The following is a 72,089-nucleotide window of genomic DNA, read 5'->3' as shown; positions in this document are numbered from 1 at the left end:
GCAGGCCTCCAGGACCCCAGGTCGCTGCTAGCTCCACATGGCTACTTTGGAGAGAGAATGCAGAAATGAACAGGGTAAGTACTCCTTACCAGGTGAGAGAAAAAAGGTCTTTGTCTTTGTTAAACTGATTGTATTATCTTAGGCCTGGAAAGGACCAGGTGCTCTTTTCAAACTAACCAATCAACTTCCCAAGCTTTTGTGGGCTTCTAGTAGGTCCACCCCTAAACAATTCATTCCCTAGATCCTCTAAGGTTGTGTCTCTTATCCAACGCAATCTCTTCTCCAGTCTAGACTGACTGGCCTCCCTCATTTTGGCTCCTACTGTGCCTCTCCTTACCTCCCCCTTTATAGTTGCATCCCTTCCCTCAGTGATCTGGGGAACCAACGGTTGTCTTCTGAGGAGTGTGTGAAGCTGTAACTTCCTAGGGAAGCAACCAGGTTTATGCTCCCTAGTTGATTATGCTTACTAACATCTGATTTCCTTTGCTCTCTTCCTTTACTAGTAAAGGAAGAGATAGCTTATCTAGCTATCTATGCTAACAATGTTGTCCTCACCATCAGGGTGCATCATTCTCTCTGGTTTCATATAAATCATGATTTCTCCTCTTAACACAAGTGAAATGAAGCAAAGATATTTAAACAAGACTTTGTAAAAGATTAACAAAAAAATTCACAAGGTAACTTAAAACTCTCCAATTTGAGATTCAAGATATTACTTCCTATCAATCTTCAAGGCCTTGTTTCCACAGGGAGGGGCTGACTGTGGCTAGGCCTAAGAGACAAAAATGAAGTGTAGAGATAGGAATCCCTCCTCCAACCTCCAACCAGTTTTCCTAGACCCATTTTCCTGCCTAAACTGTTGTCTCTTCTTCAGGGATTGACACTAAGATTGTTCACTCCCGTCAAAGGAGACTGTACCCCTTGAGCAGGGTGTGTGACATTCAGTACACTGTGTCTTCAGCAGGGTGCCCAGGTCAGAACAGAGGCAGGCTAGGGTAGTGTCAAATTCTGGGTTGAAATCTGCATTCTGCCAAGTACCAGGTATGTGGTTTCTAAATTTCTCTGTGTTCCCATGCCCTACTTTATCAAATAGGGATAATAAGACTTCCCTCATTGGCTCAATGTAGGGATGAAATGACATAATAGATGTCAAACACTGGCAACAATGTATGGGACATAGCAAGGGCTCATAATGTAAACCAGCAGTAATGCATAGTTTGCCTACAACAGGTAGGATACAAAGGACACACAGGTAATCAAGAGCAATGTGCTCTTGCAAGAATACTGACTATGGAAGACCTAATTAGAATATATTCAAGCCAATGAGGAAAATGAAACCAGAGCATGGCAGAACTTTGACCACTGGATGAAACTGTGCCTCCACTGCCCATGCACATGCTTATTTAACATGATGATTTCCAGTTGCCTAAAACCAAGTACCCTTACCTCATCCCCATTAAGAAGTCAAAGCCATTGAAATTCTCTCCTTTACCAGAGTCCTTTGAAGTACAAATTTTACTGTACTCTTTAGTGCAGCTTCAGGGCCTCAGTAATTCATCTGCTCCTTTCTTATGCCAAAGTGTTTCTGATTAAACAGGATTTGAGGAGAAGATAGAATTCATCCTGTCAAACAGGAAACAAAGAACCTCTCATAATAGCCCAGTGTCTCACAGGGCCTGGAGGTTTAGGTGTCCTGGAATGCTCCAGATTTGCAGAAGGGCACTCAATTGTATTGAACATAGAAAAGGGACAATGCAGTGAATGGACAACTTTGGCTGTTAAATATACCTTTGCCTTAAAAAGTCATGATTATACTGATTGTTAAGTTTTTTTAAATGCCCTAATAGTATAGCCTGGTAGAGGAGTCAGCAAATTATTTGTCAAAGGCTAGAAATAAATGTTTTAGGCTTTTTGGGCCATACCATCTCTGCTTCAACTACTCAACTCTGCCAGTGCAAGAGAAGGCAGACATAGGCAATAATAAACCATAAGGTGTGGCTGTGTCACAAAAATATGTTAGTAACAAAAGCAGGTGGTAAACTAGATTTAGTCCAAGGTCCATAATTTGCCAAAAACTGATTTAGTATACTGTTTCTCAAACTTGAGTCATGTCCACAGCACCTTGTAGTTTTTATCTAAATCTATGCACATCCATAATCTTGTTGATTATGAATTATTACAGTTTATTCCTTTTTTAAAATTTTGTTTCCTTTTGCTTGTTAGTTGAAATTATTGAGGTAGTACTGGTTAATAAAATTATATTGGTTTCAGGCATACAATTCTGTAATACATCATCCGTATGTAGTATTGTGTTCATCACCCCAAGTCAATTCTCCTTTCACCACCATTTATCCCTCCTCCACCCTCTTCTACCTCCCCCCACTGCCTTTTCCTCTTTAATCACCATACTGTTGTCTGTACCTATGAGTTTTTTCTTTGCAGAAGTTCTTCACCTTTTATACCCAAATCCAAACCCTATTCCTCTCTGACAGCTATGACTCTGTTCTCTGTACCCATGAATCTATTTCTATTTTGTTAGTTTATTTTGTTCATTAGCTTCCACATATACATGAAATTATATAGTACTTGTCTTTATCTGGCTTATTTCACTTAGCATAATACTCTCTAGGTCCATCCATGCTGTTGCAAAAGGTAAGATTTCCTTCTTTTTTTTTACAGCTGAGTAGTATTCCATTGTATAAATGTACCACATCCTTTTTATCCACTGATATATTGATGGGAACTGTGTCTTGCTCCAAATCTCGGCTATTGTAAATAACATTGTAATGAACATAGGGGTGCACACACTCTTTCAAATTAGTGCTTTGGGTATCTTTGGATATATTCCCAAAAGTGTATTAGCTGGGTCATAAGGCAGTTTCATTTTTAGTAACTTGAGGAAACTCCATTCTGCTTTCCTCAGTGGCTGCACCAATCTGCATTCCCTTCAACAGTGCACAAGTGTTCCCTTTTCTCCACATCCTCACCAACACTTGTTAATTTATAGGTGATAGCCATTCTGACAGGTGTGAGGTGATATCTCATTGCAGTTTTAATTTGTATTTTTCTGATGATTAGTGACGTTGAGCATCTTTTCATATGTCTATTGGCCATCTGTGTGTCCTCTTTGGAAAAGTGTCTATTCAGGTCCTTTGTCCTTTCTTAATTGGGTTGTTTGGGGGTTTTGGTGTTGAGTTTTATAAGTTCCTTATAAATTTTGGATGTTAATGCATTATCAGATGAATCAGGAAATATGTTCTCCCACTCAGTGGATTGTCTTTTTATTTTGTTGATGGTTTCCTTTCCTTTTTATTAGGGTGAAGTATGTTCTCTATATTCTAACATTGCTGAGAGTTTTTATCATAAGTGGGTGCTAGATTTTGTCAAATGATTTTTCTGCATGTATAACATGATCATGTGGTTTTTATCCTTCATTTTCTTTATGTGGTGTATAAAATTATTGATTTCTGGATATTGTACTATCTTTGCATCCCTGAAATAAATCCCACTTGATCATGATGTATGATCTTTTAATGTATTGCTGGATCCAGTTTGCTAATATTTGTTGAAGATTTTAGTATCTATTTTCATCAGGAATATTGGCCTATAATTTTTTTCTTTGTAGTTTCTTCATCTGGTTTTGTTATTAGGATAATTCTGGGCTTGTAAAATGACCTAGGGAGACTTCCCTCCTCTTGAATATTATGGAATATTTAGAGAAGAATAGGTATTAATTCTCTTTTTTTAATGTTTAGTTAAATTCATCTGTGAAACCATCTTGTCCAGAACATTTGTTTGTTGGGAGATTTTTTTTATGACTGCTTCAGTTTCACTAGTTATAATATGTATATTCAGATTCTCAGATTCTTCCTGATTCAGTTTGAAAGATTGTATGTTTCTAGGAATTTATCCATTTCTTCCAAATTGCCCAATTTGTTGGCATATTGATGTTCGTAACATATTCTTACAATCCTTTGTATTTCTCTGGTGTCAGTGGTTCTTCTCCTATTTCATTTCTGATTTTATTTGGGTCCTCACTCTTCTTGCTGAGTCTGGTTAAAGGTTCATCAATCCTGCTTATCTTTTTGAAGAACCAGCTCTTGTTTTCAGTGATCTTTTGTATTGTGTTTTTAGACTATTCCATTTATTTCTGCACTGATCTTTGTTATTTTCTTCTATCTACTCACTTTGGGCTTTGTTTGTTGTTCTTTTTCCAGTTCCTGAAAAGAACAGTTACTATACTTGACCTTAGCTGAAAGAACAAAAAGCGATCTTTTTCCATTTCCTTTAAATGTAAACTTAGAATTTTGTTTGAGATTTTTCTCATCTCTTGAGATAGGCCTGTAGTGCTATGAATTTCTTTCTTAGCACAGCTTTTGCTGAGGGTTGACCCCACATACAAACTGGACAATGGCAATCAATAGTCAATTACAACAGGAGGATCCACATAACCCAGCAGGGGCATTCCCGGAACACCCAGATCAGGGATCAAGGAGACACATCACTGGGTCCCACAGGACACCTACTACATAAGGCCACCCCATGAAGACTGGGAGTCACAGCAGATTTATCTAACACATAGAAAAAACACAAAGAGGATGCAAAAATGGGGAGACAAAGAAACTGTCCTCAAGTGAAAGAACAGGAGAACCCTCCAGAAAAAAAGCTAATGAAATGGAGGCAAGCTAGTTAACAGATACAGAGTTCAAAGTAATTATTACAAAAATGTTCAAGGGACTTAGTGAGAACTGCAATAGCATGAAAAAGACATAGAAACCACAAAAAAAGGACCACACAGGAATAAAGAATACAACATCTGACATCAAGAATACACTGAATGGAATAAACACTAGGTTGGATGAAGCAGAGGACTGAATCAGTGATTTGAAAGACAAGGCAGGAAAATAAACCACTTAATCAGAGCAGCAAAAAAAAAAAAAAAAAAAAAAGAATTAAAAAGAATGAGCATAGGCTATGGCCGGGTGGTTCAGCCGGTTGAGAGTGTCGTCCCTTACACGGAATGTCTGTTGTTTGATCCCCAATCAGGGCACATACTTAGGTTGTGGTTTCAATCTTTGCTTGGGGTGCATACAGGAGTCAACCGATCAATGTTTCTCTTTCATGTCAATATTTGTCTCTTTCTCTCTCCCTCTGTCCCTCCCTCACTCTCTAAAACAAATTGAATAAAAAAATAAACATCTTTGGGTGAGGGTTAAAAAAAGGAATGAGGATAGTTTAATGAGGATACTTTGGACAACATAAAGCATAATAATGTTTGTATCATAGAGGTTCCAGAAGGAGAAGAGAGAGAGCAAGGTATTGAGAACCTATCTGAAGACATAAACTAAATCTTCCCTAACCTGGTGAATGAAAAAGACACAGAAGTCCAAAAAGTACAGAGAGTCCCAAACAAGATGAACTCAAAGAGGCCCACACCAAGACTAATCATAATTACAATGACAAAACTTAAAGAGAGAATCTTAAAGCCACAAGAGAAAAACAATTAGTTACCTAAAAGGGAGCTCCCATAAGACTGTCAGCTGATTTCTCAACATAACATTTTAGGCTAGAAGGGATTGGCATGAAATATTTAAAGTGATGTAAAGCAAGGACCTACAACTAAGACTACTTTACCCAGCAAGGCTATCATTTAATACTGAAGGAGAAAAGAGAGCTTCTCAGACCAGAAAAACCTAAAAAGATTAGTTACATTCAAACCAGTTTTAAAAGAAATGTTAAAGGGCCTAAGAAGAAGGAGGAGGAGGATAAAAGGAGAAAGATGAAGAGGATGAGGGGAGGAAGATGAGGGTGGAGGAGGAGAAAAGAAACAGAAGAATATAGTTAAAAGAAAAAATAGCATAAATATTTACCTATTAGTAATCACTTCAAATGTGAATGGCTTAAATACTCCAATCAAAAGACATAGTGTAGCTGAATGAGTAAGAAAATAAGACCCATATATACACTGTCTACCAGAAAGGCAGTGAAAGATAGACACACACTAAAAGTAAAAGGATGAGAAAAGATACTCCATCAAATGGAAATGAAAAAAGGCTGTGGTAGCAATACTTATATCTGAAAAAATAGACTTTAAAACAAAAGCTATAGTAAGAGGCAAAGAAAGACACTGAATGAAAATAAAGGGAGCAATCCGACAAGAGGATATAACCCATGTAAACTTTTATGCACCCATCATAAGAGTACCCAAATATGTAAAGCAAATCTTGATGGACATGAAGGGAGAGACTGACAGCAATACAGTCAGAGTAGAGGATTTTAAGACACCACTGACATCAGTAGACAGGATCTTCCAGACAGAAAATCAACTGGGAAATGGCAGCCTTAAATGACACACTAAATCAGATGTGTTTAACTGATATCTTCAAAGCATTTCATTCCAAACCAGCAGAATATTCATATGTGCATGAAACATTTTCTAGGATAGACCACATGTTAGGACACAAAAGAAGTCTCAGTAAATTTCAACAGATTAAAATCATATCAAGTATCTTCTCTGATCATAATAGTATGAAATTAGAAATCAATCACAAGGAAAAAAACTGAAACACACAAAGACACATTAACCAGCATGTAACTGAACAATATATAGGTCAACAATGAGATCAAGGAAGAAATCAAAAGACACCTTGAAACAAATGAAAATAACACAACAACCCAAAGTTCATTCATTTTTAAATAAATTAATTGTAAAATAAAAATATTACTACTGTAATACTTGTAACTGTAATTAACAAGTAATACTGTAACTAGTATTACTTGTACTACAGTGGTAACCTTAAAAAATAAATACAATTATAATATTGCAATAAAAATATTAATTGAAATATGGAGAAATAAAATTTACTACTAAATGCAAAGCTTCTTAACAATACTAGTCTGTGTTGGATCTTGCTGGCCCGCACTGCTCTCTCCACCTTAGCCATAGTGCCCTTCTTTCAGTCCCTCTGCCTTGGTTGTCCCTGTTACCGAAGCACATGTGCACATCCTAGTTTGCTTGCCTGGAATGCTTGTCCCTTTCTCTTTACTGGTTAATGCCACCCATCACGGAAGACTCTCCACTGACTAAGTCAACCCTCCTATTTTATTATAGCTGTTTGGAGACCAGCAGGCCATTCCTTGGAATGTATAAGTCACAAATATCATTTTTTTTTGTTAAAGATTTTATTTATTTGTTTTTAAAGAGAGGGGAAGGGAAGGAGAAAGACAGGGAATGAAACATCAATGTGTGGTTACCTCTTGAGCACCCCCCTCCTGGGGGACCTGGCCCACAACCCAGGTTTGTGCCCTGACTGGCAATCAAAACAATGACCCTTTGGTTCACAGGCCCATGCTCAATCCACTGAGCTACATCAGCCAGGGCTACAGATGTCATTTTATATTGGCTGGGAAATTAGTGGATTAGTTTCTGACTTGCCTGTTATCCCATCTTCTTGAAGTCAAGGGATCAAGATGTAACATGGTGCCTCAGTACAGCAACTTGTGGCAGATAATTACTGCACTGAATGAGTAAGTTAAAAAAACTAAAGTTTTAAAAAATATAGTTTAATCAATTCTGGTTGTAACATTTTTTCCACAATTTAAATGTGCATTTTATCCCTGAGACCTTGTAAATTCACATTCTGATAACTAGTTCTGACAAACACTTCTTAAGGGAAATATTAGCTGTTTCCAGAAAAGTCAGGGGCTGGGATTACTTTCTCAAGATGTGGAAGAAAAGACATGAGTAAGTCTGGGTCCTTTTGTGGTTCAGCTTTCTCTGCATCTTTTCAGATACAACCATCCCAAATGTCAAGACCATCTTCTTTTGATCAGTGCCCTCACATCTCACAAGACCCAGTGAGAATGTGAATTTACTGATTTAAAGCAAATACATAATTTTTAAAATAAAAAAATTGTTTATGCCTTTATCGTCTAAAATGATCTTGCATTTTACAACTGTGCTGTGCATACTTGAGAACCGTAGGAAGTTAAACAATAAAATTTTTAATTGAAACCAACATGGATTTGAATCTTAGGTCTGCCATTTGCTAACTTCTGTAATCTGTATTTCCTTATCTGCGACACAGTGATAATGTTACCAAACTGGTTCAGGTGACCCAGCCTTTGAGAAGCCAAACCTCAAAAACCCAAGAGTTTGGAGTAAGGAAAGGTTCATTGATGGAGAAGGCACCAATGGAGAAGGCAACAAATGAGAAAAAGAGAGACCAAGCAGTGTTTGAGGTTCGTCTTGCTCTCTGGACTAGGTTGGGGTTTTTAAGGGGTTAGTGGGAACACAGGGCAGAAGTGCTGATAGGGTAAGTTTTAATAGGAGGACCTCGGAGCTTGGCCATTTATGATAAGGAGCATCAGCACCCGATCTTCCTGGACAGGTGACCCTTGGCTTCTGAAAAAGTGCTGGTGTTCCAGTTCAGGTTATGTCTGGGGAGGAGGATTGGGGGAGGTGGGGGAAATTTGGTCCCAGGTGTAGCTGAAGGTCACAGTACTCTTCTCTGAACATGGTTCCACTGCATGACTTGCAGTTTTGTTCTTTTATCTCTGAAAAGCAACTCAGTATCCTGTTAAACAGGATGGGACCATTTTGAGCTGGTTCTGTGGTTACAATAACAGGAACTCCCTTGCAGGATTTTTCTAAGGATTTTGTTAAGATAATAATGTAAATACTAAGCCCAAGATCTGACTAATTTATGATAAGCACTAAATAACTATTCATTATTGCCATTAGTATTATTTGTAATACATACTACCTTCTCTTATGAAGATGAAAAAGGTGCTATGCATGTCAGAAAGCTATTTTTTAATCAAGAAGGAAAACATTATCCAATATACCTTTCCTAATTTAAAATAGAGCATTGTTTCTTCAATATTTGCTTTTTATCTTCATTTAGTACAAAAATGAAAAAATTCAGAAAACAATTATGTAATAATAAACACAATTTCATATTTAAGCATAAGAAATGCAGATAAAAACCAAAAATGTAAAAACTACAAACTCATTTTTCTAGGGTTAACAGAAAGGGTTGGGTGCAGAGATATTTGTGATACTCTTATTATTTTTAAAAAGTGTTGCTTTAATGAAAAGTGTGTTATTGTTTTTGTTATTGTTCAATGAAAACTCCTTCACCAGTTTTAATCTTTACTCAAACATCATGCCTCAGTGAGGCCTGCCCCGCACCTCTTCCAGGGAAGTTCTGACCTCCCACCCTTATCCTACTTTATTTTTCCTATTTTCGTAACACTTATTGCCTTCTAGCATTCTACTTCATTTGTTTATTTAATATAGTTTTGTGTTTATCTCTCCATTAGAATCTCTACAAGTTTTGTCTCTTTTCCTCGAACATGCACTCCCACTTTCTAGAACAGCACCTGGCCCACACTGGAGCTCAATAAGTACATTGTGAATAAAAGAGTTAATGATGACATTGACTACCAAATGCCTTTTTATAAAAGAGTTATGTTCTACAAACATTTAATAAAATCTTGAGCAAAAACAGAGGGAAATAGCAATGGAGAAAAAAATTATCTTAATATCCTATATGAGCTCATACTTGAGGCAATGAAAAAAAGCTAAATGATGGCACTAAGAAGTGAGCTGGGGTTGACTTCTTGGTGCATGTCCAGGCAACATAGGAATAACCCTGCAAAGGAATAAATCAGAGTCTAATCCCAGTACTCATCATTACTTGCATGTGTGGAGGACACATTGTTCCACTGTGTGATGTCTGTCCCTCGAGCTATACCCGAACCAGAACAGAGGTTGCTTTACAAAAACCCCCTTAGAGACTGTCTGACCATAACTGATGTTCATCTTGACTTATCAGCACCTGTCCTTTGCCTACCAATAGGTGCTGGTTCCTGGAACGGCCCATTGTCCTCACTGGTAAAACATGTAAAGTAATCACATACCGGATAGCATTCCTGTACTAATATCCATGACTACCCCTACCCTCTTCTTCCCTATGTAATTCTTTGGCACCTGCAAACCATACACAGAATATCCAGTTCATCTTGCAGCCACACAAGACAAGTCTTGCATATACATTTTTCTTAATAAACTCTATTAATTGCCAGACTGGAGCGACCAGCCTCTTTCTTTGGTCTTTCTCTGCTCTCCATTTATGGAGGTACATTTTCAGCCTCACAACTTTTCTGTCAGTCTGTGTGTTTTAAAAGTATGGAATTAGCAAGATACTTTCCATTTATAATTTAAAAGTCTTATCCAACAAAAGATGTTTAAGTAGAAATCATTGTCTTATCTTCACAGTACACATTTTCAGAATTAAGCTTAAGCTGTATTTCTAACAGTTATTCAGTGTTATCAACCAACTTAATTAAACCAATGTCAAAATGAATAAGAAATGGAAATCTAATATGTGGGTAAATTTTTGTATGATCTTCACATGTATCTAGAAACAAAACTATAATACACATAAGTTCTCTCTTAGTGTACATATGTAAAATCTTTTTAAGGAGTCAAGGGTTTTCTTCTATATGTGAATACTTACTTCTTTTTAGAAATTTAACATAAACAATTTGTCTTTATTTTACAAAATGAATTGATTCAGACATGACATGTTTAAATTGATTTTTAGACCATCCTATCACATTTTAAATGCTCAAGAAACTCATTATTCAAAGAAACCCTGGAGTGAAAAAATAATTGACTTAAAAAGCTAATTTTCTATTAATTTCAAAACTATTGGGAATATGATATTCTAGTTTTGTTCTCAGAGCAATGGAAATACACTTTCATGATAGGATTTAAGCAGACCGTGGAAAGGCAGCTAAGATAATTGATGTGATTGAAAAATGGGCAATGCCTTCGATTGACAACGTTGACTTTTTTGTTTACACATAAGAAACTTTTCCTTACTACATAAATAGATGTGTTTTCTCTTTTATTATGTGGTGTTTGTAATTGTATTCCAAATCAGTGCCGCTTTATTCTTATTCAGAAAGCCAAGCTATCTTTGTTGCTTATACCAAGGAACTAAGATACCAACTGGGAGCAAGGCTCAGGGATTGAAGAGCTGGTCTTCTAAGACCCTCCTTTTGCAAAGCGTTCCACAGTCTGTGGTGGCTGCGAGAAAACCAGTGACTCCAAAAGTGCCATAGAATGTCTAGCTTTGTTAAGCATATTCCTTTTAGGAGTTCTGTTAAAACTATTGTGTGTATGTGTACAGTATAAAAGAGAGCTCAATGAACCACTCACTTACTTAGCAAATATTGCAAATTTCCACATTCATCAAGTTGATAAATTGCCCAGTTACAGCTGGCTATTAATCATTTGTTGAAATAATCCTAATTTACTGTTTAATTTGGTCACCAAAAATTCCAGTTTATTATTTTTTAGAATAGAAAGGACACTGACATCAGACAAAAAAAAGAGCTGAGTTTTCCCTCCAGCTCAACTACACATTTGATATGCAATCTTGGGCAGGTCATTTGGCCTTTTTGAATCTCAATTTCTTGTACTAGAAATTGCACTAGATTATTCCTTAGTGACTTTCTCACTATATAAATCTTCCAGATACTAGTTATTTATAATCATTTTTTAATTCTGAAGAATTTTTATGAACAATTATTCTAGAAAGACTGTGGGTAATGTTAAAGCAACATGCTGATTTGTGGCGTGTAGGCACAGATTTATATCTGAGCTGTGCAGGTAGAAGTTTACTGATGGGGAAATAACCGGACTGGAGCCATGGATACCCAAGAGTAAAACTCCCGGGCTCAGGCTCAACAGTTCCTAAATCTACCAGTCAGTCCCTACAGCTTTAGATGATATAAGCAGATCAAGAATCTACGTGGAGTTTTTTAAAAATTTATGTCTACAAGAGACTATTTTATCTGTTGTATGGCATTAGTTTGTAGTTGTGCTTTTTAATTCTAAAGCCATAAGATGTTCTGTATGGAACATCTTCCCTTAAAATGTAACAGTACACAAAAGGAAATTGCACCCCAGAAAATACAACATCATGAGTAAAGTCTAGTTGGGTGATTATGATGTGTCAGCGTAGGTTCATCAGCTGTAACAAATGCACCACCGTGTGGAGGATGTTAATAATGGAGAAGGCTGTGAATGTGTGGGATAAGGGAGTATGTGGGAAATCACTATACCTTTCCCTCAATTTTGCTGGAACCTAGAACTGCTGTTTAAAAACTCTTAGATTTTTAAAAAATTGCAAATTTTTTTGCAAATTTGAAATTGCAAATCAGAGTGTATTGTTCCATTTTCATAAAGTGTATAAATTACATGTTTGTGTGCTTAAAAACTAATCCAGAAGAATTTATTTATTTATTTATGCAGTCCTGCATTCTTATACTTTTTCATCATTTTCTATTCTTGTACTTAATGTTTTTTCTTAATGCTAAACTAAACTTATTTCAAGGTCACCTAAAAATCACCAAATTATAAATAATTTTTATAATTGTATAAACTTCCTTATTTTAATATTTGTTCCACATTTCTACTAAGTTGGCATTTAAACCATAGCACACAGCCAAAGGACCTTATGAACCCAAGCATTTACTATATCTGAATATTATATGTATGGAATTCTTTTTATCTATAAAGAATGCCAAGAACATTGGAAGCAGGTAAGATCAGAATCACAGAATATTAGTCTTTGGAAGGAACCAATAAAACCCAACAATTATTGTTTAATATTTGCCATCAATTGCCCTAAGAGTCTATGAATTATACCACCTAACAACCTTACTGTTATCCCCATTATACAGCTAAAGAAATTGAAAAACAGATTTGGAGAATATAACCAAGGTCACAGCTAGTAAGTGGGTGGACCTAAGATTTTAACATACTATATGATTTTATTTACATACTGTATGATGTTACTTACATAAAATTATAAAGCAGAAAAACAGGTCTATGATGATAAAAGTCAGAGTGTGATTACCTCTGCTGGAAAGGACGGTGACTGGGAAAAAAACACAAAGGCATTTCGATGTGAAAATGATTCGGACTGCAGATTTGTGATCTGCAGACTTTTCTCTATGTATGCTACATAAAGAAATATAATACAATTAGTATGAGAAGTAAAAAGGGGAAAACAGCATAGTTACAATCCTCTACTGTGGCATTATGAATTAATAGAGTTGCAAGTTAGAGGTGACTCAAAGGAATCATTGAACATGATTCCACATATTTCTGATTATGGAATATTTCTGATTATGATATTTATTAGTACCCTAATCTTATTCTATGTAACATTTTTTTATTTTTGAAGTAATTAATAAGTTTATCTGGTGTTCTTTCTAATTTTTTAAATTACTATCCTTATTTGTTTAATTACCTTCCTTTTGCAGCATAAACTAATCCTGCACAATTTGATAAATTGCCAACAAATTGTCTTCAAAGTTGGTTTTGTCCTACTTAATTTTCTAATATTAGACGTCTCAATGGGAGTTATAGTCTGTGATCTGCTCTGACCATAACATGAAAAATTTAGTGGTTCAGATATTTAACAAACTATACAACTTACTTTTTAATCTCATTTCTCCAGGGAATATGTGTTACTACATCTTCATTTGAGTTTGGTGAAAAAACTGGAGAGAAATCAAAAGGCCTCATCAGAGAGGAGCATTGGCCAACAAGGAAGGCAGTGCCTCTTTAACGTTATTCTTTAGAGCCCCCTCAGTGATGTAAAAATGGACCATGGTTCACCCACTAGGAACCTACTTTGTGGAGTGTCTTACTGCTTTCAGACCACTAGAGGGACCAAATAATAAACCACCAAGTTAGAAATGATCTCTAAGAACAACGCTGCTATTGACAATGTACTTCTTAGAGACTGGAATGTAGCTGAGTAGATTCCCAGTGTGGATAACATCCCCATCAACATTTAGAGAATGGGTGGCCACTTTTCCCACCCTCTGGGAACTGAGGTTTAGGGAAAATGAGTCACCTTGCTCTATTAGAGTCAATAGAAACTTGTAGGTCTCCCACTAATTTTAGAGTAAATGTCTTTATTTCTAAAGTATGCAGGGTTTATCACATGGGAATAACAAGCTACAGGAAATATGATTTGAGAAAATTATTAGCAATAATAAAGCAAAAGTTTTAAATATATATTTTATTTTATTTTATTTTTTAGAGAGAGGGGAAAGGAAGGAGAAGGAGAGGGAAAGAAACATCAGTGTGAGAGAGAAACATGAATCAGTAGCCTCTCACACACCCCCAGCTGGAGACATGGCCCACAACCCAGGCATGTGCCCTGACTGGGAATCGAACCCTCAACCTTCTGATCTGCAGGCCAGCACTCAATGCACTGAGCCACACCAACCAGGGCAAAAGCAGAAGTGTAACATAAACTAAATCAGATAACCCTAGTAAATTATAAATTAGCTAATTTATTATTATTATTATTATTTATTACTAGTACTACTACTATAAAGCACTTCTGTGCCAGACACTGCTCTAAGTTCCTTCATGTGTTTTCTCATGTAATCCTTATCACAGTTTCCTGATTTTACCAGTGAAGAAGGCTTAGAGATGAGTTAGCTCTTATTCAGGCTCCTCAACTCAGAAGTGTACATCCACATCGTAAACATACATTTGCCTGACTCTACAATCCATGCCATCTAGTTATGTGGCAATGACAAGAATTAAACATGCATTCCTCTCTTCTCCACACTTTGCTCCACTTTGATATATGTCTTCATCTGATGGACTTGCAAATTGCCATAACCACATCTTAACACGGATAGCATTAATTTGGGTTGGAGTGCCCCTTTTCCAGCTGCCATGAGTTATGGCTATCAAAGGGTATTTATTTTAGTTTGGACAGAGCCATCTGGTGACAGCATGCAGTGGAGGAGGGGAAGGAAGCTTCTGGGACACTTTAATGTCCCGTGCCAAAAATAGAGCTTTTTTTATTCTTTAAATGTATTTTCTTATTTATCACCCATTATCGTATTTTGTCCTCACCATAATCAAGTGTATCAGATAAGCATTTATTATCATCTTCTTGTTAGAGGAGAGATTGCTGCCATGAATAGTAAGTGGTTTGTCTGATGGTAGAGAACATGTTGATTGCAGCTCTAGGACTGGAACCATCTGATTTCTTTCTTTTTTTGTTTTTAATTCAACTGCGTAGCAGTTTTCTTCTTAAAATCAGATTTGTTGAGTTGTACTTTATATACAATAAAACTCTTCAATTTTAAGTATACAATTCAATTAGTTTTGTCAAATTTATACAACTGTGTAGCAGTCACTACAGTCAAGAAACAGAGCGGCTCCTTCTTCCCTCTGCAGTCAACCCCTCTCCCTGCCCGCCCCCAGCACCTGGCAACCACATATCTGCTTTCTATCACTCTGGTTAGGCCTTTCCTAGAATTTCATGTAAATGAAACCACACATTCTATAGTCTTTTGTGTTTGCCTTTCTTTGATTAGCATAATGCTTTCAATATTTATATGTTATTACACGTACCAGTAGTTAGTTCTTTCTTATCGCTGAGTAGCATTACATTGTATGGCTGTACCATCACTTATTTACCCATTCATTAGTTATTGGGCATTTGGGTTGTTTCCAATTTTGAACTAATGTACTGAAGCTAGTATGAATATTTCCAACAAGTCTTTGTAGGGACATATATTTTTATTTTTTCTTGGGTAAATAGGAATAGAACGGCTGTACTGTATTGTAGATACATGTTTAACTTTATAAGGAAGTACCAGACAGTTTTTCAAAGTGGGAGCATGATTTTAAATTTCCACCAGCAAGGTGTGAGTTCCAATTACTCTATTCTTTCACCACCACTTGTTATTTTAGTCACTTTAGTGAATGCACAGTGATATCTCATTGGGGGTTAAATTTCCATTTTGTAGTGGCCAAACTATTCAGGGTTTTTTTCACAACCAAGTGTGATGAGTTGGAAATAGGACATACATTACTCAGCATCATGGACAAGTCATTCAAACTCTCTGTCTGGGTTTCCTCATATTTAAGTTGTTGTTGATAATAGTATAAACTTCAGAACAGTTGTAAGGTTTACACGAGTTGAATATAGGAAGTGTTTAGAACAGGGTCTGGGGCTTCATAAATGTTTAATGAATATTAGCTCGTTGTGGTGGTGTCACTGTCATCATTTTTGCTCAACAGGGAATTGAATATTTTTGCTATGACATCATAAATGATTGTTCTGGAGCTGTGAGATCTGTGACTATTGTTTTATAGCACAAGGGGAGAGAGCAAAGTGAAAATGGTTTGGAGGCACATCCGCTTCTTCCATATCCACAGATGCAAGATACCTTACCTACTGGCAAGAAGCAAGGGGCTGGTTAACCGGATTTTCATACAAGGAACAGGGAGACTCATTTAAGGAGCTATAGACAATGGCAGCACTGAGGTTGGAGTTAAAGGTAAAAGAGACAGAAATGCAGGAGAAAAGCAAGTCAGGATAGAGTTAGGGCAGCAGGAAGAGTTAGGAAGTAAAGCAGGTGAGCAGGTAGGGATCTGAGGTGAAGGCTGGGGCAGCCTAAAGAGCATCGTGGACAGCTCTGGGAATGACGGTTTGGATGAAGTTGGCAGACAGGATGGGGAAGATCAGAAGAGTGAGATCTATGCTCAACTAAGGAAAAGATCCAGTTGGTACTGGAGAATTAAATCAGGCTTGGGAAAAGGGAACCTGGTAGTTTCTGTAAGCTAAGATAAGATCTCCGAAATACACCAGCTTTTCCAAATTGAAAAAATAAGCTCTATTACACCTGCAGAAAAGCCAGCAAATATTACTACAAACAAAACAGCAGAGCATTCACGGTGGATGGAACAAAACTACATCAATGACAGAATGTGGGCCAAAGTCCCTTGCAGAAAACTTCCTACCCTGGCCCTTTACATTGTAGTCACTAAGCTTCGTAGTCTGGGTGACCTTGAGTCACATGCCTACCCACGCCAACCTCCCTACTTTGTCCCCTAGGCCAATCAAATCTTGTATTCATCGTAGTTGTTGGGGTTTTTTTTTAATCTTATGATGTCTTGACATCTTAAAAAAAAAAAAAAAAAAAAAAAAAACCTTTCTGGTGGGGGAGAGACTGCCCTTTCCAGGGCTAACCAAGTCTTCTTGAGAGCCAAGGACATGCATGTTACCTGATACCCAAACAAAGGAATCCAGAGCCCTACCTTCTCTGTCTGGCCTATATACTCCAGGAGAAAATGTCCTTTGCTTTAATCATCCCAGGGCAGGGTCCAGGCAACTAGAGAGCACTCCTAAAGCCCAAAGCCTGCCAAAATTATTCAAACTAGCCAATCCTAAATGATACAGCTTGCCCTGCCTTGCCTTTCCCACAGAAACCCAAATAAAGGCCATGGCCTACGTCCTGGCCCACCCACAACCACCTGCACTCCTGTGCCTGCCTTCTGACTGGAGCCCAGTACTCCCCAGGTGTCCATGTGTGGTGAGCCGTGCCTCTCGTTTCCAAGGAAACTGGAAGTAACATTAAATATTTCTTTCAATAGTATTGATTTCTGTGTGCCGTCACTCAGTCCCCTTCATGAATTAAGACCTGGACACAAAACAAACTTTTCCCTGCCACTGTGTCTGACCTATCTCTGACCACTTTTTTCTACTCTAATTCACTCCATACCAATCGCTTTGCATTCAGCCCCAAGGTCTGTCTACCTGTCCCTTATCCTGACACCTGACCTTTGATCCCTACTTTCTTCCTGTCTCCCCACACTGCCCTTTCCTCATTTCACCTGGTTCTCTGATGCTTCTCAGTCTGAGGAAAGGCACAGGGCACAACTTTAGCATTGCTGCCCACTGCACTGCAGAGTCATCACTGTGACAAACACAGTGTGACCTACCACACTGACGCATCACCTGTGCTCGTCCTCGTGACTTTGTTGAGCTGACAGGGATTAGCTGGACATCAAGTTCAGGTCCTGTTTCTATGCGTCCTGGCTCTCTTGGTCTCTCTTTCTCTGTGACTTTAAGCAAGTCAAGTAAATATTTTACCTCCTACTTGGAAGCAGATTAAAAAAAATGTCCCACTTCACATGGGAGATGTAAAGACTCATGAAAAGCCCCTCAGGTGTTTTGAGAACCTGGCTGGTCTGGGGCAGAGGAAGCAGCCTTGAGAACATGTTCTCGTCATAAACATGCCAGCTCAAAGCTCTCTGACTGCGCTTCAGAACGGATTTCCCTGTGGGAGGCACTGAAATGAAACTGTGGTGTGGTCAGCGGCCACTGCAGACACAGCCATATTGGAAGGAGCCGTTAGCACTGCTCTCCTGCTTGCATCCAGAGTGCTTCAAATCTAAGCACAGCATTTCCTTCACTCTGACTCCCTCTTCTAGTGTGTTCATCTATTAGCACATGCCACAGGGTGTGTGAATGTTTTTTATGGTAAGGAAAGAAAGCCATGAAAGATGTTTCTCTTATGTTTTTAAAGTTTCTCATATTATTTGGATGAAAGACATCACTCACTAACTTGTATCAGTAAATAGGCCTTAGAAGTGACAAAAATCTAGCTCATAATATAGTGTATAGTCAAGAAGAGAGTAAGGAACACTGAGGAAAACAGCTGATGCCACCCAGAAGGTTCATCTGTGTGACTTTCAATGTAACTATCCCAAGCAGGAGGAAATGTTACACTTACTATGGCAGCAAGCATGAGACACTGTTTTCAATTGGAATCAGAAAAGAGTCCAGGGTGTTTACAGGCCTACGGATGACAACACCCTTAGCCCAAAGCTTCTTGAGAGCAGTGGGGTGGGCAGGACGTTGAGGCTGGCAAGCCCCAAGTTTAATCTTCTGTTTCTGTGCCTTTGTACTCCTTACCATGTTACTTCACAGACTCAGTGTAAATAAATAAAAATGGCAGAAATCAACTGTTACAGTTTGAGTGTTTGTGTCCCCTCCCTCCCCTCAACCCCGAAATTTATGTTGAAATCCTAATTCCCATGGGTGATAGTGATCATGTTAGTTGTAGAGCCTTCGGGGGGGGGGGGGGGGTGTTTAGGTCAAGAGGGTGAAGCACTGTTGAGTGGGATTAGTGTTCCTACTAAAGATGCTCCAGAGAGCTCCCGAGCCCTGTCCACCATGTGAGGACTCAGTGTGAAACAGGAAGAGGGTTCTCACAGAATGCAGCCCTGCTGGTGCCTTGATCCTGGACATTCAGCATCCAGAACCGTAAGCAACATCTGTTGTTTATACGCTATGCAGCCTGGGATATTTTGTTGTAGCTGCCCAAATGGCCTAAGGCATCTACTAAGATACTTTCTTTCTATAACCTAAAGCTGGATGTATAAGATAATTTGATAGGGAAAGCTATGAGGGAGGAAATGTGGATTAAATCAAGCTAGATCCAGCTGTAGTCGTTTCCCTCATGCAGAACAGACTCCTCCATTCATTCTCACCTAACACATTCCCCAGAAGGAATGAAAAGAAACCCAGCACATTTGTTTGGGCCCCAGAAAAATATTTTGCTCCACTCCACGAACACCTTTTTAAAATATCTGGGTTGTATGTGTGTGTTTCTTTTCTTTGTCCTGCTCAGGTTCCTAACATATAAGTGAGACCCAGGGCAGTCACAGCATCTGCTTAACACAACTTCATATCACTGGAGGTAACAGGCACTCATTTCTAGGATACTCCGGGAGAAAGTGTTTTACTTGTGTATGACAATAGTTCACGTGTCCATCTGATCTCCTGTCCCAGATAAGCAGAGGTCTACAGCCCTGGGCCCTACTTAGGCACAGTGTCCCTCAAACCAGGTCAAGTGGAGGTCTGTGTCACTTGCACACAGACTGAGGTGTGTGCAGCCAGGAGGATGATCTGAGAAGCAGCCTTATATAAAGAAGCCAATCGATGTGAACAGACCACCAAAGTGAAGCATGGTTCTGAGGGGCTGGCCAGAGAGGGTAAACCCAGGCACAGCATTCATGGACACAATTGAAAGAGACCAGCTGTGCAGGAAATTTAAAAGAGTAGAAGAGCAAGCCTGATTAGAGCGTTGGCTCTATAGTTGCTCTCTGAAAAATTTTGGCACGTCTTCTAACCTATCTAAGCCTCAAGTTTCCTCACACGGAGTGACAGCTTCTACCTCAGGGGTTAGAAAGATGAAACGTGGTAATACGTGTGAAACAAGCACACAATTTTTTGGTACAGAGTAGAAGCTCAGTATACTCTGGTTGTTAGAATTATTACTACTGTTACTGTTATTTGTCCTAAACAAAGGGGAAGGTGGCTACATCCATTTTGATAGGATGTTTGTGTACTTGGTGTAGCAAGGAGAAGTTTAAAGAATTCTATTTGAACAAACACAAGATGCTGGCACAAGCTGACACCCGTCATCCCATATTAAAAATTATAAACCTGAGGCAAACTTGCCCAGGGTCACATAATAACTAAAAATCAGAGTTAAATTTCAAGCTTAAGTTTTCTCTGTGTTTATAGCTGAACACTTCCAACATAACTCTTAGCTTCTTAGAGCTGCCCACACTACTCACATTTCCCCTAATATGATATCTTCCTTTTTATTTTCGATCTAGAATGTCTTCTTCGTCCTCTTTCCAAACTAATAAACTCTTACTCAAGCTTCAGGTTGCAACTCCAATGTTATCTCATTGGATCCTTGTGAGGCCTTTTCGAAGGCCCCAGCAAAGTGGGTCTTCCACCGTTGGACTCATGTCTATCATTGTCATACCATTGGATCGGGGGTTTGGCTGAAGATACTGTTCACTCCTTTGCACCAGAGCTCTGGCTGTCCATGGAAGGGCTTCCAAGGGAGACCTGTGAATCAGGCAGATGGATGTGAACACACATGGAGACAGAAGGGCACACGCACATAACCAGCAGTGACTTTTATGTGGTTTTTCCAAGTCCTATTGGTGAATACAATATTTTTGTGTCTACTATGGCTGCTCCTGTAGACACACACTCTACCCTCATCAGTTTGTCATGATCTGTCAGCACAGCTTTCCACTCATAGGAACTTTTAAATATGTGCCTTGTTATTATGATGATGAGCATCTGTCTTTGTTTACTTCAGTACTGGCTTAAGTTATAAAATGTCAAAGAAAATAAAAAGAGATATCAAATGTCTGTTGGCTTTGCTTCCCACTGTTTGTGACAGAATACTGAAGACCAGTGCTTTTTGTATAATAGCATTCTTGCCAATGGAAGGAGTATGATGCTAAAAGACCTGATGTAATAGCTCATAATTTATTGCAAAAATATATTGGTGTAGATTTTTTTTTCCAAGAAAAGAAGGTTGGAGTTGAAAAGGCAAGACTTTACCAGAGCTTGGTCTTCCTAGTCTTAAATAGCAACAAAATTGCTGGTAAAACCCATGTGCCTCAAAAGTGGTCGAGTTAGTGCATGGTTTGAGTCAAAGGAGGTGGGTTATAGATGTGCCCCTAAAAATGAAATTTTTCTACAATGGTTGACTTTTAAAAAATATTAATTTGAGGCATGAGATGGAAGAATTGGAAGCTTCTTTATGCAACCAGCTGATGTCTTCAGAATAGACTTCTACTTAACAAGTTCTTTATGAAACTTCAAATCCATCAACATCTTTGAAATGCTGAACAGTTTCTTCTACAAACCAAACTCCTTGGGCACCCTGTGAACAGACAGAACACCTGTGGGCTTGGTAACACAGCTTAGAGGAAGTATCTTCACACAGTAAGCTCCGCAACCTACCGTTTGCTTTCTAAGATCCTGCTTGTCTACGACAACATGTCAACTTTGTTAATGCCAGGGCTTGACTCATTGACTTTTCATAATGTGTCCTCATAAAATGAAAGCAGAATATGAACTTCTCTTTTACAAACCTGTGATACCAACCTATGCTGAACTTGAAATTCTGCATAACTCTTAAAGATACTTCTGCTCAGACAACTTGAATACTGAAGTGTTCCTTCCTTCTCCCTTTGCTGACATCAACAGCATCTCCTTGTTGAAGATGAATCTCAGTGAAGCGAAGCCAGCAGAAATTAAAGGACATACCATAAATCTAATTCAGATAATCTTGGAATATCTTGGTGTTTCCTTGCCACAAGCCCACTGTGCCATCTGTGAATGTGAAGCAATTCTGTTTGCTGCAACATGCTGTGGTAAGCCCAGCTTTTCAGCATGTTACCAACAAAACAAAAGTCTGCAGGGAAGTGCATGTGCTGCCAGGCCAAAGACCCTCCGTAATTTCAGCTTCTCACTCAAGCCAAGGTAGAGACATCTTCTCGTTGACATTTATTTTTTAGCAAAACCAAACTTCATTGGTTTTTGCACTTTTTAAAATATATTTATTGATTTTAGAGAGAGAGGAAAGGAGGGAGAGAGAACATCCATGTGAGAGAGAAACATTGATTGGTTGCCTCCAATACATGGACTGGCTGGGGATCAAACCTGCAACCTAGGTATGTGCCCTGACAGAGGATCGAAACCCCAACCTTCTGCTTTACGCACAATGCTCCAACCAATTGAGCCACATTGGCAAGGGCCCAAAGTTTATTTTTTTAATTTTATTTGTACACTTTGGATTCTTTTTCTTTTCTTTTTCCTACTTTTTAAAGAATATTGCCTGAAATTAATTTTAAGTATTAAAAAGGATGGAAAAAGCATAGTTCTTCATAAAAAGTACTTTGATCTAATGCAACAAAATAAGTTGTGTACATAATTTGCTGCTACTCTTATATAAATCTCTGGGAAGAAAAGTTCTAGATTTCACCGGATTTCCAAAACCTTCAAGATGCCAAAAAGGTTAAGAACAATAGCATGAAATTATAATACATTGAGTCAGGGCTATCTTTGTAACCTGCCTCCTGCCCACAGCACCGAGAAGAGTGACCAAGTGCATTCAATACCCAGGAATGTTGGTCATGCTAGTCGTGCCCTTTCCACTTCCTAAAGGATATTGACCAAAGAGGCAATATTCTAACTGAACAGGTATACCCATCTATTTCAACTTTAAAACTGAGTGCAAATCTTTATTCCCTATCAAGAGAGGGAATAAATCTTCTTTATTAAATATCTTATAAACCAGAGAAGGAAGATCTGACTGGAAGGATGAAGAACAAAAATTTATTTCCTTTGGTTGATACCACACAATAGTGGGTCAGAACATGTTTCTTGGACGGCATCACCATACTGGATTCATCAAAGTCTTAATGTTTAAAGTAAATATCATAAGGATTTTGACATCGTTATGGGACAAGTTATGTCCCTTCAAAATTTGTATGTTGAAGTCCTAACCTCAGTACTTCAGCATGTGACCTTATTTGGAGGCAAGGTCTTTATAGAAGTAATTAAGTTAAAATGAGGTCATTAGGGTGAGCCCTAATCCAGCAAGATTCATGTACTTATGAGAAGAGGAAATTTGGACACAGACAGGGACAGATGGAAGACATAGGGAGAAGACAGCCATCTACAAGCCAAGGAAAGAGCCCTGGAACAGAGCCCTAAGGCCCTCAAAAGACACCAATCGTGCCTATACCTTGACCTCAGACTTCTAGCCTTCAGCACTGTGAGACAACAAAGTTCTGTTGTTAAGCCCCCAGTCTGTGATACTCTGTCATGGCAGCCCTAGGAAACTACCACAGATACACAGAATAAACCCCAGGGAATTCCAGGCAAAGACAGTGAGTCCAGGCTCAGGGACCCTGGAGGAAACACTGACTGGGCACAGAAGCAGACAGGATGACTAATCCTGTGATTACTGCCGAGGGAACAGAGAGAGTTCCCAGGACTTAACTGACATAGATTGGCAGCTCAGTGGTCCAAAGCTTTAAGTGCTTTCATCATACATTGAATCTAGCAGACAATGTGAGACCTCGGGTATGGGTGCCAAGATTTACAACCTATGCAGTTATTTTATCATGAAGAGAAGTTTACAATGAGAAATTTCAATATCAGGAGTAGTAGAAGAGGAGGGCATACAAGGGCTGATTCAAAAGGGAATCCTTGCCTTACTGGGTCACAACTGCAATGGACTTGGCTGACCTGCTTTCCCTTGGGCCTCCTGCAGGCATTTTATCATTTGCTTCTCTCTACCTTCATCCCCAACCATGGAGGATGTCAGTGTTCCCTGGCTCACCTCCCTTTACATGCTCCTCTGTGATTTCACCCTCTTTTGTTGTTTCAAATATAATCTAAATGGGCTTGGAATCCTGTTGTCCTTCAGACTTAATTTTCCACCCTGGCTCTGCTCATTGTTTCCCAGTGGGTTATTTTGGAAAAATTGGTCAACCCCCCTGAGGTATGAGTTCCTTTAGATAGTAATATCTAAAGAAAAAATATCCAGGTGATAATAGCATCACCATCACAGGGAGTTAAGAAACTCAGTGAGAAATAGACTATAAGTTCTTAGCACAGGCTGGGCCTTGAGAAGTATCCAATAAATGAGAGTTAAAATTAAAATAACAACAATACAACATATCTACATATAGGGCTTACTATGTGCCAAGAGCTGCTCTAAAATTTTTACATATATCGATGAGGAAACTAAAGCACAAAGAAGTAATGTAATTTGCCCAAGTTTACACAGTTAGTAAACGAGGGACCTAGAAATCAAACACAGGTAGTTTGGCTCCAGAGCCCATCTTCTCAAACTGGTAGACATATTATGTCTCTTTAACTATTGTTTTTCATTATTAATGACACAGTCTTACCCTTTCCCTGAGCCTCCAAATCATATGACATTGTAAAAAATTAAAAACTGTGGCTACTCCACAGGTACACCAGTCCCCCACACCTGATCTCTGCTCATGCTCCTTTCCAGGAGTAGGTGATAATACCCAAAAAATCTGGTGTCTCATTAGGTTGCTTGATTCCCTTGACCCTCCTAAATCCAAGTAACCTACTGATTTCTAATTCTCGCCTCTTCTCTCCTTTCTTTTTATATTGATTGATTATGCTATTACAGTTGTCCCATTTCCCCCCCTTCACTCCACAACATCCTGACCACCCCCTCCCTCCCACATTCCCCCCCTCTATATTTCATGTCCATGGGTCATACTTATAAGTTCTTTGGCTTCTACATTTCCTACACTATTCTTACCCTCCCCCTGTCTATTTTCTACCTACCATTTATGCAACTTATTCTCTGTACCTTTCCCCCCTCTCTCCCCCTCCCACTCCCCTGTTGATGACCCTCCATGTGAGCTCCATTTCTATGGTTCTGTTCCTATTCTAGTTGCTTGCTTTTGTTTTTGTTTTAGGTGTGGTTGTTAATAACTGTGAGTTTGCTGTCAGTTTTACTGTTCATCGTTTTTATCTTCTTTTTCTTAGATAAGTCCCTTTAACATTTCATATAATAAGGGCTTGGTGATGATGAACTCCTTTAACTTGACCTTATCTGAGAAGCACTTTATCTGTCCCTCCATTCTAAATGATAGCTTTGCTGGATACAGTAATCTTGGATGTAGGTCCTTGCCTTTTATGACTTGGAATACTTCTTTCAGCCCCTTCTTGCCTGTAAGGTCTCTTTGGAGAAATCAGCTGACAGTCTTATGGGAACTCCTTTGTAGGTAACTGTGTCCTTTTCTCTTGCTGCTTCTAAGATTCTCTCCTTCTGTTTCATCTTGGCTAATGTAATTATGATGTGCCTTGGTGTTTATTTCCTTGGGTCCAGCTTCTTTGGGACTCTCTGAGCTTCCTGGACTTCCTGGAAGTCTATTTCCTTGGCCAGATGAGGGAAGTTCTCCTTCATTATTTGTTCAAATAAGTTTTCAATTTTTTGTTCTTCCTCTTCTCCTTCTGGTACCCCTGTAATTCGGATGTTGGAACGCTTAAAGATGCCCTGGAGGTTCCTAAGCTTCTCCTCATTTCTCTGAATTCTTGTTTCTTCATTACTTTCTGGTTGGGTGTTTCTTTCTTCCTTCTGGTCCACATCATTGATTTGAGTCCCAGTTCCCTTCTCATCACTATTGGTTCCCTGTACATTTTCCTTTGTTTCTCTTAGCATAGCCTTCATTTTTTCATCTAATTTGCGACCAAATTCAGCCAATTCTGTGAGCTTCCTGATTACCAGTGTTTTGAATTGTGTATCTGATAGGTTGGCTACCTCTTCATTGTTTAGTTGTATTATTTCTGGAGCTTTGAACTGTTTTTTCATTTGGGCCTTTTTTTTTTTTTTTTTTTTTTGGTCTCAGTACAGGTTAAGTAAAGGGATGGGGCCTTAGGTGTTCACCAGGATGGGGTAATGCTGGTTGCTAGGCTGTGACACTGTAAGTGGGGGAGGGGCCGAGAGGGAGCTATGGCACTTGCTCCACTCTCTGCAGGATTTCAGTCACTCCCTCCACCACCCACAATCAAATTGGGCCCCTTTGGTGCTGGTTCAAGAGTAGGTGGGCTTGTGCATGCTCTAGGCCCCTGTGGGTCTCTCCAACGAAATCTCCTGTGAGGTTGGGAGTTTCTCCTGCTGCTGCCTCAACCCCCATGGGTGTTTTCACTCAGAGGTTTGAGGCTTTATTTCCCCGCGCTGGAGCCCTGGGTTGTGTGGTCTGCTTTGCTCCCCGTCACTGTTCCTCCTGGCTTATCTATGCACGAATATGGGGCAACACCACTGGCCAGGGTCTGCCAGCCACCACCTTGTGGGGTCTGCTAGTTGCAGCCTGGCCTGCCCCATTCCACAATCCACCACCTCACTGGGTCCGCCAGCCCCTGCCTTGCCGCAAATCCTCTCTACCCCAGCTGCCTGTCTGTGCCCCTCCTACTGGTCTGGATGAATGTTTCTTTTTTTATCTCCTTGGTTGTCAGACTTCCATACAGTTTGATTTTCTGTCAGTTCTGGTTGTTTTTTGTTTTTAAATTGTTGTTGTCCTTCTTTTGGTTGTGCGAGGAGGCACAATGTGTCTACCTATACCTCCATCTTGGCCGGAAGCCCTCCTCTCTCCATTTGTAATACCTCCCCAGTTTGAGACTTCATCGCTTCTGCTTGAGATAATAGCAACAGATTTCTGACGTGGTTTCCTTGCCTTCATCCTCACAACTAATATCTTTTCAACTCATTCTCTACAGATTTAAAATACAAAACTGACTATTTCAGTCCTGCCTAAAGGATTCATTGTGAGTTCCTTAGCATAGCCCAGAAGATCCTTCACACCTGGCTACACCTTTCCAGCCCCACAATTTCTGCCTCCTACCAAGTCCCACTGCTCCCTTGCACTTCAGCAATCCACAGATACTCTCTCACAGCCTCTCTCTCCGCCCCCCACACACACACCACACTATTTCACAACTAATATTTCCAGTCTACATTTTAAAAAATTATTCAGCTTATCTAGTAAGAATACGAATAATCCCAGGAAAGCTATGAACAATGACTTTCCCACTGTTTCCCCCACTGCCAGCATACCTGCAAAATTAAATTTTTTACTTGAAAAAAGGTAACTTCTAAAACAGTTTTATAAGTAAGCAAAAATTTTTGAAGTCATCTCTCAAAGATGTAGAACACAATCACAAATCAACAACATTACTGATATATTGTTTTTAGCATCTTAATACCCCATTTTAAAAGTGAAATACAAGCTGACTGATTTTCTTCTGATGACATAATGGGCCACCATGTGACTGGCTGTCATCTCTGTTTACAGAAATCAAACAGCTCCAAGGACAGAGACGTTTTTGTTGGAGAAACCCAGGCAATGGGCTTTGTCATCCTGCTGCCCCTGCTGCTGCAAGGGGACAGCTTAGCACTCGTGTCACAAATGAGACTCCAGAAAGGTCAAGATGAGGCAAACTTCCAGTAGTCTAGGTAAACTTCCTCTTTCTTTGAATGCCTGTTTGTCCTTAAACCCATAAAAGGTACATATTACAAATGTACATAAAAGTGAGTGCCCCCTGATCACCTGTGCCCTACAGTCTAGCACCCAGCAGAGCTCTCAGGAGTTGGCAGACAACTATGGCCAGATGCTATTGTGGTAAAAAAGAAGAAATCAAAACTAGTTCTTTTTTTCCACATTTGATCTTTTTAATTATATTTTATTATTTATGCTACTATAGTTGTCCCCACAATTTCTCCCTTTACCCTTCCCTCAGGCAATCCCCACACTGTTGTCTGTGTCCATGGGTTATGCATATATTTTTTTTACTAACCCCTTCACCTTCTTTCATCCAGCCCCCTCTCTCCCTTCCAACAGCTGTCAGTCTTTTTCATGTATCTGTGTCTCTGTTTCTATTTTGTTCATTAGATTCCACATATAAGTGAGATCATATGGTGTTTGTCTTTCACTGACTAGCTTATTTAATTTAGCGTAATAATCTCCAGGTCCACCCAGGCTGTCCCCCAAAGTTCAGTTCCTTGTTTTACACTTCTGTGTAGTAGTCCATTATGTAAATGTACCAAAGCAAATGTACCAAATGTACCTAAGGCCCCATCCCTTTACTTAACAGGCACACTGAGACCAAAAAAAAAAAAAAAAAAAGAAAGGGCCCAAATGAAAAAACAGTTCAAAGCTCCAGAAATAATACAACTAAACAATGAAGAGGTAGCCAACCTATCAGATACACAGTTCAAAACATTGGTAATCAGGAAGCTCACAGAATTGGCTGAATTTGGTCGCAAATTAGATGAAAAAATGAAGGCTATGCTAAGAGAAACAAAGGAAAATGTACAGGGAACCAATAGTGATGCGAAGGAAACTGGGACTCAAATCAATGATGTGGACCAGAAGGAAGAAAGAAACACCCAACCAGAAAGTAATGAAGAAACAAGAATTCAGAGAAATGAGGAGAGGCTTAGGAACCTCCAGGGCATCTTTAAGCGTTCCAACATCCGAATTACAGGGGTACCAGAAGGAGAAGAGGAAGAACAAAAAATTGAAAACTTATTTGAACAAATAATGAAGGAGAACTTCCCTCATCTGGCCAAGGAAATAGACTTCCAGGAAGTCCAGGAAGCTCAGAGAGTCCCAAAGAAGCTGGACCCAAGGAAATAAACACCAAGGCACATCATAATTACATTAGCCAAGATGAAACAGAAGGAGAGAATCTTAGAAGCAGCAAGAGAAAAGGACACAGTTACCTACAAAGGAGTTCCCATAAGACTGTCAGCTGATTTCTCCAAAGAGACCTTACAGGCAAGAAGGGGCTGAAAGAAGTATTCCAAGTCATAAAAGGCAAGGACCTACATCCAAGATTACTGTATCCAGCAAAGCTATCATTTAGAATGGAGGGACAGATAAAGTGCTTCTCAGATAAGGTCAAGTTAAAGGAGTTCATCATCACCAAGCCCTTATTATATGAAATGTTAAAGGGACTTATCTAAGAAAAAGAAGATAAAAACGATGAACAGTAAAACTGACAGCAAACTCACAGTTATTAACAACCACACCTAAAACAAAAACAAAAGCAAGCAACTAGAATAGGAACAGAACCATAGAAATGGAGCTCACATGGAGGGTCATCAACAGGGGAGTGGGAGGGGGAGAGAGGGGGGAAAGGTACAGAGAATAAGTTGCATAAATGGTAGGTAGAAAATAGACAGGGGGAGGGTAAGAATAGTGTAGGAAATGTAGAAGCCAAAGAACTTATAAGTATGACCCATGGACATGAAATATAGAGGGGGGGAATGTGGGAGGGAGGGGGTGGTCAGGATGTTGTGGAGTGAAGGGGGGGAAATGGGACAACTGTAATAGCATAATCAATAAATATATTTTTAAAAAAGAATATATTCACAAAAGTACAATTGCTGGGTCAAAAGCCCGTTCCATTTTTAATTTTTTGAGGACACTTCATACTGTTTTCCCCAGTGGCTGCATTAGTCTGCATTCCCACCAACAGTGCACTAGGGTTCCCTTTTTTCCACATCCTCTCCAGCACTTGTTTTTTGTGAATTTATTGGCAGTAGCCATTCTGCCAGGTGTGAGGTGATATCTCATTGTGGTTTTAATTTGCATTTCTCTGATGATTATTGACATTGAACATCTTTTCATATTTCTATGGGCCATGTGTACATCCTCTTTGCAGAAGTATATATTCAGACCCTTTGCCCATCTTTTTAATCAGATTGTTTGTCTTTCTGTTGTTATTCTTTATATATTTTGCAAATTAAACCCTTGTCAGATGTATGAGGGAGGAACAAAAAAACCTAGAGTTTATTTATGAAAAATTATGTAGTTATTCGTACATGTTTAAACTTCAGTCACCTCCAAAATACTCTCCATTTGATGCAATACACCTATTAAGACCTTTTTCCACTGCTCAAAAGAGATTTTGAACTTGTTGATTTTGATGCCTTTTAGTGCTTCTGCTGTTTTTTTGTTTCACATCTTCCACATCAGCAGTACGTTTTCCTTTGATGACTTTCTTCATCCAGGGAAACAAACAAACAAAGTCATTCCCGGCAAGACTAGGTAAATAGGACAGTGGGGCATGGAGGTCATGCCATTTTTGGTCAAAAACAGCTGAACACTCAGTGTGGTGTGGGCAGCTGCACTCAATTACCTATCATGAAAGGGGTAAACGCATTGAAAGAGTCTTCAAAAAAATTCACTGTCCCAAGAATTAAATTCACCCTCCACAGCCTGGTTGGCCCCCAGGCTGGGCTGGGCCAGTGTCTCTTCAAAAGGCTCACCCTCAAGAACAACTAGGAGTGTTTGGGGCCCAGAGGTCTTTGAAGGACCCCTCTGCAATCCCTGGATGTGTGGCTTCTGCCCGAGCCTGTCCCTGAAAGCACTATGTGTCCTTTAAACTACCCTGGAGCCCGCTCCTGTGCTGTGCACAAAATAGAAACAACACAGCTTTTTGCAGGAAAAAAAAGAAACTACTGGAGAATAATAAAATCATTCATAATGATTTGTCCCCTAAAGTTACATAATTATTTATTAACCCAAGCCCACCATTGATTGTCCTTATTATCTGTAATTTAGAATTAGCTAACTGATGTGGAGGAAGTAACATTGCAATAAAAAACTACTGCTCTGGTTTTTTATCAAATATGTGCTGTAATAAAATTATTGAAAACCAAAATAACAAATAAAATTATGTTAACACAATGTGTTAAAATTGTGTGAGATCTCATTACAGATGTAGCACATCAGACATAAGAGATCACTAGAATTATTAATTTTTTCTAATAGTATTTATGTATCTGTTTAATAGTACATAGTGCCAAAAGTAAATAATTTGTGGTATTTAGTAAAATTGAACATATTTATCCTTTTTAAGTAAAGGACAATTACAAATACATTTTACTTAATATATTATTTCTCAATATGAAATTTTAAAGCCAGGGTTTTTTAAAATTTTTATAATAGTTTATTTAAGCCACAGTGGCAAACACAAGGGCTGAATCCGGCCCTCCACCTTGTTTTATCCAGCCTGGCACCTTATTTCTACCCAGCAGCAGCGCCGAGCTCTCACTTAACAGTTAAGGAGTAGTTACATTTACACAGTCCTAAGATTACATTCGGCCCCTTGAAGGCAATGGCAAAGCTGATGTGGCCTCGGGTGAAAATGAGTTTGACACCCCTGATTCAAGCCGAACTGATAGCATATGCCAAAGAGCAAGATCTCAAATGCTCCCTTAAAGCCAGATGAAACTCTAAATCATCTAATAGAGGGAAAACTCTGGAAAATAGTAAAGACTTCAAATGAATAATGATCATTGTTAAGTGCCTACCATTTTTAAGACGAGCACTATGCTAGTTGATTTTGTTTATTTTCTCTAACCTACTCAACAGTTGGCCTTGCACGGTTGAAGAAACCACCTCAGAGAGGTGAGCAGCCCCAACTGAACAACTTGAAAACGGCTACACTGGAGTGGCTTGTTCTTTCCCTATATCCTACTACCAAGAATTAGGCTTTTCATGAAGAACTATTAGAATTTTATTCAAAATATACTTCTTATAATAATTATTTGCCAAAATTTTATGAGGCTCTATGGCTGTATGAAAACAATAAGATCCAATGGAAAGATGAATTTTAGTTCCTAGTGATTGATATACTTTAAAAATGCAATAATTATAATAAAAGTTGAATGCCATATAAGAAATACATAGGCAAAAGAAATAAAATATTCTTTTTAAACCAAATCTTTTGTTTCCTGTTCCATATTAAAATACTGTTTATATTTGCAAAGGTATATCTTATTTTTAGAACTGTCAACAATCTCCTAAAAATAGAATTTGAGTACAAATGAGAAACAAAACGTTTGCCCTTTTAAAAAAATCTTGGCAAGAATAAAAGAATATCCTTAACAAACTATGATAAAAAGGTCATGAAGAGCCAGGTTCTCAAAATGAAATAGAACTTTTACCTATGGATAAACAATAATTACCGAATTTGGTAAGACCCAGTGTTGGTAAAGAAAACTTTACATTCACTATTGGTGAGATCGTTCATTGAAGCAAACTTTTTAGAGGATAATTTTGCAATGTCCATCCAAACTGAAATATTTATATCCTTTGAGTTAGCAATGTCATTTCATCCTGACAAAAGATATATAAGTGCACAGGCGCTAACTACAACATTATAGGTAGAAGAGGAAAAACTCCAAAAGAGAAAATGTGCATTAATAAGAACTTTCTTTAAAAGTTTGTCATGGAGTAGTATAGTGGAGGACAATGTAGTCACTACAAAATAAATTGGTATGGACAGACATCCAAAATATACTATGTGGAAAGAGCATGTTATACACAGTTGTGGACACCATAGCCCAATCTATGTTAACTATGTCACTAAACAAAGGGGCTATTAGACTGATGTGGTGCTGATGCCATGGCAGCCTCTGTGAGCAAACCAGAATCTAAGCCTCAGAGTTACAAAATCCAAATGCTAAGGTCAACCCATCACAAACAGGTAAGAAGGCTTTAAGCTATGGTCAATCCAGTAATTTCCTTTCTCTCCTGACTTTGTCTATATAAGTCCAGCTGCTGTTGGTAGAGTGCTTCTAACCACTTCTGGCTTAATGCTGCCCAGTTTTAATCAATTTTTGCTCAAATATACTTAAAATTTTGAATATACCTCAGTTTATCTTTTAACAATATGCCCACACATTTGTTTATTCATTCCTAGGACATTTCTGAAATTAAATACAATAAATTATAGCCAGAAATTATCACTAGAACAGGGAGGAGAGAAGATACCTTTAGTTTCCCACTGTGTAATTGTGTATTATTTTACCATGAGTAGCAATGACTTTATAAGAATAGATTTTAGATATGAAGAAACACATTCTGTAACAGGTAAAACATGTTCCTTGTTCCTCACAGGAAACTGAATGCCTCAAAAATTTCACTTTTAAGATATTAGTGACTGTACCTGTGCTATAACCTGTGAGTGCAGAGCAGACTGAGGATTGGGTACACACTAAGCAGCACCGCCACTGTGTGGCTTCATAGTTTGGGCTCTAGAAAGAAGTCGGAGGCAATGGGAAAAGGAGTAGGGGAAATTAGGAGTAGGTTGACCTACAGGCCAGCCCACTACCAAGAAAAAAATGCTGAGATGTTCTAAATTAAAACTGCAATGGCGAGAGAACCACGATGGCAGCGTAGCTAGACACACTGCGCCTCCTCACACAACCAGAACTGACGAAAATCGAACAGCAAGGAAGTCCGACACCAAGGAAATAAAAAATAAACATTCATCCAGACCGGTAGGAAGGACGGAGATGGGCACCGGGACAGAGAGGACTCGCGTGGCCATGGCGGGACCCAGACTGGAGGAGTGTGGGACGAACGGTGCAGGCAGTCTGACCACTAGCAGGCCCTGCGGCCCCACATTCGCCCACAGATAAACCGGACAAACGGCGGGGAGCGAAGCAGACCGCGCAACCCAAGGCTCCAGCTCAGGGAAATAAAGCCTCAAACCTCTGATTGAAAACACCCGTGGGGGTTGGGGCGGCAGCAGGAGAGACTCCCAGCCTCACGGGAGAGGTCGTTGGAGAGACCCACAGGGGCCTAGAGTGTGCACAAGCCCACCCACTCGGGAACCAGAACCAGAGGGGCCCAGTTTGATTGTGGGTAGTGGAGCAGAGGATTGCAATCTGGAGGAGAGTGAAGCTGGCACCATTGCTCCCTCTCGGCCCCTCCCCCACATACAGCATCACAGCGCAGCAACCAGCATTACCCTGCCCCACCCCAGGAAACACCTAAGGATCCGTCCCTTTAAGTAACAGACTCCAAGAAAAAAAAAAAAAATGGCCCAAATGACAGAACACTTCAAAGCTCCAGAAAAAATACAACTAAGCGAGGAAGGGATAGCCAACCTATCGGATGCACAGTTCAAAACACTGGTTATCAAGATGCTCACAGAATTGGTTGAATCTGTTCGAAAAACAGATGAAAAAATTAAGCCTATGCTAAGAGAAACAAAGGAAAATGTACAGGGAACCAATAGTGATGGGAAGGAAACTGGGACTCAAATCAACAGTGTGGACCAGAAGGAAGAAAGAAACATCCAACCAGAAAAGAATGAAGAAACAAGAATTCGGAAAAATGAGGAGAGGCTTAGGAACCTCCAGGACATCTTGAAACGTTCCAACATCCGAATTATAGGGGTGCCAGAAGGAGAAGAGGGAGAACAAAAAATTGAAAACTTATTTGAACAAATAATGAAGGAGAACTTCCCTCATCTGGCCAAGGAAATAGACTTCCAGGAAGTCCAGGAAGCTCAGAGAGTCCCAAAGAAGCTGGACCCAAGGAGGAACACACCAAGGCACATCATAACTACATTACCCAAGATTAAACGCAAGGACCTACATCCAAGATTACTGTATCCAGCAAAGCTATCATTTAGAATGGAAGGGAAGATAAAGTGCTTCTCAGATAAGGTCAAGTTAAAGAAGTTCATCATCACCAAGCCCTTATTATATGAAATGTTAAAGGGAGTTACCTAAGAAAAAGAAGATCAAAAATAGGAACAGTAAAAATGACAGCAAACTCACAGTTATTAACGACCACACCTAAAACCAAAACAAGAGCAAACTAGGCAAACAACTAGAACAGGAACAGAACTATAGAGATGGAGATCACATGCAGAGTTGTCAATAGGGGAGTGGGGGTGGGGGAAAGGTACAGAGAATAAGTAGCATAGATGATAGGTGGAAAATAGACAGGGGGAGGGTAAGAATAGTGTAGGAAATGTAGAAGCCAAAGAACTTATAAGTATGACCCATTGACATGAACTATAGGGGGGGAATGTGGGAGGGAGGGGGTGGGCAGGATGGAGTGGAGTCGGGGGGGGGATGGGACAACTGTAATAGCATAATCAATAAATATATATATATTTTAAAAACCTGCAATGGCCAAAGAGTGAGAGAAAGAGACAGAACAGTTAGCCTGTCAATAGCTATGGATGAACTCTGATGAAAAACAAACAAACAAACAAACAAAAAACCTGCTCACATTACTTCATATCTGATGAAATTTAGGGATTAATTTCCAGGCAGCTATTTCCACGACTACCCAAGAGGAAATAGCCAGGTACTATAGAACCCTCAGTGTCTTTGCTTCTTATTTATACATAAATTTTCCAATCTGCTGCCCACAGCAAATCCACAGAAGTGGACATTTCTTCCTCAGGACCCTGCTTTGCGTATCCCAGAACTGGCCCACTTCACCTTCTCCCACCCTGTTTGTCTATAGCTAATTGAAATCCTTTCAGAATGGTTCAGACTCCCCCTTCAATCTTGATGTAGTTTAAAAAAAAAATGATTGCAAATCTCTGGGGACATGTTGTTTTTTCAACTTAGCCATGCTGCTGGTGGTCTATACTCCATACCCCAAACCGTGTTTGTTTGTTTGTGTGTTTGTTTCTTTGTATGTTTGTTTTTTGGTAGCCATGGTCTAATAAACCCTTTCTTTTAAAAAGACTTTCAGGCACTGGGTGGCTCATTTTGTTGGAGTGTTGCCCCCCTATGCCAAGGTTGTGGGTTCGATCCCCAGTCAGGTACATACAAGAATCAACCAAGAATACATAAATAAGTGGAACAACAAATTGATGTTTCTCTCTCTCAAATCAGTAAATTTAATAGAAAATTGAAAAGACTTTCAGCTCTAGAAGGTAAAATGTTTTGTTTAACATCAGGTAGGTCATTCAAATACTAACACTGTAAGGCAGGGGTGTCTGACCTTTTGCCATCTCTGGGCCACACTGGAAGAAGAGGAGTTGTCTTGGGCCACACTTTAAATACACAAACACTAACAAAAACTGATGAGCAAAAAAAAAAAAGGTTTTAAGTAAATTTATGATTTTTTGTTGGGCCACATTCATAGCCATCCTGGGCTGCAAAACTTCAGTAATGTTTTACAGGGAGTTGAAGGCTAATTGTACCTGCGTCAGATATTCTTTTCAGTCCTGTGCTAATTAGAAGCCTCAATTGAATCAGAGAAATTAATGATTATAGTTCTTTTACCTCATCTTTCCCCTTTTTGTTTTCTTCTCACCAACCCACTCCCCCTTTCCTTCCCTCCCTCTGTGATTGTAAACAGAGAAGAGAGAAGCTCTGGGTTTTTAATTTAATTGATGGATTTTTCTCACAGGTTCTTTACATTCATTATTTATCACTCCATGTCAAATTTCAGTGTCACCAACATGTCAGTATCTTGTGCAGAAGGATTGTGTTGAAACAGTCCTGGCAGCTTTGCAAGTGAAACAGATAATGAGTCGCAGTATTCTCCGCTAGGTAATCCTGGGAGGCAAGCTGCTGAGTTTTGAAACAGGAATTCTGAACCCAGGGCCGAGATTGTCCAATTCAAAGGAAACTGCCACTTACTAGATACAGTTATTCAAAAAGATCTTTCCAAAACTGACCCTTCAATGAGATGCTCTTTTCAGAGTTACTCTAAAAAGAACATTTCAGCTAACACATTGAGCTCTGAATTCACTACAGAGGAACTCATGGTGAAAAATAGAATATTAACAAAGAGAAAAGCTTTCTGCCTCCCCATTTGTTTTATAATGGAGTTTTAATTTATAAAGATGACTGAGCGATGATAAGGAGAGCCGCGTGAGGAACACCAGGTTTTGGACAGAAAGCAGAAGCAGGAGGGTGGGGAGAGTGTACACCAACAGCCCTTACTGGAGTATTTTGGGGGAAGCCAAGGCAAGACAAGGCAGGTTGAACAGGTTAGGATTGGCTAATCTGAATAATTTCAGCTGGTTTTGGGCTGTAGGGGGAGAAAAAGTTTTATTCCACCCTCTCATGGTTCCTGGCTGGCTATGAAAATTATGCTGATAAAGGCAGATTAAGAGGAGAAAAGCACACAAATTTGTTTAATGCTTTATGAGACATGGAAGCCATCGTAAGGAGATGGAGATGCAAATGAACGGTTAGACCTGTGTATTTTTATGCTAGTTTTGGTTTGACGAAGAATGGGAAGCCCTTCTTTAGTACTGCATGTGAATCAACTGAATGAACCTGTGTTCTTAGAGCTCTTTAATTTTTTCCCTGTATGTATATATCAAATGCTATGGACAACTCATTTACATGCCCATTATCTCCATCACTATACAAGCTCCTGAAGAGCTGTGCTATTTTATCATCCTCTTCATGCCTGAGATACAAGCATGATCCCTGACAAAAATATTGATCTGAATGGAAATACAACTTTGCTCCTGCAAACATAATCAAATACACAGTTATGTATGGGAAATACATAAATTATTCCTGCCAGTTATCTTTTACTATTTTGTGGCTTCTTCTCTTACTGGGTTCATGGCCAAGTCCACATGGCGGAAGTCTCCTGTTTTGACCTTCCATCTCACAGCAGCAACATGAGCACCTTTCCATACCCAATACAAATGTATCCATCCCTTCTCCCATGGACACTTATTTCTAAGACAGTGGCCTTATTCCTAAAGCCAAATGCTTTCTGTGTATTACACTACTCAACTCTCATAAGAACCCTAAAAAGTATGTATTATTGCCATTTTGTTAGAAGGGAAGCTGAGCCAGGTTAGCTAATTCTCTCAGGCTTGTATAGCTAGAAATGTTGGAAACATGGATTTGCTTTTATAACTATTCAATTCCAAAATTCATGCTCTTTCCAATGTACCTTGTTGCCACCATTTATTCTAAATTCTGGTCATCTGACAACCATTAATGTATTCTAAGTAACCTACCAGTCCACATAACATGTCCTTTGCAGATTATTATCAAATTGCCTGTTTTCATAGCTTTTAAAAAAATATTTTATTTACTTATTTTTGGAGAGAGGGTAAGGGAGGGAGAAAGAGAGGGAAACAAACATTGATGTGTAAGAGAAACATCAATTGGTTGCCTTTCATACACCCCCAACTGAGGACCTGGCCTGCAACCCAGGCATGTGCCCTGACTGGGAATCAAACTGGTAATCCTTCAGTTTGCAGACAACACTCAACCTCCTGAATCACACCACTCAGGGTTTTCATGGCTTTCTTATGAAAAGGTGGCTTTCATGGTGGAATTATAATTGGAGTGGAGGATGAAGGAGAGAGCTAAGGAAAAGGGCAGCATTGGTCCAAGAGGACTCAGATTATGGAAAGTGGTCATGACAACTCTCACACTTAAAAGCCTTTAGTGGCTCCCCATTGGCTTTTATTTGTTCAGCAAATATTTGGTGGGCATCTGCTAAGTCCCAGATACTGCTGATCACACTGTGGATATAGCAGTGAGTAAAACAGACCAAGTATCCATCCTCACGATGCTTACATTATAGAGAAGTGACAGGGAGTAAAATCATGTTGTATGTGCGTGGAAAAAAACACAGCAAGTCAAGAGGTTTGAGAGTGCTTTTATTTTAAAGTCATCGTTTGGCCATCACCTACTGTACACCATTCTAAAAACCACACTCAATGTTCCATCCTTCTGAAGTTCCTTTTGTCCCATGTCTCCACACTACCTAGCTGTTATTCAATTTTCAAAGCCGTAGACACATTATCTCTTTCCTGACACCCTAGAAATTCTACTCTGACACCTTCAAAGTCTTGTTTTCATGCCATGTTATTTGTTTGCACAAAAAATACTATTACTAATATTATTATTATTAATACTATTATTAAAAATGATATAAAGAGAACTATACTTGAATATAATAGGTCCTCTTTTTCATTCAGAACAGTATTTAAACAAACATTTGTAGCAGCACACACATTGATAGTATGAGTGTCTGTTATAATAACTTTCTTCTCACAGTCGGCATTGGCATAACAGCTGCAACGAAAATGTTCGGCAAAGTTTAGCAGGTCTTCATTTGAGGGTTTCCCTTTTATTTTAAATGTTCCATTTTTACCAGTTTCAATAGCAATATTTGATGGGTTCAGGTGAAGGTAGGTATCTGAATCCCAGATTCTCCTTGTGCAAATTCCTTTGTCCTGACAAAACACTTGGCTACATAGTTTGGACGCCAGGGTGATGTTGATTAAGTAAGGGTTCAGTGTAGTCTCCATGTAATTATGTAGTCTTGTGCAGGTGTCCTGGAAAATTATAAGAAGGTCAGCATATCAATATCCAAGTTATTTCACATGTGAATTAATTCACTGCAATAGGGAATTGCTAAGGGAACACCAAAAAAACAGACCCAGCAAGGGTGAGAAAATATCTTATCGTTTTTACCTTAATAAGCAAAATTATTCTGGGTTTTTTTTTGGTAACATTTGTAAGTTTCACATGCTATTTCATGCCACTGAAATAATTTACTGATTGAAGCTTAACATACCTTAGCCTTGGCCTTCCTCAATAATTCATAAACTAATGGGGAGTGGGGGACAGCATGGGTTCTGGGGTCTAGCTGCCCTGATTGGGTTGGAGTTCCAGTTCCATTAATAACCAATTGTGTGAACTTGGGAATCTCTCAAGCTTTCTAAGCCTTAGCTTCTTAATTCTTGGCTTCCTATCTGGGTGACCTTGGGCAAATTAATTAACCTGGCTGTGTTTTAACTTCATCATCTGTAAAAAAAAAAAAAAAAAGGGTAATTATAGCATCTACCCCATGTGACTCTTATGAAGATAAAAAGATAGTAGGTATATAAAAATGTTTATCCCAGGACCCAGCATCTCATTAGTTAGTCCTCAAGAAATTATAAATAAATGTAATAAGTATCACATATTTTTCTGATGAGTTTAAAGAACATTGGGAAAAAATGTTTCTAAATTGCTAGCTCAAAACAACTAAACAGGTTCACCTGAGTATACTTTATATTAAATCATACATATAGTTCAGGTTACAGGTGAATTATAATAGCTCTTTCCTAAATATATTTATTTGGCAGAGTATGAGTGGTAACTAAAATGGTTCATCTTGACACTAGTGTATTCTATAACTGAGACACTGTCTTTTTGAAAACACAGAAGATAAGACACTTTGTTTCATAAACAACAAACAGTATCATTGAGTGAGCAGGCTGTGCTAGTCCTTCAGCAGACCGGAGGAACTGGTCAGCAAGCAAGTCAAGGACTCTTGGCAGCTTCCACTTGAATCTGTTTCTTGTTACCTGCCTTGATATGCAGAATAAGGGCCTTCCAAGGATATCCATACCCTAATCCCCTGGCACCTGTGACCATGTTACCTTACACAGCAAAGGGACTTGACACATGTGTTTAAGGCTATGGACCTTGAGATGGGGAGATTATCCTGAATTATCTGGATGAGCTCAATCTAATACAAGTCCTTAAAAATGTAGAAACTTCTCTAGCTGAGATAAAGAAAATAGAAGAAGGAGGGAAAATTCAAAGGTAAAAAAATGACTCAGTCCAGCATTGCTGGCTTTGAAGGCAGAGGAGAGTGCCAAGAGCTAAAAAATACAGTGACCTCTAGAAGCAGATTTCCAGCCACAGCCAGACAAAAAATAGAGATCTCATTGCTACAACCAAGAAGAAATTAGCTCTCCCAACGACCCAAATGAGCAAGTAGGATCCTCCCCTAAAAATGAAGGTAACTCTCATGACACCTTGATTTTAGCTTCTTGAGACCCATGTTGGACTTCTGATCTACAGAGAAGATCTATAAGATAATAAATTTGTTGTTTAAACCACCAAGTCTGTTGTAATTTTTATGGCAGCAATAGAAAACCTCTTCTTAACCCTCCCATGGCTGTGCACAGTCTTTCAAATAAAATTCAACTTCCCTTGACTTGTATATAGACTGACGTGGTGTGACCCTTCCTCCCTCTTACACAGCCACTGTGCCACCCTTAGCTGTACTGGCTGTTTCACAAGCACGGCAATTCCTTTCAAACTGCACTTACCATTTCCTCGGCTGGGAATGCTCCTTTTGTCTAATTTCTAACATGGGTCACTCCATCTCATTCTTCAGATTGCAGCTTTAATTAGACCATGCCCTTCTTAGGCACCTTTCCTATCTACTTTCTAACATCTGTTTTAATTCTCTGCATAGTACATGTCACATTAACTTTTTCTCTTGTGCATAGTTTCTCTGTCTCCAACTTTAACCAAAGTTCCATGAGTGCAGAGGCTTTGTCAATATTCTTCAACACTGTGTCCCCAGTGCCAAGAATATATGAGAATTTATGCCAAGTTCAAATGACATTACAGTTGTCCACAGAGGCAAGAGCTAGGCAAAAAGAGGCGTGAAATCATGAAAATGGTTTGAGAATCATCAGCCTACACGAGGTACAGTCTTTGGAAAGGTCTAAATTTGGCTTTTTAAAAGATAAGTTCTGGTTTGTAGCATTTGTCAATCAATACCTGTGGTGTACATACTCCTACCATGGCAAAATTTAACCTACCAACCTGACATCACAGAATGCAGAACTGAAAATCGAGTATCTCACCATTACACATTACAGTAGCATGCTGTGGAGTAGTGTTTCATCACATAATATTTTCACTTATAGATACAATAGATGGGAATAACCTGAAGACATGAGGTAATTGATACATTATAAGCATTTGTTACTCTGTTTTAATATAATTTATTATATTCTAAGTTTTTATAATTTAATTTTTTAATAATGACTGTGTTGAACAACCAGTTCACAAAATTTATGAGTATTTAACAATCAGGTCTCATGAGCTCAGACCAATAGGAGTTGGCTCTATTGCACCAGTGAATCTAATAAAATACAATGGAAAGCAATGGTTTGCTTCCATTCGATAACAATTGTTTTAGGTTAATTCTAGTCATTAATACTAAATTTGCAATTACCAGTTTCTCAGGTTGTCAGTGGACCTCAGGAAACATGACAAATAGTCCATGCTATTGATTACAAATGACATAGAAAAAGGGAGAAAGTAATAGAACTGGAATTCAGAATTCATACATTGGGAAATGTAGCAGAAGTATATAGAGCAGAGTCCACAGGGGCAACTACAAAGGAATATAATTAAATAGAAAATAGTTACATTAAGGTTGAAGGATTGTCCCTGTACAAATAATACTGATGACAGTCTGGGCATCTTGATAAAAGAATGAGTCTAAGATGAAAGCAAAAGTAAAAGAAAACTGTGACAATTAAATAATATGTCACATTATCCTACTGATAGGGGAATGCCTGATTCATTCCTCATCAGAGTAAGGTGGAGTCCTCAGTTCTTAAAAAAAAAAAAAAAAAAAAGGAAGTAGTACAGAGAATTTATAAGTGGCCCACTGTAACCTAACATAGAGCCCTCGAGGAAGGCATTTATAGATCTGGGAAAACTACTAATGAATATTAGAAATATATGTAGGTGAATTATAGTTTTTAAATAATTCTCTGAGATATGAAACATTTTGCAAATGGAACATATACACCTTTCTCTGAACTTATACTTTATGTTATTTCTCTTTATTGATGATCAAACTAGAGACAATAAAATTCTACCAAACAGGCAGAAGCGTTCAGATTACATTGAAAGTATTTCACAAAGGTGACTTCTGTTAAGTGCTTTTATAAGTGAAGTAAAGATATGGCTATTCTTAGAGCACAGTCTCCTCTCTGAGCCCTAGGATAAGACCCCTGGGCCGTGAACTTTACCAGACATTCTCCATGGCACCTACATCACTATTCCCACAACCCTCAGAGGAGAAAGAGTTCAGCTCCAATTCGGTAGCATCCATGTGGCAGCTTTCCTCTTGCTTTGAGATAAGAGTATTAAAGTGGGAGATAAAGCACTGATGTGGGGAATTAGACCAGGATGAAAATAAAGAGAGGGAATGATTAGGCCATGACAGTTAAAAGCTTTTGGAGCTAAATAAAATTCATTAGGAGAAAATGAATAAAACAGACCAAAACAGACATTTTTTCTTCATAAAAGAATATTACTTAAAATTGACACTACTAAATATAACCTGTGGAAAATAAAGAAGGGTTCCTTTTTCTCTTCCTTAGGGAAGCTTTGAATAATTTACTAATATTTTCAAAAAGTAATTCCCAGTTGCCCACATACACCTATCCCATTTTCTTCCCTGCCCAGCCCTCACCAAACCACTCCAAAGGTCTTTCCCATCTCAGAGATAACTCCTTCAAGCCAAAAACCTAAGAATCATTTTAACATTTTAACCACTTCTCTTCTCTATCTTACTTGCCAAACCCTCAGCCAATCCTCTCAGTTCTACTATTGGATTGTATTCAAAATCCAAACACTTGCCCACACAAAGGGTCCAAACCACCAATAGCCTCTCTGTGCTCCCACTCTTGACCCTCTAAAATCTATTTTCAACTCAGCTAAGTCATTCTTCTGTAATGTTTATCAGAAATTTTCACTCTTCTGCTCAACCTTTTAGTGGCTTTCCATCTCAGGATGAAAGTCCATCATGATCTATGAAGCCCGACAGCTGACCCTCTGCTGTCTCACTGACTGCACCTTTTGCCATTCTCTTCCCCAATCACAGCACTCTAGTCACAATGAACTCCTTGGTCTTTTGAAAAGCACATTGCAGCCTCATAGCTATTGCACTTAAGACTTGATCCCGTTGCCCTGGCTGGTGTGGTTCAGTGGATTGAGTGCTGGCCTGTGAACCAAAGGGTCACTAGCTCCATTCCCAGTCAGGGCACATGGGTTGTGGTCCAGGTTCCCATAGGAGGCGTGTGAAAGGCAACCACACACTGATATTTCCCTGTCTTTCTCCCTCCCTTCCCCTGTCTCTAAAAATAAATAAATAAAATCTTTTAAAAAAAAAAGGCTTGGTCTTTTATTTCCATTAGGTCTCTGGTCCAACAGTACTTCAACAGAGAGGCCTTCTATGACTACTCCACCTTAAATAACAATATCACCCTTCATCCTGTCTGCACTGCTTCATTGCTCTTCACTGCAGTTGTATCTCAGTTACCTGATGTATTATTTCTGTATAGTTGTATTTCCACTTATGAGAATGTAGGTCCATGGTGAAAAGACTTTGCTCTGTTCACTACTACATTTCTAGCTTCTAAAGAATTACATGGAACTTAATTAATAAACCAAGGGGTCAGCAACTTTTTCTGTAAAGGGAAAGACAGTAAATATTTTGGAGTTTTCAATGATAAAGTCTCAGTTATTCCTTTGAGGTGCAAAAGTAGCTGCAGATACCAACATATGACCTTGACTATGTTCCAGTGAAATTTTACTGATAGACACTGATATTTACATTTTACATAATTTTCATGTATTATGGAATACTATTCATTTATTTTTTTAAATCCATTTAAAAATGTAAAAATCATTCTTAGCTCATGATCTCTCCAGAAGAAGCAAGCAGTAGCCCAGATTTGACCCATGAACATTGCTTGCTGACTCTTGCAATACACTGTCACTGGATGACTAAATGACTAAATGGGTAAATAAGTGCTTAATTAACAGCAATTGCATTAATTAAAGAAAGAATGAATGAATGCATATTGACTAGTTGGACCTCTGTTGAAAAGAGACGCAACATGGTGTAATAGAAAGAAACATAAACACCGTGTCAGAAAACTAAGATTGTAGTTCTGTGGCTAATAAGTCTTAGTTACTTAGGGGGACTTACTAGCCACAGAGCCGAGAGAACTTCAATTAATCTCACTAAATTTCTGTTTTCTCACTGAAAAACAGGTAAAATATTTTCTGCTCCCCAAAACAAGCACGCAAGTGAAAGATGTTTTGATTCAGCCAGCATTAACTGAGCGCCACCTACTATGTGCCAAGTATTATTCAATACCACAACAATCCTCAAGAACATTAAAAGTAGAAATGCTTTCACCTATGTCTTATCAATTCAACTTACCACACTTTTGCTTAAATTGAGGCTTCCCCACATTATAACTCCAGAGGCACCTAAAGAAATAGTTTCACCAAGTGTACTCACAAGGTCATCCTGGAAAATATGACAAAAAAGTTAACAGATAGAAATAAAATTGAAGTGTTGAACATAGGCAGTAACACCAGAGCTAAGAATGCTGTCCTAACAATAATAATTTAAATTTTACCTAATTTTCATGTATTATGAAATATTATTCTTCTTTTGTTTTCCCCATGATTTATTTCCATCTTTCATACCACCCTTGCACTACCATAACAAAAACACAGGTATTTATATAATTTGTATTTCTTCTATTGACAGGACAGCAGACCCAAGAAAGAAAAAAAAGGAACTAAGTTAATACATTGCCTATACTACTTAATTTTCTATGGTTGCTAAGATATGATTACATGAAAATGAAACATATTCTTATTTTATATTCATATAATAATGTAGAACTACCAGTGTGTACATATGCCTAGAGGATATCAAAAGCTAAATTTCACTCCCTTCAAAAATGATAGTAAGCTGCAAAACTGCTATTTTCCAGAGCATTTGAGATCTTGCCCTAGCATATGTTGTCAGTTTAGCTCATATAAACTCTCCTAAAAAAAATTGTTAAATGATGTTAAATCCCCCAAACACTATTTGTGGAACTATTGCATAGCCCTCATACCTTGATTTGCTTACCTGAGTAAGGTATTCAGAAGATACATCAGTAAAAACTGGACGAGTATATATAAAAATTGGAAGTGGCCTTTGAGCATTTGGTACTTTAGAAACCCGAATGGCTTCCTGAACACGATTACGGACAAAGAGTACAGCTCGTGGATTAGACTTTAGGAAGGTATTCAAATAGATGGATGGGAAAAGGGCAGTGCTTTCATTCCACAGCCAGTTGAGCTCATCATTTCTTTTCTTTTCCAAATCAAAGCAACTCCCATTATATTGAGGTTTAGTATAATGATGATTGTAACAGTCAGGAAAAAGATAATAACCCCATAAGTGTTTTGGCCGAAGTGATTTTGCCAATTTTAAAGTCTCTTGCATGAAATTTTTTCCTGCTGTTTCATATTGTTGTTTGGCTAGATTGCTGGCATCTGTGAGACTAAGTCGTGGATTTTGTCGCTGAACCAACTCAATAGACCGATTTCTGTAAATATCTTTAGGTTTCCAGTTTCTTGCCCAGATAGGCCTCCATTCTTCCCAGTCAATAATGGCCAAGCCCGCGTTGTCTTTTGGCATGTAAAAGTCAATGTCTGTCCTAGCTTTAGCCAAATGTGCTGATAAGGAACCCGACTGGGGAATTCCACCATGCTCATTGTTGCCATGCTTATCTATATGAGGATATAAGCCAAGTCTATCAACATAAAATAATGTAATGGGTTGTCCTACAGCATCTTTTTGGGGGTTTCCTATTAAAGAGAAGAGGCTCAAATCTATGGACACATTAAACCTCTTAGAACAAGGTTCAGTTGGGGCATTCCAAGCCCAGAGGAAAGGAATATCTGCGAGAAAAGGGGATGCTCTGAAATCCGTAGTCAAGCAACAGGGAATCAGAAGGAAGGTGAACACAACCTGGGATGCTCCGCTGGACCCAACAAAGCTCCTAAAGAAGATACGTTTGAACTTCAGCATTCCCATTGCAAAAAGTAAGGCTATGAAAATCACTTATTTTTTCCTGCACCCTTTGGTTTATCCAATGTTTGACCTAAGATTTAAGCACTTTGATGGATAAAGAGGTATAATGATATTACTTTTAAATATTATTCTTCCTGCTTCATGTTTCAGGAAGGTTTTGCAAGTTGCTTCATCTATAACTGAAAAAGAAAGAAACAAAAAATGTATTGTTATACTACATTTCTGTATCATTGATTGTAAGTTTTACTAAGTTTTCAACTTTAAGTTTGGGGAGTTTAGCTCAATTTTTGAAGAGAGAAAGCTCTTGTGTTTGAATAAATAAACTTATTTCCTCTTATTTGTGATACCAATCCTATAAGAGTTAACATTTGTCTCGCTTTCCAAAATCATCACTGCGCCTGCAGAGAGGTATGTGGCCACTGTGCCTCCCTGTTGGGCAGCATACTGGGCCAAGCAAGGCCTTAGCAAGAGCCTATTAAACAAAAACAAATTCCAAGTTGAACTCTCATTCTTGTTTATTTCTCGAAAGACCAGTATATAATGGTCTGCCAAAAACTGAAAACAACTTCTCATAGAATTGTGAGATCTTTTTTTTTTAAAGGAGGGCAGGTGCAGAAGAAGGCAAAATTCACTTCTGAGGTAATAAATCAAAATTTGCTTGAAACTATTGAATCAACCAAAATCTCCTACTGAGGGATAAATTGAAGAGCTATTTGGAACAGTGCTTTGTCATAAATTTCTCATACATACATAAATACATTTCTCAAAGTAATGTATTCTCATATTTAAAGTTAATAAATCATTTTATGACTTTATATCATCCACTAAAAAGGGTAGTTCTGGCCTAACTTAATAAAAGCAATATTTGAGTGTTGGTCTTTCATAGTCTTTAAGTGAGATGTCTTGTCATTCTGATTGCACAATGTGAGGTGTTATGGCACTCCTTGTGGTGCAATAAAGTAGACTGAGCCAAGAATAAGAAATTAAGCTAAGTATTATTTAATATTTTCTATTTGCAATAATTACCTACAATAAGACATATTTCAATGTTCTGTGAACATTAGAAGGAAACTAAACATTTTTATTATAATTAGATTAGTAGTATACTGCTGTGTGAAGTTACAATGAGAATTGTACCATTTTACCCAAGAACATGTTTCCATACCATACAAATCACCCATTCATCCCATTGCTGAAAAACTAATTACTCTGAAGAGAACACAATAGACAGAATAAAATAAAATCTTAACAACTATTATAGCCTCGCCCTTTGAAGAAAATGGATTTCCTCTCTATGTTTTAGAACATGTAAAGGAGCTAAAGTTTTTCATACTTTAAGTCCTTATAAATTTCCTTACTTGGGACCTAGAAAATCTTCACCTGAAGTAATGTTGGGGGAAAAACTAATTTCTTTCAACTACCAACTACCAATACCAATGCCTGAATGACAGGGAGTGGGAAAAGTAAACGGAATAAAGAAAAGATTAGATGTCCCTGGTATCTCAGGGAAGGAGTAGTTTAAGTTTATTAAAATAATTAACATTCAAATTTATTTTCCACATCATCATTTTATATAAGAAAAACATGGGTCAGAGTTAGCCTATTAGGAAGGCCCCCACCCACAGAAATCTTCAACAACATAAAAAAGACACTTCTCTTCTTGAAAGTCATGCACTTAAATTTTAAAATTTAAAAAGAAATAAGGCTGTTGACATTTAAAGTATATTAAAATGAAATCATTCTGAACTTAGGGTGGGCCCTAACTCCAATGGCTGGTTTCCACATAAGAGGAGAGGACACACAGACACAGAGATACAAGGGAAGGGCATGTGACTCTGGAGACAGAGATCAAAGCAATGTAGGAACAAGCCAGGCATGCCAACGACAGCCCAGAGCCACTAGAAGCTAGGAAGAGGCAAGGAAAGATTTTTTTTTCTGGAGTCTTGGGAGGGAGCATGGCCCTGTCCACACCTTGATTTAGAATTCCTAGACTTTAGAACTGTGAAAAGATAAATTTCTGGTGTTTTAAACCACCAAGTTTATGGCGATTTGTCAGCAGCCCTAGGAAACTCATATTCATCACAGTTTAAAAAAAGATCGTAGTTTCTACAAGTCCCCTTTCTTTTGTCAAATCTGTTTTTATTTCAAAAGACAGACTATTTTCATGTATTATAATGTAACTCTTTTACCCAACTGACCTGGAAACATTAAGCCAGTGTCAGAGTCAAAACCAGAACCCACATGGTCCAGGTTCATTATATGGCATGAAGCCATGCTGAAGAGTTTAGGGTTTAAGGAGAAAAGGCAATTTCCCTTACCCCATGGGGCCACCCGATACTTGTCAACATAGCCTCTTCAAATCACTCTTTCACACAAAGCAAGACAGTAAAAGCATATCTGTGTGAGCCAGTTCAAAAGCACAAGGCCAAGAAGATTCACTTAAACTTGAAAATGAATGAAGGTGTGAGTCCCAAGGGTAATGGTTCTAGAGGAATTTAATTTCTCTAGGCAAATAGACCAGTTGAAAGATTGGTAAGTATTAATATACAAGTGAGAGGGGAAAAGGAAAAGAGAGGAGGCAGAGAAAAACATTCTCAAGTCTAAAATACAAAGGGAATATTCAGAAATCACAGATCATAGGTTTGTGACTGAAATCAAAGAATTAAATGAATTCCATTTAGACTGTTAGCAAAACCTTTGGGGTTCTCAACATTCACTTCTGAGACCCAGTTAGAGGAATTAGCATAAGCCCAGAGTTTCATGAGTAACACAGAGTATATTTGGACTGGCTGTGATCTTAATTGCCCTGAATACTACTCAGTCCATTTGGGGTCTTAGTGCCTAAAGATAATTAAACCAGCGAATCATTCATCCAATCTACCCCGAACCCCTATAGTATACAAAGTACTGTGGCAAGCATTGATAGCTTTTAGAAAATAAAAAATAAAGGAAGACATCACACACTTGCTGACAGGTGTAAGAAATGTAGAAATTTATGGCCAGACATGAAAAGCATAAGAACAGTGTTTTAGGATGTGTTCAAAGACACCTAGGTAGACGAGATGTAGCTCTAGGCAGAGAATGATGCTAAACTTGAACAAACCCAGGTAGGAATGGAGGCTGGAAATGGAAGCAGGGGTCAGACACAGAGGCATAGTATTTGCCGTGGTATATTTAACAATCCAGAATGGGAGAAACTGGAAGAGCAGAGAAAGGGAAGATTACACTGGCAATGAGGAGGCTCAGATGCCATACCAAAGAATTCTGATTGCAGCCCTCAGGCAACAGGTAAAAGAGGCAAGATGTGTGAACTATAGCCAAGGCCATATCTTGTCCAAAAAGAAGATCAGCTATTTGGCCCAATTTATTTTGGATGATGCCAAATGTTCCAATTTTTAATGTCTTTTCTAGAAGTGGGGAGTGTTCAGACATTGGGGATAGAGGGGATGTCAGTTAACAGAACTGGGAGCTGAACCTAAAGGATCCCTGGTCCCAAAGAGCATTTGGTAGGGTAGTGACATGATCAGATGAGTTTCAGAATGATCATTATAACTACCACTCTCTACAAGATACAATTGGAGAGGAACAGATTGAAGTAGTCTAAATAAGTAGGAAAGCACAAGAGTGACAGAGATGGGAAGAGCACAAGATCTGACAGCCACTGGTCACCAAATGCATTTGCAGAGTTCAGAAGGTGATAATTTGTTTCCTTGGTTTCTGGCTTGAACAGCTAGATGGAACCAGACTAAATCAAAAAGGCGATCACTCAATCTCTTTCTTTATATCAATAATCCTTATCTGTAAGAAAAATAGTAAAAAAGTTGATAAAGATGATGGAAGTGAAATTTTTTAGAAAAATTAAAATATAGATGCCTGAAATAAATATATTTTTAAAAACTTTTTAAAAATATCATTACATGTGCTCTTAGATTTACTTCAAAATAATTTGGTGGGGGGCACTAGGTGTGAAGGTGAAGATTTGCATTTAGATGAAAAGGATGGGCTGTGAGTTAATAATTAATTGTAAAACTGGATGTTGAATACATGAGGTCATTTTGTTCAATTTCTTTGCATGTTTAAACATATGTAGATCAGAACATGTCACACTAAAAAATGCAACTTTGGTATATTGATTATTTTGAGCTGAAGACCCTTGAGAAATAGCAGATGCAGGAAGGAGTCTCTGATCTACTCTTTTTATCTAAAAACAAGACATAAAATTTTCTGTGAGAATATGTCCTCCCTGTGCCAGGAAGAGAGCATTCTTTATCACTGGAGATGGGGAAATAACACAAAGATAAAATAACCCTTTTTTGAGTTTCCCCCATCACTTTCCCACAATTTGCCACCCCTCACTCAAATCCCTTCCCCTTTGTCTTGTCACACCTCCACGATTTGTCATTCTTTGTTGAAACAGCATATAAGCTCTCAGGCCTATCCTATGTTTGTTTATTTCTTTTCTAGAAATGTTTTCATGCCATGTAAAAATATTAATACCAAATAAAAATGTTTATGCTTATCTGCTGTTAATCTGTCTTTGGTCAGTTTAATTCTCAAGCCCAGTCACAGAATCAGAGAAGGTAGAGGAAAAAGTCTCACTTCCCCTGTAGCATTTTACGTGGTAAAATTTGTTTTTCATGTCCCACTCAGTGTGGGAAAATTTTCTTTTCTCAATAACTACTATTTTGATGATGTGACTTCAACAAACTTCCACTAAACAAGAAGTCCTTTTACAGCACATGTGTTCACAAATCCCCAACATTTAGCAATCAAAAGTTGTTATTTTAGTATATATACATGGAACTCAGATTTCTAACTCCAAAGTCTACACTCTCAACCAGAGAACCAATGGTCTCTAAATTTTTTGAGATTGCCCGATAAAGCGTATTCATCGTAAATATATACAAGTGTCTGAATCAAAAGTATATTAATTATCAATAAAGTTGATATAAGACATTAAATCAACCTTAAGGCATTTGCACCACTTTCTTTATTTAATATATTAGGGACGAATTTAAATAAAATAGGGACAGTTTAAAAAATCAAAGAAAAATAGTAAGGCTTGTGTCTTGTATGAGCAAAAATTTTTTGAAAATAAAAATGATGGCAAAGTCATAGAATCCTCTTGTTTTTAAGATACCTACCAGTGAAATATCACAAGATGAACAGACTCTTGAGGAATTCAAAAAAATGCCAAACTGTGTTTACTTATCAAAATCTTACAGATATGATCCTTGAATTAGATTTCTGGAATATAGAACTTACGGTCTCTTACATATCTAAAAATCTAAATTTGGGGACTAAGTTTCTCAACCCTTTTCAACTATTTTGTTATTTGACATATTTCTCCAGTTCAATTTATAACTCCTAACCAGAATCCAATCAATGTTAAATAATTACATTAGAATTAATTTTTTATAAGACTACTTACCTTTACAAGCTTATTAAGATATGTTTTAATTTTCTAAATGATTTATTAATGAAAATAATAAATATACAAAGGAAACTAAATCTAAAATGTTTTTTAATTCTATTCAACAATTATTGATAAAGAACAACAAAATACCAAAGAACATCAGTGAGATAAAAGAATCATTGAATATATTACATAAAATATGTTTTATTGAATTTGCTAAGAAAAGGTGAATCATTAAGTAAAAGATTTATTATTTATTTACTTATAAAATTCATATACATGTACAAAAACACATTTTTTAATTAAACAAAGTATCTCTTCCATAGTGTACATCTTTGAACAAATCCTTAGGTCACAAACCTTTTGACACATATTGACAAACTTCCCACAGTTGAAATTGTAAATAAAGTCCTAATCTGGAAATAACTTTGAAGTATTCTACAGGGACCCCTAAAACACCTCAAAATTTTTTTCTTTTTTTTTCTTTTTGCATTGTTTCATGCACCATAGGACATTTAAGCTGGACTTTATTCTACCGTCACTTCATATGGGTTATCAACAGGTTCCCATTGTTGCATGTATGTTTTCTGGATGGGTTGAAGCCCCTGCTGCAAGACTGATGCCTTCACAGGGACAAAGAAACTGTTAGGAAATGTGTTTCCCACTCGGGCTACACCTTTCATAATGTCTAGTGCTTGAGGCACCCACTTCACTGAGAAAATTTATACAAGACTTGACAGACAACCTTGCAAACTTCTTGGAATTATCACCAACTCAGGTATCAGGCAAAGTCAAGAAAACTAATGGAAAAACTGGATCCAAGCAGAGCAAACTTAATTACATGAGATAGAATGAACTGATGAGAATGGTTACAATTTTTATGATATTTCTGGTTATTTTTTTGTTTTCCAGACATAAGGGAAAAAATTGCTAAAGCTAACTATATGACTTTTTCCTCCCTACCTGATCCCACTAGAATTTGTCTTGTTATGTCACGATACAATTAGGAAGTAACATATCTAAGACTATAGAAAACCACAGTCTAATTAAACATGAATTCCAGACATTTAATCCTTTAACAAGTTATATTGATACATTGTAAAAGATACTGTAAGACAGAAAACCACAGGCTCAAAATGGCATCACCTATGCCCCTATACTATACCTAGACTTGATACCTGATCTAACTGCAGCTTTAACCTCTTTCAGAAACAATCTTAGCCAACCAGTCTGAAATTTTCTTGCCAAACACCAGTGAGGCAAGCTCATGTGAGACCTCTCCTTTCCTCCACAGAAAGAAGATGCAATCTGCATGACGGAAATCCTTCCTGGTTTCCCCCTCTAAAGAAAAGGTGACCTGGCCTAAAAGTATCCCTTTCTTTTCTTTGCTAACAGCTCCCTTTCCCCACATTGCTTCCTGCAATGTCTTCCTGATAAAACTCAATCACTCCCCCTAAGGGAAGGTGTCCTCGCCTGAAATAATTCTCTCTTACTTTCTCAGTTCAACCCTCTTTATTTTCCTATAAAAACTTTCCATTTTGTACATCTCTTCTGAGTACCTTTTACACTTCTAGTTGCTAGATGGGATGCTGCCTGATTCATGAATCAATTAAAACCAGTAGGATATTCAAAATTTATTCAGTTGAGTTTTGTTTAACAGTATTAATATTTCAGCCTTGAAAAAGGCATGATAGGTCAAAACTAAGAGTGTTTTATTGAAAATAAGAAAGCAGTCTATTTTATTCTTGGAAGAAAATTCTTTTGAAAAGAATGTGAATGTACCTATACCATTCTATATCCAAGTAGACCTCGAGGCCTTATTAAAAAATGTACATAATATACATTTAATTGGAGGATTAGATTATTGTTCAATTTGAGTCACCTAATTGATACTCAACAGATATATGCTAAAAGAGTTAATTAAATGAATAAACTGGATATACTTTGAATTTCAGTAAATTTAAGATTATGGCCAATGATGACACTTTAAAGATGTTCAAAGAAAAAACAAAACATATCCAGAAGCCAAAGAGCTGTCAAAGAAAATTAAAAGGAGTTAAAGCATTAAAAATACATGTTATGAGGAAAATCTATTGCAACAGGGTAAAAGAGAATTGTAGAGAACCAGACTCAATTCCAAATACGACAAGGAAAAGTGGGAATTTGTAGCCAATGCTCAGAGTGGGGAGGGTCAGTGGATAGAAAATTACTAAGAAGAAACATCAGGGGTAAGGAAGGATTCTGGTTAAACCAACCTAACAAGATGCTTTCTGAAGACAAGCCAGGGTGATCAGAACTCACGTGAGAGATGGTGGAAGATTAGGAAGCTAATTAACTATCCAAGATGATCAGATATGGAGGATAAGATATTCTTGCTACACCAATTTAGCAGGATTTTTGCTAGAACTAGACTCACAGGTCACAGAAGCTCAGAAGCTCAGAGACCCAGCCAAAAAAAATGAACTCAGTGAGTCTGATTAGTGTAGTCAAGTAGGGACTACTTTGTCAGTCCCCCCTCTTATGGTGTGCTTTAAACTTTAGTAAGCTTAATATTATGGCTCATGGGGACACTTTAAAATAAAGACGTTCAACAATAAATGAAACATTCCATCCAGAAGCCACAGAGTTTAAACACTACTGAAAAGACAAATATATCTTCTGTAGTTAAGCATGAGGCACTGAAACATCAAAATATGACTGAAACTAAGTAATCAAATAATTTAATAAAGACTTGAAGAGTCTCTAAATTCTAGAAGTTAATTAAAAACACAATAGCTTTGCTGGGAATGCTCTCTGTGATGCCATTTGTTTAAGTCGGTGACACCTGGCCTGCAGTCAACCCAACACCCATACACCATAAACCGAGACCAGCCCCAGTTCTTTCGTGACTACAGTGACTCAGCTGCCTAGCACGAACAGGTAAAGGGCTTAGTTAATACCAATCATGTGAAAGTTTAAGGAGAATAATGAACCTTCCTAATATTACCAATGTCAGGTACAATGAAGTTCAAAGAAGTAGAGTAGTTACAACATGGTCTACAGGTTTGCAACTGTTCAATTAGCAATAACCAATGTTTCTCATCCCTTGACCAGATGACTTTCATTTTTGATTTCTTTAAATTATCAACATTATATAGTTACTTCTTTTACATGTGGAATTATATCAAGGATCCAAATGGCCACTATAGCTTAACCCAAACAGAAAACACCTACCTGTTTATAAATTACGTTTGTCCAAAACTGATAGGTACACAACTATACCATTATAACGAAGAACATTTATTAATGCTGAAGATAAATTCCATCAAAGAAAAAGATATGAGTTCAGTTTCACAAGGTAATAAAACAGCTATTTTTTGCTCTTATCTATTTAAGATATCTGGGTCCTATGGAGATACCAGACTTCTTAATGAGCACCTAGGATGCAGGCTGATTTTTTTCTTTAGGATAGAGAACTGGTTCAAAAGTCTGGCCAGAGTTATAAGTGATTTAATATTTCCCTCCCTAAAAAGACTTCCTGTGCAGTCTACCTTGAGAATGCATGTTTTGTGAAAGCACAACTCTGGCTGAAGTCTCAAGCAACCATATACTTTCCCAGCATATTTATCTCCTTCTTCACTTATAAAGAACGTATGGCAACCCAGTCTAGGCCAGGTTTTTAGCCAGAATCTAAAGAAAAATAAAACCCAAATCTTTTATTATCCCTGTGAAAGTTTCTATTTCTTTGAAGAAGGGTTTTGTAGTTACAGGTTCTTATGGACCTAAGGAATAAGTATCTCACTCCACGGATCTTGCCTTGCTCCTCTGGTGTAAACCTCTTTGCCTTACACAGTTTTTAGTCCCTATTCTGAGCCCAGAGATTATCTCTCAGTGACTGCACCCACCATGCAGCCTTTCCAAAGGGACCTGACTGCTGAGGCGTGAACCTCTGACCGCCGCCACGGCTACCTCAAATACATCAAAGCTTTCATAAAAATTGTACTTATTTCTTCACACCACTCACAGTTGGTGTTCAAATTTGAAATATGTCTGTCTCCTTTAAGAGGCTGGAATGTCACTGTTGTGTCCCCAATGCCCAGTACTGTGCCTTGTACATAAGTACTTAATTGAACTGGTGAATGAGTGAATCTATCTATTGTACAACTAATCCTGTCATTAATTTTTTTTCCTTTTCCCCAGTTTCACCAAATTACTTTTAATCTTCTACAATTTTCTCAAAACACAAATTCATCTACTGGAAAAAATACAATTTACACATTAATGAGATAAAGATGGAGGGGTGACAATTATCCACCTTAAGTAACAATAGCTGCTTTTGACCTCACACTGTGGTATGTATGTAAAGGAAGATGTATTTGAGACGTCACCAATTAGCAGAGGCTATAAAGATAACCTATTTTAATCTCACCTGATTTTGTTTTCTCAGAACTGTCCTCAACTGCCATTATGTTTTAGCTAGTGGTGTAATATTGACCAAGATTAGAATACTAGAGCCACATAGCAGCACTAGAAACATTCATCAGTGTCTCCCTTTACAATGTCTTTTTTCCCCTCTTCTTGCATTCACTTTTAACCTTCTTCTTGCTATATTAACTGACTCTTCCATCTCATGGCTACAGGGATTAAGAGCCTAAATGCAGAAAAGGGTTGAGGCTCTATTTCTACCTTTAGCTCTATTATGTGACAGCTGGAAGATTAAAACTGTTTTATGTTCAGGTATCACATAACTCCAAAAATATTGGTAACACCTAAATCAATCTAACTCCTAGGGGTGTTGGGATGATGTGTGAAACGCTGTCTACGAAGCTCTGTAAATCTGAAATGCAGTGTGATTTCCCCTGGACTACCAGTTTATTAAATCGTGCTTAATATGGTTCATTTGCATTTACTCCAAACTGTAAGGCAACTGTCATAAGGTGTGGAGAGAATTTTTTTTTAACCTATAGAAGCCAATATATGTGATTAGATTAAAGGTATCTAGAAAAATTAGGGATTGTGAAATCCTAGTCCAAGAACACCAAAGAATGATTTGGACACTAATATTCTTACACAGTACAGAGAAATGTGTGTATCATAGCAGTAATGTAAGTGTCCTTTAAAGAATGCAGTCAATGAAAGAGGGGGTATAGGAAGAAGAGTCATACCTAGAAAAATTCTCTTCAAATTGCAGGAGTTTATTACAGTTATATTTACATTTAAACTGCCCCTTTACCCTAGACAAGGAAGCTTCAAGGCAGATCAGATGCTTCTAGTTGAAGGAAACAAGACCCTTAAGTCAACCCTTCCTCGGGAGACCTCACCTAGCCCCTCTACCCTGACATCGTTTCTGGCCCAAATCTAATTACTACGAGCATTCCAGAGCAAAAACTGAGTATCACCTAAGTAGTCCTATGTGTTTTAGGCAAAAAGAGAGGGTAATTGTAAACACAATTATCCAAGAAAGTAATGTAGACCATGAAATACATATATTTGGTTGTAATGAGAATTTTTAAAATAATAAATAAAATAGACTGTAATAGAGTAGAATAAAATAGGGTAGGATGGGAAGCTCCAGAATGCCATCACATGTACTAAGAGAGAGTATTATTTTATTAATCTTTTCTGTCACTTATATATTTACATATGTGTCCACTAGGTCACAATGTAACCTGTATTTTCTATTGTGGAATGGAGCAAACTACTTTGGCACACAAAAGCTTTGGACACAACTGCGTAGTTGCTTTTTTTTTTTTTTTTTTTAATCCTAAGAGATCCCTTTTCTAAATAAGTGGTCTTGGGCAAGTTACTCAATCTCTTTCATCTCCCCAGCAACCAGAATAGAATTCTTATCTGTCTGAGGACTCCTTAAAGTAATGTTTCTCAATGACTAAAGTACTCAGCTAACCGGTTTAGTGTTTGAGATGAAGCTCAGCAGACCTGGAATCTGGTTTCTTAACTTAGTAGAAATGTGACCTTGCCCAAACTAACTTCACTGCTCTGTAGCTTTTCTTTTTTAATTAAAAATGTAGCTAATAATAGCAAGTATCTCTTAGGAGTGTTGTGAAAATTTAATAAAATAATGTACACTTAGCACAATGCCTGTGAAGAGTTTCAGAACCTGCCACCACAAAATATCCACTTTGGCTTATTGGTTATTTTGAACTGAAGAGGGATGATTGAGCAAACAGCAGCAAGTGCCAAATGGGTTCCTAATTTCCCCATTTCTGCCGAAAGCAGGATATAAGCTTTCTTATGTGAAAGGTGCACTCCCTGTACCAGGAAAATGACATCTTAAAGGGCTCACTAAGAAATGGATCTATATCAACAAACCTACTAAGATAACCTTTATTTTCCACTAGTTTCCTTTAAATATTTCCAATAGCTTTCCCATAGTTCATTATCCCTAGAACACAAAACTCTTTTTCCTTTGTCTTGTCACTTTTTCACAATTTATCATTCTTGGTTAAAAAGATGTATAAGCTCTTGGTCCTAACCACTTCTTTGGGTGTTCACTTTTCCTATGAAGGTTCTCTTATATATGTGAAAATATTAAAGTTCTCCTCTAGTTAATCTGTCTTTTGTCTGTTCAATTCATAGGCTGCAGCTCCAGGACCTAAGAAAGTAAAGGAAAGTTCTTTTTCCTCCTGTACACCCAGCACACAGTATATTCCAAATAAATGTAAGTTGTTCCTGTGTTGTTATTATTATTAATGTTAATCCCTCACCTCCACCCTCATCTGTACGAAAACATGAGAAAAGGAGACAAAGTCCAAGACCATTTAATGATTCATAGACCTGCTCACATTAAAGCTTCTCCAGGAAAAAAAAAATTGAATCTAAATATAGTTGTTCTGGTGGAAATGAAATACTCAGCAAATTCACACTGTGGTGGAGTCAGGTCTGATGATGGCGCTATGCCTTGGGAATGGCATTCCTCACCACACAGTACTCTCTGATTGGGAACCTACACGGGAAAGTCTTCATGGATCATAAAACTGCCTCGGACCTCAGTGCGCATTGCTTTATTTGGCTTCCTCGAAGAAAGCAACCTATTCAAATTCAGACTTCAGACTGGCTTCCCTTAGCCCAGTTGAAATATTTTCCTGACTTTCCAAATGTGACTTATCTGAAAAGTTTTCAGTCTTTTAAATTGGATCAGTGGAATAAGTAAGCGGCATATAAGTAAGTGATATTGAAAATGAATAGAGCAAAACAAATGATTAATATAGAATCCAGATTTTTTTCTTTATATATTAGTTTGACTGACTAAACTGGTTCTTCTACTAATTCACAAAAGAGGAGGAAGAGCAGTTACCAATAATCAAAGAAGCCATAGTTAACAAGTTAAAAGGCTGTTAGCATGTTTATTGCATCTATAAGATATAAGTAACCATTGGTAGCCATAATTGTCATTATTAAAATAAACAGTATATCTAGAAATCAACTATATCGAAACATGTGACCGATGCTATCCAAAGAGAAAAGTTAACTACATTGAACTTTTAATGCCATTATAAAGATGCATTAATATTCATAGTCATCTCTGTCCCTCCATTCCATAAAAACCTGAGCACATTTACCCTTGTAGAGAAGAAGAGCAGACAGTTGTGCTGTTCTCCCGAGAGCAGAAGAAAGCAGAAGTGCCCTGGGATTCTCATCTGAGACAGGAGAAACAGGAACTGTTGCTAGAGCGACTTATGGCAACTGAGGATCTGGCTATTAGAGATAGGATGGGAGTGTCCTGAAGGCTCACCAACTCAATGAAAGGTACAAAAAAGGAAGGAATTCTGAATGGATGGGGAAATCAGCCATAAAAATATCCAGGAACATTCATTAGGATGGGGGCTGTTCTGCTTTAGAATTTTTGAAGAGTTTGGACTGAATATGAGGTTAGGGGGTGGACCAAGTATAAAGTTGAGTGTTGGGGACAAGATCTTTATAAAATGTATTCTTTTGCTAAAAATTAAAAATTTTTTAAATAAACTTCAAAGGCACATGGTCACTTGTCAACATAATTACAATGTAGTGAGTCTCCTAAGGTTGCATCTAAGGTACTTAATAAATGTTTATAGTTTTGACAAAAAAATATTGTTTTACTCAACTGTGTAAGGCTTATTTGCTTTTAATTCTTAACATGCAAGAGCTACAGTTTTAAAAATTCAAGATAGGGGAGTATTTATTCATGGCTTCAACTGCTTTAACCAAATGTGCAATATTTGTTATATTTTAAATGTTAACAAGAGTACAGCAAACGTTTCATTGAAGTGTCATTAAAAGACAGTGTTTATAGAAAATCAATTTCAAACAAATCTCTGAAATCAGACAATCAACAGCTGATTATGAAGTCATCTAAGAATTTTCAGTAAACAATTAATTATGACATTTAAAGTTCTCAGTAACACGCTGGGATAAGAATTATCCTTATTTTCCAAATGAAGAAATAAGCATTAGAAATAATTAAATCAGTTTCTCACCATACTAAATTTACCTAATTCTGATGCTCTTGCTCTTTACAAAAACTCTAGTGTACAAGTCACTATCATTATAAAGATAAAAATGTGAAACAAACACATTTTCTGACGAGGGAGACTGGATATTTTAATTGTCTAGTAGAGTATGTAGATGATGGACATCTTTTTACTCATATAATTAACCATTGTACTTCCCTATTAGAATCTAATACACTTGAAAAATAAGAATTAAAACTTACTCTAAGTATCTTCAGAGATATGCAGGGCTCTTACCTCTACACCATCTGCCTATTTTTGGTTTAGATAAATTTAACGGACTGGTGACATCTCTTATTATTTTTTTTATTCAACTTTTGTGTGTTGTGTATTTACTCCAAATGATTAATGTGTTAGCAAGGAAATAGTTTATAAAGTTTTGATCAGGAAAATGAAAATACTATACTCACATTTACAAACGTTCTAATGTCTAGAAACATTGGTTATATTACCAAGGCTTTGTCTGGAATATCAAGTTTGAGAGACATATGCATAGACTCAGATATGACCAAACAACTTCAAGGAACTAAGACTGACTTTATGGATGCCAACAGAGTGCCCTTGGAAAAAATCAACCCGGTACAAGGCTTACAGGGTTCCCAGCAGACTTACCAGGTCAGTGAGGAAGGTCACTCCATGGCAGGCACCAGAACCTCAGTATATTTTGGGGACTTTAAGGAGACAGGAATTAACCCAAATCTAAAGGTTTAACAGGCAATGTCTGGTGGCAAATATTTGGCTTGGCTTCCTCATACCAAGAGGCTATTAAAGGTCCTACCTGGATATTCCTTATAAAAGTTTCAACAAAAAAGATTTAAAAGAGCCTTAAATCTACTACTCAATGCTACTCTTGTTACATTGCTATAATCAGGACAAGTTTTTGGAAATTAGATTTGTTTTACAAATAAATTACTTTTAATATGGCAATTTTTGATAAAAAAAATTAGAGTGATATTGAGAGAAAGAAAATTATGTTTCTAGAGAAACTATAATACGTACTTGTGGATTAAATTCTAGTTCTGTTCATTGTCTTTGAGGTTTTGTTTTCCACCTGTAAACTGGACTGGATCCTGAATTCTCCTACTGTCCTCTAATATTTGGCTACAACTATCCCACTAATGTTTCCCATTTTTCTCCTACTTTTGACTTGGAGCCATTGAGAACTAAAGGTACCCTTCTCCTGAAGCCCTACAAACTGAAGCGGAACCACCTGATTTAAACTTGAGAGAGATCACCACAGTGACCCAGGTTAGACAGTCTTCATGCCTACTGCTGTATAAGTCATTCTGAAAGTTTACCTGAACACCCGGTGGCATCACAGGAGACATTCCAAACCGCAAAAGATGCTTCGGCTCTAATATCTAGGAAACTTCTAGTCTGGCTACCACCAAGGCCCAGAAGCTAATTTATACTTAGCTCCAACCACTGACAACCACTTTGTTTGTCTTCCGTTTCCATAGACATGCCTCATTAAATACATGGTGGCTTTCTTATGTAATAAAGGACCTACTGGAACCCCGCCTACATCACCATCTCCTGAAACCAACTTAACTGGACTGACCCATTGTCAGGACTCACTGGTTGGATGAGATAGGACAGCCTACAAATTCAGCTTCTGGACTGTTAAACTTCCAGAAGGTTCAAAGGTGGAACTGTAAGGGAGCAAGGTTTGCCACCCCAAAATGTGTCTCTTTGGCATGAGGATTAACTTAGGTTGATAATTTTTAAGAAACAGAAGACGTGGAAAGTGTATCTTGCTACCTGTTCCTTAAGGGCCTAAAAGAATTTAGATAAAGGGTCTGTTTTGGGAAAAGAGCTATCACCAGAGATATCTACAAAGAATCTGGGCCAGGTGTGGTGGAGGAGACTCTGCTGTGTTTAGAGGTCGGAGTCTTCTCTGTGTCCCATTGTCTCTGCATGACCCAGCAAACACTTGTCTTCCAAACCTTTGCATCTCAATCTTCATGGGGATTACCTTCCTCCACTATCAAGCCCCAAACCACTACCTGCTTCTCCTTAGCTCAAAATGGTTATAAACCTCACCTGCCTGATTTGTCATTGGGCCCCAGATTGTTATGGAACCCCTGTATGTACCTACATACTTATATTTGGTCATTTTCTTCTGTTAACCTGTCTCATGTCAATTTAATCCTTAGACCAGACAGAAGAACCTAAAAAGGTAGTGTACAATTTCTTCCTCTCTGACACCTTCTGACTTTACCAACAGTGATTAATTGAAGAATAGTCTTGTTAATAACTTTCTTAGAAAATACAATAGGGGATGACGTGTAGTCTGGGCCCAAAATTACCAAACCCACATATTTTGGTGATATACGAAGGTCTGTCAGGAAAAAGTCCATTCATTGTTAATATAACAAGAGCAGTTTGTGTAACATTGATGTGACCTGGCAGCCAAGGAGAGTATGCGTGAACAATGACAACTTCACTTTACTAGTCAGTGGGGGTGGTAGATGCCCTTGAGTTAGCCACGCGCTCACTCAATGTGGCCATCACATTCAAAATGACTGAGCAAACACAGCAACGAATCTGCATCAAATTTTGCGTGAAGTTGAACAATCCTCTGCAGAAACTGTTCGGATGACTCAGAAGGCCACAACTAGGGGAGCTGGTGATTGGCAGCTTCATCACAACAACACGCCTGCTCATGCATCATGCCTTGTGCAGACTTTTTTAGTGAAACATCACATCACCCAGGTGATTCAGTCCCTCTACAGCCCATATTTGGGTCCCGTGACTTCTAGCTTTTCCCAAAACTACATTCACCTTTGAAGGGAAAGAGATTTCAGACCATTGATGAGATTCAGGAAAATATGACAGGGCAGCTGATAACAGTTGGGAGAAGTGCATGAGGTGCCAAGGTGCCTACTTTGAAGGGGACTGAGGTGTCATTGTCCTATGTACAAGGTATGTTGTATCTTGTATCTTCTTCAATAAATGTCTCTATTTTTTATATTCATGGCTGGACACCTTCTGGACAGACCTCGTAGATATACTGAGGAAACAGAGGACAAAGGGCACCAGCATGATCTAGCCTTAGCCCCAAATCTTGATGAGAGTTGAATAGTGATTAACATTTTAATATTTGTCCTTTCTTTTCTTCCCTGTCCCTTCCTCACTTCCCTTTCTCAGCACTTTACATGACATAAGAATACATTCAATCCTAATAATGACAAGTATTATTCCTATTTTACAGTTGCCACTAAACTTTTTTTACTTTAGGTTAACCAAATTTTAGTTGAATCCTTTAGGGCTCACAAATTAGAATTATATCTACCCCATTGACAAAGTCCTGGAGGGCCTTAGTTCAGCAGTTCAGGTGAGGAAATAAACCAGTTTTAGTGAGGCTATGTGGGTTTTTCAGCTCAAGAGATTAGATTCATTAAAAGGCAGGCTTGAATGAGGCGTGGGATGTTTCTGGATGTCTTCAAAGATTTAGAATAAGCCCTGTCTGCTGTGGCTAAGTGGACTGAGCCCCAGCTTGCGAACCAAAGGGTCGACAGTTCAATTCCCACCCAGGACACATGCCTGGGTTATAGGCCAGGTCCCCAGTAGGGGACACACAAGAGACAAATACACATTGATTCTTTCTCCCTTCCTTCCCCTCTCTCTAAAAATAAATTTAAAAAAATATTCAGAATAAAATTTTAAAATCTGTGAGAGATAACTTTAAAAAAGTACCCAAAGGAGTATGTTTGGAACCAAGGTCTCAAACCAGAGCTCCAGGAACACTCAGTAGCCGGGTGCCTGAAGTTAAGCAGCTCTGTAAGCAAGTGAGCTCAACCCCACCCCCTTCCATATTCCTACTAGTGGCAAAACTGGGGACTCTCCATTATTTGTCATATTCCTGCCAGATTGGCTGGCACCACAAATATTTCCCTCTTTACCCAGAAATAATGTCATGTATTCCCCATCATTCCTTTGCACCTATATTCTAGGACTCGCTGGTCTCTCCAAACTCTTATAACTCGTTATTTTCCAGTTGTTCAATATGTTTTCATTGATGCCTTCAGCTTTCCTCTGTACCCTGCTCTTCTCTTCTCTGCTTGAAGCATTCTCATAGACACAGTAGTACTCTGCCCACTCTGCCTTGTTCTCTGTGCCCCAAAGATTCTCTTGGCTATAATCTCAATAATAAGTCTCCCCACACTACCACCAAGGTCTGCCATCTACTTATTTGCAATTAATTAAAACTAATTCATGATTCTGATCTTAAGTGGCCCACAACCTCTGTTAAAATTTCTCTCTTACTCCAGTTCTTTAGCCATTTTACTTCTATTTAGATTTAAATAATATAATCATTTAATTGATTCCCACAGTGTCTTCAGTGATTGCCTAATTGAGAATTGCAGACACTGCAGAAGAATATTGAAGAGATGCTCTAGAGTCACTGGGATGCTCAAACCATACAGCAGATTCCAACTACTCTATTTATTTATTCAACCACTTAAAATGGAGTATTTGTTACATGCCAAATGTAGGCGTGAGGATACCACAGAGCCAAGGTTCTACTCTCTTGCATTCTAGTATGAGAAAACAGAAAATAAGCAAATAAGTAAATAATTCCGGGGTGATAAATGCTGTCTTTGTCTACTTGGGCTGCTCAGACAAAGACCACAGGCTGGATGACTTAGAAACAGCAGGTGAGGGCCCTCTTCTGAGTCACAGGCTTCTTGTGTTATCTTTACACATGGCAGGGCCTAGGGAGCTCCCTGGGGTATCTGTAGAAAGGTACTCATTCCTTTCATAAGGGTCACACAGACAAAGTAGTCGCCTCCCAATGACCCCACCTCCTAATACTACCACGTTAGGTATTGGAATTTTAACATAGGAATTTTGAGGGGATGCAAACATTCATGCAATAGCAAATGCTATTACAGAATTTAAAAAGAATGAGAAAGAGAGCAACTAGTGTTGAAAAGGCAAGTCCTTTCCATTTTAAAGTATAATATACAATCCTACCTCTTAAAGAGAATGTATCAGTTAACAATTCCCCCAGAAATTGAGTCTTACTTCCCCATACTCAAGCTAACATTATATTATTGTACTTTGTTAAGTAATATAAAAATACTATCTCATTGTCATTTAAATAATAATTTCTTTTATTTTGAGAAATTGAGCCACTCATATTTTCTTTACAGTGATTTTATTGCTCATGTCCTTTTCCCGTGTTAGGTTTGGGTCACTTGGAATTGACTTGTGTAAGAGCTCTTTACGTATTAAGTGAATTAGCCCTTTGTTGTAAGTTCCAAATGTCTTTTTCCAACTCGTATTTTGGCTTGCCCATTGTATTGTTTCCATGTAAAAGACAAGTGCCTCTTTTATGTTGTGTCTAAATATTTGGAGACTAAATGGTACTTAGATCAGGTTCCCCAGCTGCAGACCCTAACGTGAGGGGTCATGTGCAAGTGATTTATTAAGGAAATTTCCTCAGGAAAAACTCTGAAGACAAAGAAAGAAGCAGAAGGGGAAGCCAAGAAAGGTTGCAAGTTCACTTAAAGTCCTGCAGAGGGCAGCGTTTGCCTGATCATACTTGGGCTCCAATGACTGCTGCTGGAAGCAAAACCAGTCTGAATTATTGGGGGGGGGGGGCACACGCGGATTCTGGGAGAAGGGGTGTACAATGAACAATAAGAAGGACCTTGGGGGATCTGTGTGGGCCAGTGGCTGTTAATGATGTGTGGGTCAAGCTTCAATGAAAGGGAAGAATAGAAAGCTTCAAAGCCAACATTTGACCCAGTCACTCATGTATAATTTTTCTCCTGATGGTGCCAAGTTATTGGGAAAGTTGATTTTCAAACATTTGAAGGCTCAGAAGTATCTGTAGATGTATATCCTCAGAGTCTGCGGAAAGAGGTAAAGCCTTGAAAAGGGGACACTTAGTCTTGGTTAAGGAACACAGAATGTAGTTTTGCATCCTTATTAATAAAGGGCATCCTTGTTATATTTCTGGAATTGCTGGGAAATAACCCCTGAGAGTGACTCTCATTAGCATCTCAGACTACTTCTTAGAGAACGCTTAAACTCCACTAAGGAAATGTCTTTCACAATCCTCTGTGAAATAATTTTTTTATTGTTAACACTATCACAGTGCCCCCATTCCTCCCTTTGCCCACCTTTACCCAGCCCCCTGGCCCCCCAGCTTTCACCACTCTGTTGTCTGTGTCCATGGACTATGCATACATGCATGTTCTTTGGCTAATCCCTTTACCTTATTTTATCCTTCTTTTTACCTCTTCCCCTCTGAGATTCGGATTTCTGTCAGTCTGTTCCATGTATCTATGCCTCAGGATCTATTTTGATTGTCAGTTTTTAATCACTAGATTCCACATATGAGTGAGATCTTGTGGTATTTGTCTTTCTCTGACTGGCTTATTTCAATTTAGCATAATGTTCTCCAGGTCCATCCATGCTGTCGGGAAGGGTAGGAGCTCCTTCTTTTTTACAGTTGTGTAGTATTTCGTTGTGTAAATGTACCACAGCTTTTTTTATCCACTCATCTACTGATGGGCACTTTGGCTGTTTCCAGATCTTGGCTATTGAAAGTAATGCTTCTATGAACACAGGGGTGTATATATTCTTTGTGACTGGTGTTTCAGGATTTTTAGGCTATATTCCTAGACATGGAATCACTGGGTCAAACTGAAGTTCCATTTTTAGTTTTGAGGAAACTCCATGCTGTTTTCTGCAATGGCTGCACCAGTCTTCATTCCCACCAAGAGTGCAATAAATAAAATTTATCCTGTAACGTAAGTATCAAGCATAGAGCATTTGAAAGGACTTATTATTCTTTTGATGACAAATACTTCCCTAGCCAGAGCGCTACTGAATTAGGGCTGACCTCTCCCAGTTGTCAGCCCCGGCATGCCCATAGGGGGTAGTGTTTCCCTAGGGTGGAGGGGAGATCAAATACTAAGACTGACAATCCTTCATCTCTTTATTATTTGTAGAGCAGAGTCTTGGACCATCTGCCTCCAGAGGGCAAAATAAATTAGTAATTTTAATAGGGAATAATGGCATATTTGTCAAGTCCAAAGAGAAATACAGATGGCAAGAATACACACAAATTAAAATCAGTGTATGCTCTTCAGTGAAAGAGCAGAGCACCCTGTTACCTTTTGGTGCACAAACACAGTGCAACAGGCTTTGCATTGGAAGTGCATTTACTATATATTTTGCCTTGACGAAGGAATTGTAAGTTACTTTGGGGTAGCCATAAATTTCATTGCAGAAAATTACTTTTGCCAGCATCTTAACAGAGTGCAATGAGTGGTCTCAATGATGACCTAAGACTTACTTTCCAGACGTAGTGAACAGAGTACCTTGCTCTAAGTTCCCACAATTAAAGTGAAAAATTGATGTTTCCTGGTCCCACAGAGAAAAACAAAGTGTCAAGTTCATAAATGAATGTTCAGTAACATTAAAAATATTTCAAGTTCTTAAGATTAGCAGTAAAAACAAAGGAGGCAGTAAGTGTGTATATTTAATTCTCTGGTACAAACAAAAAACATACCACCAACATTCACTTTGACACTTTATTTTTCCCATTGTTTTACTCTTTGATTTTAAATTATAATAACATAACAGAGCTGCTGCTCAAGACTTAGAATAAGACAATAACTAAAAAATTGATAGCCCTACATGTATGTGTTACTTTACATGTGATGTGCATAGCTTAGTAATGGCTTCCTGTGGCTCCCCTTTCCTTGATGAGATTATCATTTCCTTGAACTTAATTGGTCAATCACTTACAGTATTTGTATCCCTTAGAGTTCCATAGCCGGTAGATGCTTAAGGAACTTTAGATTCGTTTAGCCATCTCTAGGAAATCATTCTGAAATGTGACTAGAAATACTTTTCCAATGTATAGGATCATGAGTTTCCCTCAACATGATTGGATAGAAGTCACAATGACATCTAAACAAGACCAATGTATTCTAGACATCTTTTGACATCAGCCTATAGAGAACTTCCTCAATCCTTTATAAAGCTGTTATCTCCTTGTACAAATGTACTGCAATTCATTTAACAGGCTCCACATTGATGTACATATGGTTTCTTTCCCCCATTATTTAAAAATTTATTTGTTGACAAAACCAAGGTATTTGTCCTGTAGAGTTCCCTAGGATCTGAGTTTTGATCATTACATCCTTGATATGTTGTTTTGTGTTTTTTTATCCTCACCCAAGGATGTGTTTGCTGATTTTTACAGACAGAAAAAGGGAGAGAGAGTGAAACATCTCTTGGTAGCCTCCCATACACACCTCGACTAGGGATTGTGCCCTGGCTGGGGATCAACCCACAACCTTTTTTGGTGTACAGGACAATGGTCCAACCTACTGAGCCCCTGGCCAGGGCATTGTTTTGCATTTTTCTTTGTTTCTTATGTTTCCTATGAGTCTGTAGAGGCTGATCAGATTTTGGGTTGATTTTTATAAGGATTGTAATCTTGTAAGGATTAACATACTTCAGTTAGGCGGTATGTAATGTCTGGTTTTATCTTTTTGTGTAATGTTAGCAGCATTAAAAATCAGTGCCTAGATCCATTAATTAATTAGAAATTGCAAAATGGTTATATTCTGCCATACCTTCTTCATTCATTGGTTTTGATAAGAAGAAACTTATTCCTCTTCACTATTTGCTTACCCTGAAGTGTAGTTCATATAGGTAATGTATAAAAATGATTGATTCTTTCCCTTTATTTACCTGTTTTCAGAGTGATGTGTTGGTTCCTTCACGTTCTTCAAAGGTGGTCAATAAAGGGTTTTCTCTTGTATCATTTTGACCTCATGGATTTAAATATAATTGATACATTTAATCCACTGCAGTTACTTCCTTAGTGATTTTGGAATTGTTGCCTCTTTGTCGGTAGGAGTCTGACTCTGAGTTGGCTAGTGAGCGTTTGTGCACAGTCCTAGTGATCTGTGACATCCTTCTTGCTTTCTGGTTTAACAAGATGTCCCAGACTCACCTTGTACATTTCCCTTTCTTAGGGCTGAGATCAGACATTTTCCTAAGAGATTCTGGTATTTTTTAAGGGTAAGTGATATTTGCATATTTAGATTATGAGAATTAAGTGTATATTGTTAGTAATTGGTGAAGTAATTTAACAGTTTTTCTTCCATAGGGTCACAAACACCCTGACTGCCTGATACCAGAATCACTGTACATGTGGGTTATGCTTCTCTGTAAAAAAAACTTTGGTGCAGGTAGGTCTTCCGTAGTTTCCATTGAGATCTAATGAAAAGGTTAACTAGTTTATGGTCAAAATATCAGGGTTCAAGTGTGAGTACTTCTGCGCAATATTAAGTCATTTTACTGCTCTAAATCAGGCAATTTCTTCTACCTGTCAGAGCTTTGATAGGGCCAATAATGAAAGTACTTGATAATAATTGTTGATACTTACTAGTGCTTTTTTTATGTGACAGGTTTTATGCTAAGTATGTTACCTACTCTATATTAAATCAATATAAAAGGAGAAAAGATACCATTATTACCTTCCTTTTATAAAAGAAAACATGGAAGATTAGAAAGTCTGAGTACCTTGCTATTTCCATGAAGGAAAGTTAGAAAGATCCTAAGAAGCTGTGGCCATTAAGCAGCCTAGGAGATGGATTTCCTACCCAGGGGAATTAAGCCAAAATAAGTCCACAGAGAATCTATAGCTGGAAAATGTGGAGCTTGATTAAATATAATCAGTAGTAGCTCCAAATAATAAAAAGTGCATTAAATTCATGGCCAAATGCTAAACAAATGTATTTGTATTCCTTTACAACCAGAGTTATGGTGGAAAGAATTTTTGGCAACCTGGATTTTACATACTGGCTCTCTGTCTTTGCCAAGCTATTTATTCTCTTCAGGCCTCAGCTTCTCACAGAGGAGTTAAAACTATGTGACTTCTGAGGCAAATGTGCTAGGATAAGAATAGAATAGGAATGCTTGAGAATGGCTTTGCAATAACTCACTACTAATACGTAGAGTTTAAAAAGACCCTTCTCACATATTTATAGATTCCACTTTGATTCAGTTTTCTGAGTCACTCATCGATTCATCCAAAAATACACAGTGAGAACCTTCCATGTGCCGGGTACTGTAGCAAGTAGTGTTTTAGCAGTGAACGACGTGCAGTCCTCGTAGTCCTAGTTTACACTGGTATTTTAGTGAGGGAAGACAGAAAATAAACACATACATAACACATACTATTTCAGGTAAGTGCTACAGATCAAAGAATAGACAAGGGAAGCCAATGATTAAGGGAAGTATCCAGGTCCAGTGCACTCTGAACTCTTCCTTGAATACACCAGGCCCACTACTTTACGTGTACCAGCTGACTCACTTACCCGGCATACACTTTCCCCTACTATCCTCACTGCTAACGCTCCCTGATTCAAACAGCATCTGCTCAATGAAGCTGAACACATTGAAACTCCCACCCTGTCCCACTCTGCTCCCTATTTTCTTTCCCATGTAGATCTAACATCTGATATAAATTGCTTATCTGTATGTTGCATGTCTGTCTCCCTCAGCTAAAGTTTAAATTTCAAGAAGACAGGGATGCATTTCAAAGCCTCGAACAGTACTTCATAAGAAGCAATGCTTAATAAATCGACTAATGTACAAATTAATAACTGAATGAATGAATTAGGAGAGTGACCTGGAAAGTCTTCTCTGATGAGGTGTCCAAATAGTAAAAGCTCGACGTTTAAAAACTGAAACTTAAGGAAATTGTTAATTAAATCATATTACGTCCAGTTGACAAACATAATGTGGCCTCAAAAATTATATTTAAATTATATTCGTGAAGATTATGAAATAGAATGAAAACTACTTACAACATATGGTTAAGTGAAAAATGCAGGAGGAAAATATGGATATGTTATTTTACAATCATGTTTTAAAAACAAGTCTTTAGAAGGAACGTTAGGAAGAAATGCACCAAATTTACCAGTATATGTTTTAGTGTTTATTGGTAATTTTCTTCATTTTTTTCTATTTTAAAAATGTTCTATAATTGTTTAAATAGAATATTTTATCACATTTAATATGAAAATAAACTTACATTTTAAAAAAGTTAACCTGTGTAATGTTACCTCTTATGGTATTATAACAGTTTTTTCTTTTGTTTTATGTACATTTCACATTTAGAAATTGACCTTAACCACATCTGTAACCTCTGATAAGCAGGGACCCAGAGTTGAAAAAAACATGCCTAAATTACAAATGCTTCATAGAAAGACAAAAAAGGTGAAGAAGGAGATTGAATCAACTCTCATGCCTTCTATAATTAGCATCATACCTATCTTGAGTTTACCTTCTAAGTAGATTGTCTCCAGGTGAAGGAAATCTTATCCATTGAGCATGCCCCTCAAGAGAGCACAATGCATAAGAGATTATAAATAACATCAGAAAGAGAAAACTGCCCAAGACTCTGTTT

At 38.1% G+C, this 72,089-nt stretch overlaps 1 protein-coding gene across 2 annotated transcripts; it reads right to left on the bottom strand.

The window, feature by feature from the left end:
• Nucleotides 1-38,675: 38,675 nt before the first annotated feature.
• Nucleotides 38,676-62,103, bottom strand: SPAM1 (sperm adhesion molecule 1). Of its 2 annotated transcripts, none has more exons than XM_024554938.4 (4): nt 61,936-62,103; nt 45,785-46,914; nt 45,080-45,169; nt 38,676-39,377 (listed from the first exon to the last, which is right to left on the bottom strand). In XM_024554938.4, the coding sequence occupies exons 2-4, from the start codon at nt 46,736-46,738 to the stop codon at nt 38,895-38,897; spliced, it is 1,527 nt and encodes a 508-aa protein (XP_024410706.2). In that variant the 5' UTR covers nt 46,739-46,914; nt 61,936-62,103; the 3' UTR covers nt 38,676-38,894. The 2 variants fall into 2 exon arrangements, with proteins under 2 accessions (XP_024410706.2, XP_024410707.2); XM_024554939.3 differs by lacking the exon at nt 61,936-62,103 and adding an exon at nt 59,711-61,929.
• Nucleotides 62,104-72,089: the final 9,986 nt, after the last annotated feature.

The sequence above is a fragment of the Desmodus rotundus genome, chromosome 6 (genome assembly GCF_022682495.2).
Source record: "Desmodus rotundus isolate HL8 chromosome 6, HLdesRot8A.1, whole genome shotgun sequence".
In the NCBI taxonomy this organism is placed as follows: Eukaryota; Metazoa; Chordata; class Mammalia; order Chiroptera; family Phyllostomidae; genus Desmodus; species Desmodus rotundus.
Note: the sequence above shows the minus strand (reverse complement) of the source record. Positions and strands in the feature narration are given on the sequence as shown.

Coding starts and splice junctions, on each gene's coding strand:
- SPAM1 (XM_024554938.4), bottom strand. CDS start 46,738: ATGGGAATGCTGAAGTTCAAACGTATCTTCTTTAGGAGCTTTGTTGGG. Junction 45,170..45,784: donor CTTCTGAATACCTTACTCAG/GTAAGCAAATCA, acceptor CATATTTTCCAG/GATGACCTTGTGAGTACACT. Junction 39,378..45,079: donor TCAATTTAAGCAAAAGTGTG/GTAAGTTGAATT, acceptor ATAATTTTCCAG/GACACCTGCACAAGACTACA.